Consider the following 67,906-nt stretch of genomic DNA (forward strand, 5'->3'; position numbering starts at 1 on the left):
GGCAGTGTGAGGGGCGGGGCTCTGGACCCACAGCAGGCAGTGTGAGGGGCGGGGCTCTGGACCCACAGCAGGCAGTGTGAGGGGCAGGGCTCTGGGGACCCACAGCAGGCAGTGTGAGGGGCAGGGCTCTGGACCCACAGCAGGCAGTGTGAGGGGCGGGGCTCTGGACCCACAGCAGGCAGTGTGAGCGGCGGGGCTCTGGACCCACAGCAGACAGTGTGAGGGGCGGGGCTCTGGGACCCACAGCAGGCAGTGTGAGGGGCGGGGCTGGGGACCCACAGCAGGCAGTGTGAGGGGCGGGGCTCTGGACCCACAGCAGGCAGTGTTTGGGGCATGGCTCTGGGGACCCACAGCAGGCAGTGTGAGGGGCGGGACTCTAGGGACCCATACCAGGCAGTGTGAGGGGCGGGGCTCTGGGACCCACAGCAGGCAGTGTGATGGGCGGGGCTGGGGACCCACAGCAGGCAGTGTGAGGGGTGGGGCTGGGGACCCACAGCAGGCAGTGTGATGGGCGGGGCTGGGGACCCACAGCAGGCAGTGTGAGGGGTGGGGCTGGGGACCCACAGCAGGCAGTGTGAGGGGTGGGGCTGGGGACCCACAGCAGGCAGTGTGAGGGGCCGGGCTGGGGACCCACAGCAGGCAGTGTGAGGGGCGGGGCTCTGGACCCACAGCAGACAGTGTGATGGGCAGGGCTCTGGGGACCCACAGCAGACAGTGTGAGGGGCGGGGCTATGGGACCCACAGCAGGCAGTGTGAGGGGCGGGGCTCTGGTCCCACAGCAGGCAGTGTGAGGGGCGGGGCTCTGGTCCCACAGTAGGCAGTGTGAGTGGCGGGGCTGGGACCCACAGCAGGCAGTGTGAGGGGCCTGGGACCCACAGCAGGCAGTGTGAGGAGAGACAGCAGCCTGGTGGCAGACGATATGCAAGCATGGGGAATCCAAGTGTACTCTACACAGCGCTTGCTTGTGAAACAAAGACACGAGGGGAGTAAAATAATCAAATAGGAGTGCAGTCTCATAACAAAACTAACCTGAACGAAGCCTAAAACCAAAACAAGTGCTTACATAGGTGAAATAGGATCAACTCCGTCAGAAACTGGAAAAAGGAGTTATGATATGGCATGGAGTCCACAGTCAGAGACTCATGTGGACGCTCCGTGGGAAAAATGAAGTCACTTGAGGAGCAGTAGAAAAGGCAGCTGTGATACAGTATCATTGATGTCCTCTGCAGGGTACTGGGCTACATAACTCAGCATCGACTCATGACACATTCTCAGAGAAATGAGAATAGAGAGGAACTTCCCCCAGCTTGGTAAAAAAGCATGTTAAAAAAAAAAAAACTTAGAGCTAACATTGTGGCAAAATACAGAATCTTGTACCCCCACAGATCAAGAACAAGGCACACTGACCGCACTCACTAATCGTAGTAGTAGAAGTTCTAGCTGGTGCACAAGACAAGAAAAAGAAATAAAAAAAATACAGATTATGAAGAAAGAAAGAAAACTGTTCCTGTTTTCAGATGAAACATAGAAATTCCAAAGAATCTACATATAAACTACTACATTGAGTAGATGAGTTCAGAAAAATCACAGAATGCATGATAAACATGCAATAATCAACTGCATTTCTATAGAAAGTACTACCAGAAAGTCATGGAAAATGGAATTAAAAGATAAGTTTATGAGGCCAGCCTTGTGGTGCAGCCTGCGATGCCAGCATTCCATAGGGTGCCAGTTGGAGTCCCAGCTGCTCCATTTCCAATCTAGCTCCCTGCTAATGACCCGGGATAACAGGGGAAGATGGCCCAAGTACCTGGGCCCCTGCCACCCATGTTGGAGAAGTTTCCAGGCTTCTGGCTTCAGCCTGAGCCAGCCCTGCCATTGGGACCATTTGAGGAGCGAACCAGTGCATGGAAGATGGTCTCTCTCTTTCTCTCTCTCTCTCTCTCTCTCTCTCTCTCTCTCATGCACCGTCTGACTTTCAAATAAATAAATCTTTAAAAAAAAAAAAAAAAGACACTCCATCAAAAAACTGTTAAAACTAATGGCTCAAGTCCTTGGGCCCCTGTGCCCACATGGGAGGCCCAGAAGAAGCTCCTGGCTCCTGGGCTCAGTCTGCCCCGATCCCAGTTGTTTTGGGGAGTGAACCAGCAGATAGATCTCTGTGTCTCCCTCTCCCTCTCTCCCTCTGTAAGTCTTCCTTTAAAATATATATATATATATATATATATATATATATATATGTTCACATCACCATAAATCTCAGCAGAAAGGTCTTTAGGTAGTGAGAAGTGTAGCAAACACTAGTTTCCAAAATTTTTAATTTTCTCTTGGAAATCTCGTTTTCAATGTATGATCATCCTTAAAATTCTAGACTTATTGTGTCCAATTGGAGAAAATGTTTACCAAACACCCACACTTGAGCAACCATGGTGTGTCATTTGTTAAAGGGAAAACGAAGTTCCTTTAAAACAAATGGCTCTATGTACAACCAAAGCAGTTTTACAAGGCAGGGCCTTTCCATCAATACACAACAGAAATGTGGCCGGTTTTGTCACACTGTCTAGTAAAACAAAGGGTACCTGAGGTTGGAGATTTAGTAAAACTAATGATTCATGAGGCCATTCATCGAGGCTGGGATTGTTACTGTGCGTGCAGGGCAGGGAGGGCTACAATGACCCCCTGCACGGTTGGGTGTCACTCCTTCATAGGTGCTAAGTCACCACCATTTCACACCACAGATTCCGTACTCCCAGTGCAAATGTCAGTGAAAAGTTCAACCACATCTTGCTACTATTACAGAAACAGTTTTGACCTCACTGGTCACTTGGAGGAGTTCCAGGGACCCCCAGGGGCCGTGGGAGTACAGTATCTTGAGAACCACTGCCCGTGGCGACACTGACGTGGGAATGGTGCCGAGTAAGAACTGTCACTCACAGAACAGAGACCAGGACGAGAGGGAGCCTTCTCTGTAAAGCATGTAACCCGCGACTTTAGATATGGTATAACCGGTAAAATTAGTGAATACTGGGGGGATCAAAGACAAAAGACATTCTAGCTGTGTTCAGTAATCATCTTAGTGTTCTGATATAAATGCTGATATCCTTAACTGCTGTGTATGTTAATTTGGAAAACAAGTGACAGTCTATTGTGTCTGTCCCCATTTCCTTGAAAACCAGAGTAACCGGTATGAAAAGGAAGGAGATGCAGATATTATATAGAAGAGATTTATTTTTAAATATGTATGCATTTTAAATACATACATTTAAATAATTTTAATTTTTCCCATTATAAATTGTTTAAGTTTTAAAACAAAGAACTTTTTAAACTTATACAATTTTTTTTTTGACAGGCAGAGTTAGACAGTGAGAGAGAGAGAGAGAGAGAAAGGTCTTCCTTCCGTTCACCCTCCAAATGGTTGCTACTGCTGGCGCACTGCACAGCTCCAAAGCCAGGAGCCAGGTGCTTCCTCCTGGTCTCCCATGTGGGTGCAGGGCCCAAGCACTTGGGCCATCCTCCACTGCACTCCCGGGCCACAGCAGAGAGCTGAACTGGAAGAGGAGCAACCGGGACAGAACCGGCGCCCCAACCGGGACTAGAAACCAGAGTGCAGGCACTGCAGGCAGAGGATTAGCCTATTGAGCCACGGCGCCGGCCTAAACTTATACAATTTATAATTTTTTTAATTTATGGTTTATTCAAACCACAGGTATCCCCTCATACCTGTGCCATTATAAAAAAGAAAAAAGTCCACAGGTGCTTGCAAGGATCTGGAGAAGAGGAAATCTCTATACACTGTTGGTGGGAGTATGAATTAATACAGCCATTATGGGAAACAGTCTGAAAGTTTCCCAAAAAGTTAAAAATAGAGGCATGGAGGAGCCAGGACTCAAAGTAGGCACTCTGCTATGGGATGCAGCCTTAACCCATTGTGCCATAACACCCACCTCAAAATTCTGTTTCTTGACCAGAGCGGTGATTAAAGGGGTTTTTCCATAAACAATTCATCAGATTGCACATACTGCCCATATCTCTGTTTTATTTTACAATAAAATACTTTGATGAAAAATAGAGTGGAAAAACAGCGACTGAGCACGTGTCTTCTGAAAGCTGAGGAGAATGCAGCTGGAAGACATCGGGGGTCATGACTTACAGGGTTAGGCTGGACCACAAGGAAGCAGGCAGTGTGGGTTTGGAAGGAGCTCTGTCTTCCTGGAAGGGTTTCTGGGGAGTGTCCTTGTGGGTGAGGCTAACGGAATACCTGAGCAGAAGGAAGAAGGGTGGTGGGGAGGGGATGCATGATCTCAGGCCACAAAACTCTACAATCAGTTCAGAACTTGTCCAGGGAGCACAGAGAAGAGTCACTCCAAGAACATTGGCTTCACAACGGTCCTTTGTGTAGCCTCAGGCCCGGAGCCACTCACTTCAGGCTGTGGTGGAAGAACACCTTAGTGCGGCTGCGGTGGGAAAACAGCACTAAGAGACCTGAGGGAGCAGTGAGAAAGGTCCTGTGAGACCACCCGCCCACTCTCCGGGAGCTCAAGACACAACCCCGCCCACCAGGGCCACTCTAGCCCTCCAGCACCCCCATGGCTTCTCCCTCTGACCAAAGAATGAGAGAGTAATTTGACACCCAAAGACAAAGAACGGGAGACAGTACCTCAGCAGCAGCAGAGAGCCGTGTCTTCACATATCCTAGAAAACACAGAGCAGAGAGAAGGGTGGAATGCCCTAATTAGGACTAAATGTTGTGCTTGTCCTCGGGGACGAGGGACGGCCACACTCAGCCCAGGATACTGCTGGCTTTAGGAAAACCTACCCTAGGGACCCTTAAGAGGAACAGCCAGCCACCTGTGTCTCAACTCCTTGATGCTTAAGGGAAGTGGGAAATTGGGGAAGTCCCAAGGCAGGTGGCGGGGTTCTCTCAGAGGTCAGAGGTCATTACCTTTCCAAGCCCTGATGTGAGTGATGGTTCCCGCCAGAAGGAAGATCAGCCCAAGCAGGAAGCCTGCAACTCCACTTAGCATCTTTGCCCAAGAATATTCAGACTGAGGCCCTGTGGGAAAGAGGTCTTTAGTTAGCAGACGCTCCCAATATGTTGTGCATCTTACGAAATCCCAGAGCCTGCACTGGATACGAAATCTAGAGCTATTTAGAGAAGAAATAAACTTAGAAATGGTTCTCGAGGCCAACGCTTGCACCACTGGAGTTGCTCCCCATGTGTCACTGGTTTGAATAGCCAATAAGCATGCCCCCTAACACTAAGACCAGCGAGAGGAGACTCGCTCCCAGGGAAGCAAGTAACAACGTGATGAGCCCTCCTTGTCTGAGAAGATGAGAGGATGGGAGTCTGCCATGTTGCCTCCCAGCCTAACCCAAGGGCTCCAGAAGAAGTCACCCTGTGACCAAGATCAATAGAGAGGTGACAGGGCCCAACAGTAGCTCATATGACCCTGCCTTGAGCCCAGAGTGCACAAGCAACTAATTCTTACTCCACTCCACAGAAACAGGGCTCAGCAGGCTGGGGTGATCCACGAGACAAGTGTAGACATCTCCAAGCTCGGGAGTCATTTCCAGCATCTCTGTGGTCTGAAAGGTCCAGTCTCCGTTTCTGATAAGGCCTGTGGACATGATCCCGGCTCTCTCCTCCTGCCCATTCCGCAGCCACCTGACTCTGATGTCCCCCGGATAGAAGCCCGTCACAGAGCAGAGCAGCAAGTTGTGCTGTCGCAGGACCGGGGTCTTCTCTGGGTACACTGTCACCTCTGGTGGCACTGGGAAGGGACAGAAAATGAGATGCCATGAGGATAGGGCTTCTTTCGGGACTGTTACTACCCTGGATTTCTCTCCCAGATCACACAAATGGAAACTAGGAGGGGCCGGCACTGTGGCATAGCAGGTAAAGCCACTGCCTGCAGTGCCGGCATCCCATATGGGCTCCAGTTTGAGTCCCAGATGCTCCACTTCCGATCCAGCTCTCTGCTATGGCCTGAGAATGCAATGGAAGATGGCCCAAGTGTTTGGGCCCCTGCACTTGCGTGGAAGACCCAGAAAAAGCTCCTTGCTCCTGGCTTCAGATCAGCCCAGCTCCAGCCATCGCAGCCATTTGGGCAGTGAACCAGCAGGTGGAAGACCTCTCTCTCTCTCTCTCTCTCTCTCTCTCTCTCTCTCTCTCTGCCTCTCCGTCTCCCTCTGTGTAACTCTGACTTTCAAATAAATAAATAAATCTTAAAAAAAAGAAAAAGTAAGAAAGAAAGAAGAAAAAGAAAACTGGGAACATAGGAAAATCTCAGTGCCCAAGGCTCCGAGATGGGAGATATTGATGTCCTCAAAAAGGATTTAGACGTCATCAGGTGCTCCCATGATAGCTGCTCCTGTCTGAGACTATGCTATCTTCAAAGTCCCTGAGGGCTCTGGGGATCTGAGACCAGGACCACAGTGACCTGACCAGTGAGGAAGCTGGGTGAGACACCCTTGGGGGCAGGTCATCCTCACAGACTCCCCTGCCTGCACAAACCCATTGATCTTGAAGCAGAAAATTGCCATTCACAAGGAAGAAGCCAGCTGGCCAGGTTCTCAGGGGGCAGGTTCCTGAACCACACCAGACCCTCACCGTGCACCTCACCTTTTCTCCCCACAGTGAAGGGAGCCCCCAGCCTGTAGTTGCGTCTACAGAGCAAATCCACAGACGCTCTGTTCCTCTCCAGGATGTCGGGCCGATTGTTCCACGTCTCGGCATCAGGCTGCCCCAGCTCCGTCAGCGCCACAAACATCCCCACGTCGCTGTCAAAGTGTGCGTACTCCTCCAAATTAAAGATAAACCTGACCACAAACCGCACCTGCTCTGTCCCGTTGGTGAAGTAGCAGTCAGCCTTTGCCTGAATCACAAAATCTTCTGGAAAATGAAAAGAACCGTGAACCAGCCCCCAGCTGGACAATTCCTTGCCTGATGAATTATGTCAGACCACAGGGATTTCAGAGGAAGACCTTTGACCTCAGAGTGCTCAAAAGCACAGTGCTGAGAAAAGAGACAGAAGGTGATGCAACCCAGGAGAGGAAGGGAGGGAGGGTCGGGTGGAAAGTATCATTAGGTTCTTAAAACTGCATAGGTAGAACACACGAAATGTGTTGCCTGTGTATAAACTTTAAACAATGATATGTTTCTAAAAGCCACCCTCATACTTAAAGACATCCCAGATACATTTGGGGTGGATCTCTTTGGAGAGGAGGGAGCGAGAAGGGAGACAGAGGAAGAAAGGAGAGAGTGCTGTTGTGGGCAATGACCGAATGTGCTGCGAACTCACTGGGTAGGATTAACTATGCACTTGAAAACAACAGCAGTGAAAGGAAATTCAAGCCGAGATAATCACAGATAATCACATAGGTAGTCAGGAATGACTGGAAGGACAATTGCTAGCTAGCTTGAGTTGTAAATTTACTTTCACCTCTAAGTTCAGAGCTTCTTCCAAGAGATACCCAGGTAAGCCATAGGATGACCCCCACAACCATGCTCATGTCCCTCTCTCCCTCCCCCTCTCCCTCTCTCCCTCCCTCCCCCTCTCCTCCTCTCCCTCTCTCCCCCTCTCCCTCTCTCCCTCTCTCCCCTTCTCCTTCTCTCCCTCTCTCTCCCTCTCCCTCTCTCTCTCTCTTTCTCTCTCTCCCTCCCTCCCTCCCTCCCTCTCAGAAGCCGGTCTCAGGGGAGAGCCCAACCTCCTGTTCCTCCCATTTACATACTTCTCCACTTCCCTTTACAGTCTGATTCAGGGGGAAAATCTGAATTTTCCATCAACACTTAAAATCTGATTTTCTTCCAGGTGTTCTGTTTAATGGACACTTTATAAACTTGGAGTGGTTTCTGTTCTCTAAGAAGGATGATCCCCTCCCCGTAGGTTTGTTCCTGTTTCGTTTTTAACAAAACTCCTATATGCAAAGCGCATTCTGTTCTTAGCACATTGCATCCTGTTTTCTGCTTATAGATATGTGCTTTCATGGTCTCAGATTGTTTCACGTTTGCATTGCCAGTTTCCTCAGCCAGAAAAATAACAAATGACAACCCGCACTCGTACTTTAAACTGCACTACAATTCTATGTAAAAAGCAAGATTTTAATAAATGATGGAAAAAATCACCTTCCAATTTCAGGTGTCCACAAACACTGCCTTTAGATAAATAGAGAGACAGTCATAATCACCAGAATAAACTCTTGGTTGAAGAGTGGCAGCCACTCTCACATTGCATCAGCTTTTACTGCTCCCATGGCTGACACTGATACAATAAGGAATCTAAACAAGGCTAAGCGTTTTCCTCCTCCCTGCCTCCCTACCCCTTGAATCTGTGTCCCTTCTCCCAGCAGTCCAGCATGGGTGGAAAGGAGGGAAGGGGTACTCTTCAGCACTGTCAGCGGGGTGAGCTCTGCACCTTGAAACCAGAAGCCACTTCCAGTCCAGTCTATGACCTGAATCTATAGGAAAAGTCATCCCTCCCCAGGACAACTGTAGCATGCACACCCTGAACGAAAGGCTGCTCTTACCTGGAGAGTCTCCTTGAGTCATGGAGTAACCCAGCCTGATCAGATTCACCAGCAGAGCCACCACCCAGGGGACCCACGTGGAATCCATTCTGGAGAGAAAAAAATAAAATAAGATAGCAAAATCATCAACTTGTTCAGAGCTTGCCCCACATCACTCCGTCAACAAAAAATTCATTAAGAGTAGAGATCGCTTTCTTGCCTTCCCGGGATTGGAAACTCCTCAGACTGACAACCAATCAAAACAGGAGAGCTTTGCATCATTAGGTGCCGGGTAGAACACCATAGAGTTGCATTATATCATTCAAGAATTGTTTACTGCAGCATCACTGACAGTAGCTCAGGCATGGGAAAGGGGCTGGAAGAAGAAGGGAAAAGATACTCCACATTGTATGGGGTCCTAGAATAGCTGGGCAGGTTGCCCATTGTGTATCCTGCTGTCCTCATCTAGTGCTGCCCCTTGCCTGCTCTGACCAACGGGTCTCCCTTCCCATGGAGGCGCTGCCATTGCCAGTGGGTGTGTAAAACAAAGGAGAGTGGACAATATTCTGAAGCGTGCCTCCAGAGGAGTTAGTGAGGGTTATCAAGGAACAGAAGACAGAAAATAACCTAGAGGCCAGCGCCGCGGCTCACTAGGCTAATCCTCCGCCTTGCGGCGCCGGCACACCGGGTTCTAGTCCCAGTCGGGGCACCGATCCTGTCCCGGTTGCCCCTCTTCCAGGCCAGCTCTCTGCTGTGGCCAGAGAGTGCAGTGGAGGATGACCCAAGTCCTTGGGCCCTGCACCCCATGGGAGACCAGGATAAGCACCTGGCTCCTGCCATCGGATCAGCGCGGTGCGCCGGCCGCAGCGCGCCTACCGCGGCGGCCATTGGAGGGTGAACCAACGGCAAAAGGAAGACCTTTCTCTCTGTCTCTCTCTCACTGTCCACTCTGCCTGTCAAAAAAAAAAAAAGAAAATAACCTAGAGGGGGCCGGCTCTGTGGTGTAGTAGGCTAAGCTTCCATCTGCGACACCAGCATTCCATATGGGTGCTGGTTCGAGTCCCGGCTGCTCCTCTTCCATTCCAGCTCTCTGCTTATGGCCTGGGAAAGCAGTGAAAAATGGCCCAGGTGCTTGAGCCCCTGCACCCACATGGGAGACTGGAAGAAGCTCCTGGCGTTGTCCTGGCCCAGACCTGGCTGCTCATCTGGGAAGTGAACCAGCAGATGGAAGAGCTTTCTCTCTGTCTCTCCCTCTCTTGTGTCTGTCACTCTACCTCTCAAATAAATAAATTAAAATTTAATTTTAAAAGAAAATACCCTGGAGAGTACACTTTCCCGAAAGCCAGGAGAGTCATGTGAAAAGAAAAGGAATATGAAGAAGATTCTCAAAAGAATAAAATACTGAAAAAATAGAAAATAAGACAGTGCTGGGGGCCGCAGTCAGCAAGATGACAGGATAGGGCCCTCCAGCACTTGTCAGCCCACAGAAACACAAATTTGAACAACTGTCCATGCACAAAAATATGTTCAAGTTAGAAATTACAGCACCGAAGGTGTAGCACAGAAATAAGAGACACACTGAAGAGAGTAGGAAGCACTGTTTTGCATGACCCATGTCACCCCTCCCCCAACCCAAGCAGCACTGTGTGGGCACAGAGACCCTGTGCATGACAGAAGGAAGAGATGTGAACACCAGACTTCACCTCACACTCCAGCACCAGACACTGCAGTAAAACCCAGCACTGAGACTGCCACCAAGGCACAATCTCCTGGCCTGGTAGACTCAATCTCTGGGCTGCTCCACTGCCAACCAAACCCAGTAGCCACAGGCTCTGGGCCATATCCAGTGCAAGGTTGGCACCAGGTGCATTCACTTCTGAACCAGCACCAGGTCAGCTCTTGAGGTCTCAGGCTCCGGGACAATATCTGTGGACTGAGCCTCCAAGCCTGCCCCATGCCAGGCAGGATCTCACAGCCACAGGTTCTAGGCCAGCCTGGTGGCCTTGAGATCTGGGTGTGCCTGAGTGCCAGACTGGGCTCAGCAGCTCCAGGCTCTGGTCTGCCCCATTACCAAGGTAATCTCCACAGAGTTAGGATCCAGACACGCCTTCAAACTAGAGTGGCCCAGTGACCCCAGGCTCTGGACTGCCCCCCATATTAAGCTAGTCCCTGGAAGACCTAGACTTCAGGCCGTATCCATGAACTCAGCTGCCAGCTCAGCACCTACAAATACAGATCCCAGGCCCATCCAGTGTCAAGCCAACCCCTTCAGACCCATCCCAGTGCTAGGTCAGCATTGCTGGCCTTAAGCACCAGTAGGCACTGCAAACAGAGGCCCCAAGCCTATTCAGTGCTGGGCCAGGCACCCTTGCTCCACCCTCTGTGCTTCACTCCGTGACTCCATGCTCCAACAGACCTATAGTCAAAGCACAGGCCAACGTATCAGGAGCCTGGTCCATTCCAGAAGATCTCAGCATTGAGCCAGCTCTCCAAGGCATAGACTCCAGGATGGCCACTGTGTACCAAGGTCCCAGGCCAGACCACAGTGCTCTAGGACCTGGACCAGCCCCGTTGGTGGCCTGTCCTCCCAGCCTTCAGGCTAGCACTAGTGGCCACAGGGCCAGAACTTGAGATCTTAGGCTCCCAACCAGCCCTATTGGACCAAGACTCCACATCCACCACAGCACCAAGCAGCCCCAGCCTCTATACCAACTGCTCAATGCCTGGTTCCAGAGGAATCAGGGTCCAGAATTTTTCCAGCATACCCGGGATCCAGGATCACCCCAACTGATCCCAGTGCCTGGCCTCCAGGACTAGCCCTGCAGAACTGAACTCCAGTCCAGTCCCTATGGACCCAGGACTCAGGACCAGGCAAGCCTTCCCAAGGACCGCCACTTGCAAGCCTGCCAGTGAGCCACACCAGATGGCCAGTCTAGACTCTCTGGACAGGCTGACTGGTGAAGGGTTTGCCCAGACAAAGCCCGTCTTCAAAGACTGCAGCGAGTCCTCCTTCAAATGTACAGACATCAACAAAAGACCCCAAGAAACAGAAAACCCAAGGAAACAACACCATTGAAGAACAGAACAGTCTACTAATGTATGATACCAAAAACATGGAGATATACAAACAATCTGGCAAAATTTCAAAATTGCATTAAAGAACTCAATGAAGTTCAAAAAACTACAGATAAACAATTCCGTTAAATCAAGAAATAAGTTATTAAAACTAATTTTAACAGAGAGATTGAAATTATAAAAAATATTCTGGAATTGAAAAATACAGTAAATTAAATAAAAATACAATAGAGAGCATCAATGGGAGAAGTAAGCAGAAGAAAGAACCTGTGAGACTAGGAAAGTTTTTTGGGAATATACAATCAGGAAAGAAAAAAAAATAAAAAGGAATGAAAATGAAAGAACAAATCTTACAGATTTATGAGACAGTATCCAAAGAGCAAATACAGGGTCCGGCAATGTGACCTAGAGCGTTAAGCTGCTGCCTGCAGTGCCAGCATCCCATATGGGCACCGGTTGTAGTCTCAGCTGCTCCACTTCCAATCCAGCTCTCTGCTAATGCTTCTGGGAATGCAGTAGAAGATGGCCCACCTCAGGACACTAAAGAAAGATGAGCAAATTCAGTCCAAGTTTCAAAAAAGGAAAAAAATAAAGGCCAGAACAGCAAAAAAAAAAAAAAAAAAAAAAAAGAAAGAAATAGAAATAGAAAAAATAGAAAAGATCAATGAAACCAATAACTGGTTTTTGGAAAAGATAAAATTGACATTTACCTAGACTAAGAAAACAGAACGTCCAAGTAAGTAAAATCAGAAACAAAAGAAGAGATATTATAACTGATACAACAGAAATACAAGAGATTACAGTACAGTATTATGAACAAATTGGATGACCTAGAAGAAATGGATACATTCCAAGGCACATATGACCTACCAAGACTGAATCATGAAGAAACAGAAAATATGAAAAAGGTTAATAATGAGTAAAGAGATTGAATCAATAACAAAAATCTCCCCTATCAAAGATGCATGGGCTTATTTCTGGAGTTTCTAGTATGTTCTGTCAGTCTGCATGTCTCGTTTTATGCCCGTAGCATGCTGTTTTGGTTATAATACTCCTGCAGTGTGTCTTGAAATCTGACATTGTAATGCTTTGGTTTTATCTTTGCTGTTTAAGATTGCTTTGAGTGTTCAGGGTCTTTTGTGCCTCCGTATGAATTTCAGGATTGTTTTTCTTATTCTGTAAAGAATGTCCTTAGTATTTTGATGGGGAGTGCATTGAATCTGTAAATTACTTTGGAAGCAATATAAACAAAGTGAAGAGAAAACCAACAGAATGGGAGAAAATATTTGCAAACTATGCATCAGATGAAGGAGGAACAACCAGAGTATATAAGGAGCTCAAGAAACTCAACAGCAAAACAATCCAGTTAAGAAATGGACAAAGGATATAAATAGACATTTTTCAAATGAAGAAATACAAATGGCCAAGAGATGCATGAAAAAATATTTTCCACTCTCTGGTTCACTTCCCAAATGGCTGCAACCCAGCCAGGAGCTTGGAACTCCCTCCAGGTCTCCCATGTGGACGGCAGGGGCCCAAGCACTTGGACCATCTTCTGCAGCTTTCCCAGGCACATTAGCAGGGAGCTGGATCGGAAGAAGAGTAGCCAGGACTTGAACCGGCACATGCAGCAGCTTAACCTGCTGCACTCCCACGCTGACCACTCCATGGGCATTTTGGAGTAGCCTCATGTTTGTTGGGTCAAGCTGTGGTGTTGAGGACATCCAGCCCAAAATAGAGTAGCTTCACATATTGAACACCGTAAGCTGAAGGTACTGAGAACCGGCAGGTACCGGAAGGAGCCTCAGGTTTCCCCCTTCTCCCATGAGTTCTTAAGGTCTGCATGTGAGAGATGTGAAGGGCTTGTGTACAAAGACGGCAGTCAGAGGGAGCTCGGCAACTGAGTGGCAACTTCCTCAGGTCTGTCCCACACCCTGTATCTCCTTTGCAAATGGAGAAATCGCCCTTCTGGAGGTTGAGCAGATGGGAACGTGACACAGAGATGATCAGAAGCAGCAGAAGCATGAGGGGAGAAGAGGCACACGTCTGAGCCCGTTTCCCTCCTCGGTGGGCAACACCATGGCCAGGCTTCTGCAGGTTCTCCCAGAGATCAAGGGGAAACCATGAGAAAGAGCAGGGCCCGGAGCACACAGGTTAACCAGGCTTCTGTTTGGAGACAGAGGGAAGAGGAGGCATTCGATGGCAAAGCCGGGTGAGGGAAGCTTGGGCACCATGATGCTGAACCGAGAGTTAAGAAGCTGAGCTGTCTCCCTTTGACAGATGAAGTGAGGAAGAAATGAGTCCAAGGTCCAGAACCGGGCTGTGCTTTTCCCATCAGAACACAGTTCATACTTAGCGACCCAGGAAACCTTCATTCCTATACCTTTAGCATCTCTGTGGTGATAAGGTGCGCAACAGGGTACACCCACTGAAGTTTGTTGTAAGTATTTGGTGGCAGGACAGATCTCCATCAGGACGTCACATCCTATCTGACAGAAGGAAATCCGTGATCAGCAGCACGCAAGCAACGGTGCCCAAACTGGCTCCAGGCACAGAGAGAAGAGGACTCAGCTTTAGTCACGACCTCTGAAGGTCCCTTGCAACAGCCTCTGAGACATCCTGGATGCCCTGAGGCATCTGATCCTCCCTCCACAAGTTTCTGAGTCATTTACTGTGTCCGGTGTCGGTGTCCACAGTGGAAGGTCTGGGCTCTTCAGTTCAGCAAAGAGACCGTGCAGCTCTGGGAGAGGTGGTGGTCGGCTTCATTTCTCCCACATTTTTATTTTTGCCTTCTACTATATTGAAAAATAGGGTGGGGTACCTTAGCTTTGTCTTCCTCTCTGACTTTAAGAATGCTGCCTAAAACAAATACGGGCTTTTCTGTGATTTTTCCCCCTACATGGTTTTACATTTGTGCTAGAATCCTTTTGCAATATTCTACCTAGCAGTTTGCATCTTTCTTCCTCTTTCTGTGCCCTTTCTCTGGAAAGTGAGAGGGGTTGGGTGTGAGTATGTGTGGCTGCTTGTTAAGGGTGATATAAAATCGGTATTCTCTCTATTGCCTGACACATATTTCAACTGCTTCCTTAGTAACTTAAAAGTGAAATAAGCTCTTCATTTAAATTAAATGTCTTCTTTCTTGTCCTTCCCATCACCAGAAGCATAACCCTAACTGCTTTGGAGAAGTTACAAAAGTAGTCCGAGTTGCTAGACAAAAAATTAAAACAGAAGCTACAGCGTAACTGATTTATAAGGCTAAGGATTTTGCCAGCTCAAAATATTTACTCCTCCGTCGGGGATGGCTGGAGTCTCACACTGCAGGAAGTGATCATATGAGAGGAAAGATTCGAAGGAAAGGATATGAGAAACCAAAGAAATACTTAGAACTTCAAGTGTCCAAAACAAACTCAGGTGAGAATCCACAGGGAGCTGAGGAGCCCAAGCTTGTGGGGCTCTGATCAGCAAACCCTTCTTTGATCTCCCTTATGGATGGCTGACTTGGGGCCCTGTTACCCATATGGGAAACAAGGATGGGGTTCCAGGCTCCTGGCTCCAGCCTGGCTCAACCATGGCCATTGTAGCCTTCTGGGAAGATGAACCAACAGATGGAAGATACTTTCTCCTCTCTCTTTCTCTCTCTCTCTCCTTCTCTCTCTTTCTCCTTCTCTCTCTCTCTTTCTCTCTCTCTCTCTCTCTCTCTCTCTCTCTCTCATCTCTCTTTTAAAAACAAAGTTCAGATCAGAACAGTGGACTTACAGAGTTGCTATTTCTGAAAGTAGGGATTACACACACACACACAAAATATGCATTAAATATTTTCTGGAAAGATAAACATGAAGCTTGGATCATGGGTCACTCATGCAAACCATGGGGTAGGATGGGAGTGAGACTTTCCTGTGAAGATTGTGTGTGTGTGTGTGTGTTTTGAATTGTAAACTACATTTATATATTGTCTATTTAAATAAATTAATATATCATATATTTTAAAAATAGAATAGTGTGAGGACAAGTGGATACATAGAATCTAGGCAAGTCTCTTGAGAAGTTGCAAAAATCTGGGCAAATTTCACGTTTTCCAAGCTATGTTCCCCAGGCAACTTAGGGAATGTTTCTAAAACTCCATTTTCTCATCCTTAGAATTGGATAATAATACCTGCCACATAACAAAGACATAACACGTATGTCGGGCATTTATCACAGCAATTGCACACACCAACAGCATCCAGTGGGTGACCATTGATATTTGTGATTCTAATTCACAAGATTCTGCAAAGCGCTAGGTTCAAAGAGGACCACTAGATGGCATCAGACCCCTTTAACTCGCGGAGCAGCGAAACCCAAGGGAGATCTGTTTCCCTTATGCCCTCCCTCTTTCTGACAACTCCGGGTCTGCTCCTCTTGATTCACAGCTACCATGTGGACTCCCACAGATCAGCCCACCAGACAAGGGCACAAAGCACTTGAAACTCAGTGGCGTTTCCATCTAGGGCAGGGCGGCAGGATAGGCAGTGTTTTCAGTTGCTAAGGTTTCCTCTCTCCGTTCCTGTCTTCCTTTGCAAAGGTGGAGCTTGGCTGGCTGGGAAGCACGCTGGCAGGGACCAGCAGGAGGAAACCAACCGATGATGGGGGCAGGAAAGGTGCAGGAAAGGAACTGTGGGGCAAACTGGAATGACTGGTGTCTGTGGTCGCCAGCCAGCCCGCACTGGCTGAGCTGTCTGGCCAGCTTGAACACTGCAATGATCAGGACACATCCTTCTGTGTCCCTGACATAAGGCACCTGGGAGCCTCCCCCTGAGATCAGAAAGTCTGGGGACCCCTGCAGACCTGAAGACCTATTGCAACCCCTGTACTGCCTCTCAGATGCATGCATTCCCCTCTCAGCTCTGTCACTGATTACCTGTGTGATCTCAGGCCAGTCACTCTATCTGTGAGGATGTGACTGCTACATTATTTCTAAGGTGCCTCTCAGGTTTGAACTATTATGATCCCTGGGTGCAATTGTGCAAAGACTTTTCCAGACCAAAATCTTCCACAAGGGGCTCCAGCTTCCACAAAGGCAGCAGATGCAGGAATTCTACAAACAGAGAAAGGACATTTGGTGGGGGAGAGGAAGGAGTTGAGCCAGGCTTCTCTCTCTCCAGGTGCTTATTTCATCCCCTCAGTGTGGAATCTGGGAGGGAAGTTGGGTGTGGGGCAGCAGGGCAGCAGCAGGATAAGGCAAAGGCTGGTCTGCAAGAGAAAAGTCCCTACCCTCACCTCACCCTGCTCCCAACACCTGCCAGGCAGGAGGAAAAACAACAGCCTCACCAACAGTAGTTCTGACAAGGTCACTGCCAGCACTGGAAAGTACCTGCTGATTCCGGGAATGTGAAAGTTTCTCTTTCCTAGAATGGGAGCCTTCCAGGGTTAAGTCCCACCCAGCAACCAGTGATGTTTGCAGCACTGGATGCTCAGTGGCTGGGATGTGTAGGGAGGATTGGAATTTATTCATGTATCCAGGGGACATTTAATTCATTGTCTTCTGTAAATGTGGGCCCCGGGCCAGGCAACAAATAAAAACATTTAATAAGATACACGGCCTTGTGCCCTGGAGCCCATAGCCTGGTGTAAAGATAAGAATGGGACCAGTGTTGGGCGTGGGGTTTAGTGAGAGCTGTGCTGAGCCCCAGGAGCAACAGAAGCACTTGGGAAGGGCACCCTCTCCAGCCTGAGGAAATAAGGAAGGCTTCCTGGAAGATTGGAACCTGGGGGCAGCACCTTGGCTCACTAGGCTAATCCTCCGCCTGCGGCGTCGGCACCCCGGGTTCTAGTCCCAGTCAGGACGCCAGATTCTGTCCCGGTTACCCCTCTTACAGTCCAGCTCTCTGCTGTGGCCCGGGAGTGCAGTGGAGGATGGCCCAAGTCCTTGGGCCCTGCACCTGCATGGGAGACCAGGAGAAGCACCTGGCTCCTGGCTTCAGATCGGCGCGGTGCGCCGGCCACAGCGCACCGGCCACGGCGGCCATTGGAGGGTGAACCAATGGTAAAGGAAGACCTTTCTCTCTGTCTCTCTCTCTCTCACTGTCCACTCTGCCTGGAACCTGGGTTAAATCTTGAACTTGTAGAAAATCAGGGGAGGGTGGGGCAGGGAACGGGCAAGAAAACTGCACCCCACGGAGGCACGATGGTACCCGGGACAGCAACAACCTGCTGTGCCTGGACCTGGGCATGAAGGGACAGGGAGTCAGGTGGGCTGGGAGACGTGTGTGCTCTGCAAGGATCAGAGCAGGACGGGACGAAGCGCACCTGGCGGGCTTCACGGGAGTGACGCCTTCCTGCGTGCCTTCTGGAAAGAAAGGGTGGTTGGAGGAGAGAACCAAATGGAGGGAAACTTCTCTGGAGATGAGATCCTCTGGACTGTGAATGAAGGCTGGACCAGTGGGACCAGAGAGAAGCCAATGGCTCAGAGCTATCGGGAGCTGGAAACTCGGGAGCCGGAAGCAACAGAGGTTTGCTTGCTCTGAGTGTGGACTACAGATTATGAACATGAGATGCAATACCATCTCTTGGTTCAGAGTGTGGATTCTGGGGTGAGGCCTGAATCTGTGTAACCTTGGCAAAGTTTCTTTATCTGTAAAATGGGGGCATTAACCTCATAGGGTTGTGGATAAGGTTGAAAAGTGATAATGCATGAAAAAAAGTCTATCATAGTCACTACCAGTATTGAAACTCCGTGAACGGTAGCTCTCATTCCTGCTATTATCAGTCTTGTTAGCCCTGGGAATGGTGCTCTGACTCTGCATACTCTAGCTCCCCCACATCAGGCACTGGCGAGACTGGGGAAGACACAGAAAGGTAATGTCCCGGCCAGCACTGTGGCTTAGTGGGTAAGGCTGCCGCCTGCAGTGCCAGCATCCCATATGAGTGCCAGTTCAAGTCCCGGCTGCTCCCTGTACCCGTGTGGGAGACCAGGAAGAAGCTCCTGATTCCTGCCTTCAGATTGGCCCAGCTCCAGCCATTGTGGCCATCTGGGGAGTGAACCAATGGATGAAAGACTCTCCCTCCCTCCCTCTCTCTCTCTCTCTCTGCCTCTGCCTGTCTGTAACTCTGCCTTTAAGTAATTAAATAAATCTTGACAAAAAAGAAAAAAAAAGGTACCATGAATACTTATGTCATATAGGAAGTTTGTATCTCAAAGAACAGATAGAGGACTAACAGGCAGGCCAGCAAAAGAGCAACTGTGGGGAACCGCAGGCTGGCCACCTGTGAGAACCTCTTCATCTGCATAGCTTGCAGCAATCGGTCGACCACAAGGCCCACGAAAACAGCCAGGTGAAACAGATGAAACAGAATGGACTCTGCATAAACAACTCGGAGGAACCAGGTGAAACAGATGAAGTTGAGGCAGTACGGACTCTGCATAAACAACTAGGAAGAACCAGGTGAAACAGATAACTTTTGACCTGAGACTATACGCGCCCTTTCATCTGATTGGACGATACCAGTGTGAACTGCACGGGAAGAGAGCCACTATTGGCTGTGGAGCGGATGCGCCACGGGACTTGGGGTATAAAGGGACATTGGGACTTGGGCTTGGAGCTCCTCCTTCTCTTTCCTTCTGCACCCACAAGTAAAAGTTCCTTGAGAACCGAGAAACAGTAACCGTGTCCTGGTTGCGTTGGACCCTTGCTGGCGAGGGTCCGACAAGCAACTGTGGCTCTGGGAAGTGAAACAATGGGTAGCTTTGCTCTTCTTTGTACTTCTCCACATTTTCTCCATGAGTGTACACTTACTTGCGCATGTATTCAGGAAAATATTTTAAATATATTTATTATGGCACAGTACACTGTTCTGTACCTGAAGAGGCTCTAATCACCAAAGAGATGAGGTTTCCAGACACACATCCCAGCCTCTCTCTGACTCCCCCATCCCTCCATCCCCACCCCACCACAAGCACACAGCACCCACATCTTCACCATGCCTCGGCTTCCAGGAACAACCACCCAGGGCACAGCCCCGGGGAAAGTCAGGGCAGCAGCCAGTGTGGGTCACGGAGACAGCGCGGAGAAGGGCCCAAGGCCCCCGGGGCCTCAGTCCTGCAGCTGCTGCTGCACCAGGCGGCTGTAGAGGTCCTGGCCCTCCCGGAGCTGGGAGGGCTCCAGCAGCCTTCCCTGCCTCAGCACCAGGATCTGGTCGGCGTTCTGGATCGTCTGCAGCCTGTGGGCGATCACCAGCACCGCTCGGTCGCCCTGGGACTTCCAGTCCTGCAGCTGAAGGGAGAGGACCACCAGGCCTCAGAAAAGGAGAATGGGATAGACACCTGCTACGCACTGAACAAGATTTGGCTCCAGACATCATGCCGACGTTTCATTCCCCAGGTCGTAAATGGATGGTACCAAGAGGCTGGAAATTAATCCAGTTATGCTGCTCAGGAAGTGGAGCTCGTGAGAGGTCCTTAGGTTGCTGGAGGGGGACCCTCAGAAGAGGGCTAGTTATAAAAAGGACAAATGGGGCCCGAGCCTCACCAGGAGGCCTATGAACCTCCAAACCGTGGGCCCAAATACATCTCTTTCATTCACAGCTTGTCTTAGTTTGTTATAGTGATGGAAAACGGATTGCTACAGCACCACAGTTGAGCAGGGACCCATCTCTTGTGACTTAGGGTGAGGAAGGTGTGGGAAGGGGTGGTGGCTAAAGGCCAGCACTGCCTCCTCTCTCGGCTGTGGCTGGAGGACAGGAAGGGGAGCAGTGGCCGAACCAAGAGTGTCCCACAGCACCTTGCTCTCCATTCCAGTCCCCGTGCCCAGGAAGGCCCGGACTCCCTCCCAAAATGGGCCATTTGCTCTCCCCACCCTGCCACAGCCACCAAGCATGCCCCCAGGACCCACCGCCCCCGACCCTCCCACGCCAGTACTCACAGCCTGCTCACACTGTGCGTCCAGGGCACTGGTGGCCTCGTCCAGGATGAGAACCCGTGGGTCCCGCACCAGGGCCCGGGCGATGGCCACACGTTGCTTCTGTCCCGCAGCCAGCTGACTCCCCTTCTCCCCGACATCTGAGGAAGCCAGAGAAATCCCCTCCCTCAGCTACAAGTGACCACAACACTCCTCTTCCCCACAAGGAGGGGCGAGCACGGCTAGGACAAGCCAGGAGGGAGGAGGGCCCAGTGGGAGGAGGTTCCCGGGGCTGAGGGCCTGCGCAAGCTGCTGTGTGGAGGGAGTGCTGTCTGCACCACCCCCTGGGCACAAAGACCCCTGAGCAAGACAGACAGGCTGAAGAATTCAGGGTGCCAGAGAAGGGGGGGAGTCGGAATAGAGGAAAGGGTAGGGAAACAGTAAGCATCCCGCTTCAGGGACACAGCGCTCAGCCCAGAGCAAGCCCCATTTTCTCTGGCCCCAGGAGCAGGCACACCGCGCTCGCAATACCTGTGAATATCCCACGCTCCATTTCCCTTATGAAGTCGTCCGCCCGCGCAGCCTGCACGGCAGCCATCACCTGGTCATCCCCGCAGTTCGCAAGCCCATAGGCGATGTTGTCCCTCAGGGAACCCGAGAACAGCACAGGCTCCTGCCCGACCACAGCCACCTGTGCACAGGGGATGGCCGCAGAGGGTCACGGGTAAGCCCCAGGGCAGGGCCCCTCTCCTCCTCGCCTGCCTCCCGCCAGACACCCCCAGCGCTTCCGCCCGCGATCCCCCGTCCTCTCTCTGCAGGCGCTGCTTCTCTCTCATCCGCAGGCTCTCTTCTCCCACCGCGCCCACCTGGCGGTGCAGGTAGTGGTGCTCGTATTCTGAGATGGGTTCCCCGTCCAGCAGCAGGCGCCCCCCGGTGGGCTGGTACAGATTCTGCAGCAGCGCGGCCACCGTGCTCTTCCCAGACCCGTTGGGTCCCACCAGCGCCGTCACCTCCCCGGGACGGAGGGTGAACGTCAGCCCCTAGAAAACCAGGCAAGAGTTAAGGGCCTGCTTCCTCTCCCTCAGGACGCCGGCTTGGCGTCTCCCGCTCCCACAGGAGCAGCCGCAGGCGAGGGGGCCAGGCTCCCCCCCGCCGTGGCCTCTTCCAGACACCTGCAGCACAGGTTGGTCAGGGCGACTGGGATATGGACTCCCCCTCCCACAGGAGCAGCCGCAGGCGAGGGGGCCAGGCTCCCCACCCCACCCCGCCGTGGCCTCTTCCAGGCACCTGCAGCACAGGTTGGTCAGGGCGACTGGGATATGCAAAGGAGACGTCTTGGAATTCCACGAGCCCCTGCAGCGTGGGAGGAGCCAGGGTCCCTGCTGGGGGCAGATTTGGCTTCCGGTCCAGGTAGCGAAATACTTTCTCAGCAGCTCCCACGTTGCTCAGCATATCCCCCCACATGTACACCAGCGTCTGGAAGACAGCGGCGGGCACGTGGGGCTGATCACACACACACACACGCCACTGGGGAACCAGCTCCCAGGTGCTCGCCCACTCCCGGCCCCTCTGCCCACAGCCAGGCTTCTCCCCTTCCTCGCCCGAAGCGGATTCTCTACCCTTAGCTGGACTCGCGGATGGAATCTAAGGGCCGTGCCAACAGGCAGCATTCGCAACTTAAAAGGCCATGGCGCAGCGGGTTAATCCTCCGCCTGAGGCGTCAGCATCCCATATGGGCGCCGGGTTCTAGTCCTGGTTGCTCCTCTTCCAATCCAGCTCTCTGCTATGGCCTGGGAAAGCAGTGGAAGATGGTCCAAGTGCTTGGGCCCCAGCACCCCCTTGCAAGACCAGGAGAAAGCCCCTGGCTCCTGGCTTCCCCCCTCCTTCTCTCTCACTCTCTGTAACTCTGACACCCAGTCCCACATCAGAGAGCCTGAGTTAGATTCCCAGCTCCAGCTCCTGATTCTGGTTTTCCTGCTAATGCAGACCCTGAGAGGCAATGCCTGTGGCTCAAGTGGGAAACCTGGGTTGCATCCCCCACTCCCAGCTTTTCCCCAACCCCTGCCACCCAGCCCAGGCATATGGCATTTGAGGGCTGAGCAGCATATGGGAGCTCATTCTCTCTCACTCTCTCTTCCCCAGGCCCCATCTCTGTCTTCCTCCCCATAAATAGTAAATATATAGATAGATAAATAAATAAACCACGAGGACTCAATTAACTCAATCCAGGCCATTAAAAATAAACTCTACAGAATAAACAACCTATGTGTTCAACAAATAAAATGTAATAGGGAAATTTTTGTTAGTGCAACAGGGAGAGAGGAAGGGAAGAACAGAGAGAAAAGGAGAGAGAGATTTAAAAGACTTCTCAGCCAGTCACACTATGTGGAATCTTATTTCAGTTCTGATTCAAGCAACTGTTGCATGTATGAGACAACTGTTAATTTGACCACTGGGTGTATTTGATGAGTTTGAGGAATTATTGGCCTTTTTTTTGGTATGACAATAGGCTTGTAACTATACACTTAAGATCTTTGTATTTGGCCGGCGCTGTGGCTCACTAGGCTAATCCTCCGCCTGCGGCGCCAGCACACCAGGTTCTAGTCCCGGTCGGTGCGCCGGATTCTGTCCCGGTTGCCCCTCTTCCAGGCCAGCTCTCTGCTGTGGCCCAGGAAGGCAGTGGAGGATGGCCCAAGTCCTTAGGCCCTGTACCCCATGGGAGACCAGGAGAAGCACCTGGCTCCTGGCTTCAGATCAGCGCAGTGTGCCTGCCGCAGCGCACCAACCACGGCGGCCACTGGAGGGTGAACCAACAGCAAAGGAAGACCTTTCTCTCTGTCTCTCTCTCTCACTGTCCACTTTGCCTGTCAAAAAAAAAAAAAAAAAAACTTTGTATTTTAGAGACATATATTTACATAGGAAACTATTACTTTCTTAGATTTGCCTCAAAATAATACAGCTGTGAGGAAGTGGGTGTGGCTACAGATCAAACAAGATTGAACACAAACTGAAAATTATTAAAACAAGGGATGGGGCCACACAGGTTTGTTATATTATCTCTTTTTTCTGTGGCATGAATTTGAAATTCTCCAGGACAAAATTAGTTGGTTTTTTGGTGTTGTTTCAATGTTTTGGTTTTTTGTTTTTGTTTGTTTGTTTATTTGACAGGCAGAGTAGGTAGTGAGAGAGAGACAGAGAGAAAGGTCTTCCTTCCGCTGGTTCACCCCCCAAATGGCCGCTACGGCCCGAACTACGCCGATCCGAAGCCAGGAACCAGGCGCTTCCTCCTGGTCTCCCATGTGGGTGCAGGGCCCAAACACTTGGGCCATCCTCCACTGCCCTCCCAGGCCACAGCAGAGAGCTGGACTGGAAGAGGAGCAACCAAGACTAGAACCCAACGCCCATATGGGATGCCGGCGCCACAAGCGGAGGATTAACCAAGTGAACCACGGCGCCAGCCCTAGTGTTGTTTTAATGTTTAAGGGAGAGAAATAAAGTCCAAAGCTTGGGAAGCCACAAGAAAAGAGCGCGTGCGGGCCCCTCACTCACGTGCACGTGGCGGCCCACCTCCTCCTGGTAGAACAGGAAGGAGAGCAGCCCGCCCTTCGTGAGCTCGCCAGCCAGGATCTGCCGCAGCCCGCAGTTCAGCATCAGCACCTGCATCCCCAGCTGCAGCAGCTGGGACGGGAGGAGAACGCGGTGAGCTGAGAAGGGGTCTCCCCATTCCATCCCCGCCCTGCCCCCCCGCCCCACCCCTGCGGGATTGAGGACCAGCTCTCGGCTCCCCTAGCCTTCCCTTGCCCCCTCTGGGGTCCCTCCGTTGCCGCCGGCCACCTCACCCTGCGCAGGAGCAAGTACAGGGCTCGCTCCAGGTCTCGTCGCCACCACAGCTGCCGGCATTTTTCCAGGGCCTCCTTGTAGCGACAGACCTCGTGCTCCTCAGCCCCAAAACTGCGCACGGTCGGCAGCCCTCCGACGGCCTCCCGCACCACCTGCCCTGCCCGCGCCACCGCGTCCTGGATCTGCAGCAGCACCGCCTGGCAAAGTGGGGCAGCGGACAGGTGGGCCGCGGGAGCGGAAGGCAGCCGGCCCCGGTCTCACTCCGGCCCAGCTATCTGAACATGGCAAGCTGCTCTTCCCCTCCAGAAGGAATTAGCACAACCACAGTGAGGAACAGCACGGAGGGTCCCCAAACACCAGACTACGACCCAGAGATCCCACTTCTGGGTCTACACCCGAAGGAGATCAAGTCAGCATATCAGAAACACACCTGCACTCCCGTGCTCACCGCAGTGCAATTCACAACAGAAGCTATGGAATCAACCTAAGTGTCCATCCACAGAGGAATGGACACAGGAAACGTGGAACAGACGCATAGAGGAATATTATTCAGTCCTAAGAAAGAATGAAATCCAAGGACAGGCACTTGGCTGAATGGCTAAGCCGGCCAGTCAGGACGCCCTCGTCACACACCAGAGTACCTGAACCCACACCCTGGGAGGCAGCAGGTGATGGCTCGAGTCCCCACCACTCAACGTGGGAGGCTTAGAGTGAGTTCCTGGCTCTTGGCTTTGGCCTGGCCCAGCCCCTGCCATTGTGGGCATCGCAGGCATCATTTGGGGAGCAAACCAGAAGATGGTCACACTCCTTCTCCCTCTCAAATAAGTAAATATTTCGTAAAATAAATAAATAATGAAACCCTAACTTTGCAGCAAAACTAGTGGAACTAGCTAGCGATCATGATGTTAAGCAAAATACACCAGACACAGAAAAACACAAATGTGGAAGCTTTAAAAATAATCTTAATAATTGATCTGAACGCAGAACAGTGATTTCTAGAGGTTGGGACCCGTGGGGGAGGGGATAGCAGACAGAAGTAACAAATTCTAGTTTCCCACAGCCCAGCAGGTGCCTAGAGTTCTCAGCAATGCTCCCTGTGCTGTGCAAACCTGGAGGCGAGGAGGGGATAGACCCCAAGCACAACAAAAGGCATGGAAATGGAAAAGCTGGCTGCCTGGTTCGATTGATTTACACTGTGCAAATATGCTGAGACGGTGCACTTTATGCCATAAAAATACACAAGTAGTGCATGCTAATAAAAAATTCATTCTGAAATATTTTCATTTTCTCTGAAATGCATGGAAGAGGGGAGACAAAGACAGAGAGAACTCCCATCCGCTAGTACACTCTCCAGATGCCTGAGACGGCCAGGGCTGGGCCAATGCTGACGCCAAGAGCTGGGGACTCAATCCAGATATCCCATGTGGGGGGAAGGAACCTCATTATCTTCTGGGAAAGATGCACCCCCACGGGGTCATGATCTTCTGAACTCCCACACCCCCTGGTGGATGCCTGGGTAAGCAGGCTGCAGTCTACACATACACTCTCCTTTCCACTCTCAGCACTGAAAAGAGATTCTCTCTCTCTCTAGGAGGTCCTCTAGCTACAAACGTGGAATCGCACTCCCCTCCACGCTCTGTTCTCCCCCCAGGGTTCCGTGTCCAGTACCTGGTGGCGGCTGCTGTACACCTTCTCAGCTGCTATGGTGAGGGGCACGTCGAGCAGAGAGAGGAAGGTCAGCTGGAGGGACGCGTGCAGCATGAAGCTGTACAGCCCCACCACTTTCACCAGGCTTCGCAAGAGCACGTTGGCGTTCAAGGGCAGCCAGCGGCTCATCAGCAAGGTGTCGGAGCTCAGCCGTGAGTTCAGCTCTCCTGGAGAGGGCGCAGCCGCAGGTGAGGAGACGGAGCCCCCCACGGAGCTCCCTCCTGCCTGTCCCTCCACCCGCAGAGAGCCTGGGGGCTGCAGCCCTACTCTGTTCCAAGGGAGTCAAGAGGAGCCCCAGGCCCTGGTGCCTGGATGGAGGCAGGAGGGTACCGGCCGGGGGGGGGGGGGGGGGGACCGCAGACCTGGACTCCAGGCCTCACCTGTCTTAGTCTCCTGGAAGAAACCCAGGTCCTGGCGTAGCAGCGAGGAGAAGAGCTGCTCCCGGACCCGCACGTTGATTCTGGACATGATGAGCATGAAGAATCCTCCTCGGCAGCCTGCAGACAGCGAGCTACGGGGTCGGGCGGAGAAGGGGCGAGGGGGTGCGAGCAGAAGGAAGAGAAACACAGAATCAGAGACAGCAGCCGAGAGAAGAGACAGAGAATCGAGGGGGAGGGGAGGAGCATGAACGGAGCAAGGAGAAAGGGAGTGTGGGAGCCATGTTACAGTAGGCACAATTCCACAAGGGTTCATGGGGTCTGCACTGTGCTAGACACCAGGGAAAACAAGAGCTACTGGGAAGAGAAGCAGCCCGGTGCTGGCGTCTGGCCTGGCCTCCATGCACCGTCCCTCCAGGCTTCTCCCCGATCCCGGCCTCTCCTCCCCTGCCCCAGCATCCTCCTGACAGCCACTGATGCTCCTCTGCAGGAACTGCAGCCATGAACCCCTGCCCTCCCTGTCCACAGAGCCTGGGGTCATGCTGCCCACACGATCATGCCTGGAGAATTGCCGCTGGACCAACACTAACGCCTACAGGCAGGTGTCCCATGGGTTTCTGCTACACATTTAGTTGTGACGGTCAAGAAGCTGGGGGTACTGCCAGACACGAAATAATGAGGGACCGGGCGCTGGTGAGCGAAGTGAGAAAGCAGTCAAAAATGGTGAGGCTGGTGTGGGACTGGGAGGAAGGCACGGACGTGGGTGGGAATAAGAGGAGGGAGCCACTTCACTGAGACCAGGAGGCAGTGTGATACCCTGGGAGTTCTGGGTCCACGAGGGCCACTCAATCAGAACAGATGGATGGATGAATGAAGCAGATGGACCTAAGTACATGCACGCCTATTTTAAGTATCTGGGCAAGAAACGGTCTGAAACTAGCATTGGGGAAGGGCCCTGCAGATTTGGGTCTAGCAAGTGGGCCCAACTGCCTTTCACCTACCTGCCAACAGAGAAGAGGCACATGAAAAAGATGGCGCTGACAAATGCCTCAGGCTCAAAATCACTTCCCAGGATGTCAATCACACGACCGGAATAGTGAGGGATTGCGGTCTCCCCTGCGAGAGGCCCGAGCGGGAAACAGACGTGTGGGCAGGTGCAAAAGGGCTTTTGCCCACCTCCGACCCCAACATCCTCCCCACTCACCCAAAACAGCAAACACCAGGAAGACGCAGGCGGCGGTGAGGAAAGGCCGGTCTGGCCTGGAGAGCTTCAGCAATCTCCACATCAACGCTCTGCTGTCCTCCCGGGCCTGAGCGCCCTCTGCCGCTCCCGGGGGGCTCAGCACAGCCCACACGGCGCAGCTCAGCCCGGCCGCCCCGTAGCCCAACAGCAGCCAGCTCCACGGCGCGGAAGCCACCCTGGCTGCGGGCGCACTCGCCGCCCCTGCGACCAGGGCCCTCAGCGAGAGAAACAGTGGCGTGGCCAGGCACAGCACGGGTAGCCGGGTCCTCACCAGCCCCGACAGCCCTCCCAGAGTTAGCAGCCCCCACAGCCCCCCGAGTCGCAGGGTCCCCTCCAGCCACAGTCCTGGAAGCCCCTGGGGGAGCAAAGCCCCCACCGTCCCCTGAAGCAGCCAGAGCAAGGCCAAATCCGCCAGCAGCAGCGAGGCCCAGGGTCTCGGGTCCGGGAGCGGCATGGCGCGACCTAAGGGTACAGGTGAGAAACTGGAGAGCTGATAACCAATCCTCGCCCCCGTCCGGAGCTCCCGGCTGGCCCCAGCCTCTCCCTGCAAGACGTGGGACCCGGCGCTCAGCAGCGCACGACTCCCATACGGGCGCCGTCCCCGTTCAGCCCAGTACTAACGGAAAAAAAGTCCTCCCGACCCCGCCCCACCCGCTCCTGAGACCCCAGAGGTCCAGGCTACCCCACCTCCACACCCCTCAGGATCCCCGGGGATGGGGAGCAGGGGCGTGGGGTGGGTGAGGGCGTGGAGTGCCGTCTGTGCCCCAGGCCTCTGTCCGCACGAACTCACCGGCGGCGGCGGCCCTGGAGGACTTTCTCTTAAGGGCCAGGGACTGAGCCCTGAAATCCCCTGCCTCCGTCTCAACTTCCTTCTCTACCTGGGTCGGCCCAGGACGCTCTGGCGGCGAGGGGGCCCTGAGCTCTCTAGGGTTTCGCTTTCGCTTCCCGGCCCACGCCCTCTTTCTGCGCGAGCGGCCACGCGGGGGCGCGCGAGACCTGCGTCCCCCGCTGCACCTGCCTTTCCCAGCTCTCGCTCACGCCGCCCCAGCCCGCAGCGAATCTTTTTGCTCTTAGCGGCCGTTACTCCGAAATGCAAAACTGCCGAAGTGTTCCGTCGTCGTTAGGTAAAACAAGGCTGTTCGCAGGATTGGGATGTTTTGTAGTTGCAGCAATACTGACTGTTCTCAGAGTTAACCACCTCCAGCTTCAAGCTGGCTTAACAGGCCATGCAAGCTCATATAAGCCACACCATGAGGGGAAAGCCCGAAGGATCTCTCCCGGAGGGAAGGTCCCAGCCACTCTCACCCGGCCGACGGGGCTCCCCGCTTACAGGCTGTGAACGGAGGAGGCCCCTGTGCTGCCCAGCCATGTCCCGCGAGCAGGGCACCTGCTCAGCCGCCTCTGAGGCTGCCCTCCACGTTCTGACCACAGCACCTTGAAGTCCCGGTACCACACTTTGTCTCCAGGCGTATTAACAGTAATGAAAACAGGAATCAGGTTTCTATGGGGCTGCCTGACCCAGAGCCATCTGAGGATTTGTTGATTCTAAAAATGACTCTTCAGGTTAGAACTGTTTCCAGAAAAAAAAAAAGTCCCCAGAGGGAGGATCCCTTGAATTCCAACCTACAGATTAAAATGTGACTGGCGTGAATACCAGTGAGTCACTTGATATTGAAAATAGTGGGCCCTTCAAAGTGGAGCTTTGAAGTCGGGGATTACTAACGTTTCTCCAACCCAGTCCTTCTGGGATTTTAAAGCTCTCTCCACAGTGAAAAGAGCTGCAGGTGGGACTGCCTGTTTTCAATGACTCCTCTTGGCCAGGTGCTGCGCTCCGTGGTCGGGGCTCCTACCCGTGACCCAGTGCATTAGAGAGTCTGGCCCTGCCTGCCTCTCCTTCCTGATATGGGTCCTGTGTTTCCTCCTCATTCTCTCCGCTTCAGGGAGCCCTCTTTACTGCATCACCCTGTCACCTGCCATGGAGTGTGACACCTCATGAAACTGAACCCCTCGTGTCCCCTTGGACGCCCGGTATCTGATATCTTCAGAGTGCATTTCAGGGTCACTAGCACAACCTTTACGACTTCCACACACACGCGTGAGGAGGGAGCTTTTTCGTCTTTCTCTGCAAAGTCCAGAGCACCTGCTCCAAGTCTCTTCTCCCGGTAGCCCAAGCCCTTCACAGCAGACCAGGACAGTGTGTCCAGGTCAGAACTCTTTAGAAAGAACCCTCGCCCATGTGAAGCTGCAAATAAGAGCTCACACATGGCAATGTCCAGCCTTCCCGGGGCCCTGAATGTGAAGGGAACCCCAGGAAGAAATACGGGGGGAGTCCCATTTTTTAGCCTCTCTTTATTTCCTGGCCCCTCCCCCACAGCCCACCCCTCGCAGCCACAACACGGAGGCATCTATAACCGGTCTCCTTTATTGCGCTCAGCAGGGCACCCAGAAGGCTCCCCAGAGCAAGTGCTCATTGACACGGAGAACACACCCGGGGGTGCACCCGGCCACCCCCCGTCCGGCGCTGAGCCTCGTCCTTCTCCTGGGGCCTAAGCTGGCCCAGGTCCCTGAGTGGGCCCGGCCTGGGCGGGGGCAGACTGGCCAGCCGCCACCAGCATTACTGCTTGGCTTCCTGGTACTGGTACATCAGGTCACTGACGTCGGTGCTCTCCACTTTCACCCAACCGTCCTCCTTCATGTGGTACACTGCGGACCAATGAGAAAGGAGCAGCGTCACCTTTCACCCTTCACCTTTCACCCGCCAAGTGCTCCACCCCCTTTGTGCGCTGCGATGTACTTCCGGCTCTGGAAGCCACCTGCCACCCAGCTTTCTCTGAGTCTCACGATCTTAAATCTCATTCTCCGGCGGGCACCCTGGCACAACGGATTTAAGCTACGGCTTGGGACGCCTACATCTGCATTCAGAGTGCCCGGTCCTAGCGCCCACTGCCAAGCTGCTGCACATCCAACCCAGCTTCCTGCTGATTCTACCCTGGGAGGCAGCGAGTACTTGAGTCCCACCACCCAGGAAGGATGCTCAAACAGAGTTCAGGGCTCCTGGCTTAGGCCTGGCCCAGGCCTGGCTGTTGTGGGCATTTGGCAAGTAAACCAGCCAATGGAAGATTCTCTCTCTCTCTCTCTCTCTCTCTCTCTCTCTCTCTCTCTCGTTCACCCTCCCTTGTAAGTAAACTACAAAAAACCTAGCTCCTTCCCCTCCTCCCAGATGTGGCCGTGGGAGCACAGGTCTCCTACTATTGACAACTCCGCCAGAGTAGCTGTCTCTGTGGGTGGCGTGAACAATAGCTCTGCGGCCAAGGTCATAGGCCTCTTCAGGGCTGAGGTTGGGCCGATAGCCACTGTCCATGACCCCGTAGGCGTAGGTTTTCCCACTTCCAGTGGAGAACATAGTTCCCGAGAGCCGAGTCCCATTCTGATCCACGTAGTAGAGACCAGGACCCTAGAGAATGAAAGAAGATTCCAGATTGAAACTGGAGAGGAAACTGTTAGTAACAGCGGTGCAACGTTGAGTCATAAAACAATGTATCCAAAAGTTCTAATTTGTGGGTATTTGGCCCAGTGGTTTAGATGCAAGTTAAAGCACTGTATCCCTTATCAGAGTACTGGATTCAATTCCAGGCTCAAGCCCCTGATGCCAGCTTCCTGCCAAACCCGGGGAGGCAGCAGGTGATGGTTCAAGTACTTGAATCCCTGACACCCATGTAGAGGATATGGGTTGTGTGTTCCCAGCTCCTAGCTCCAGCCATGGCTGAACCCCAGCTTTTTCAAACATTTGAAGAGATGGGAGCTATTTCTCTCTCTCTTAATACATTTCCAAAATTAAAAAAAAAAACTCATGAAAATAGAAGTAAAAGACTAGCCTAATTTAAAAATGAAATTACTCAAAACTGATTGAATTATGACAGCACTTTGTAGAATCATAGAACCTCTGAAATAAAAAGGAAAAAAATGAACTTGGAATCAGGCATTGTAATAGAAGGGACAAGCTTTAAATATTTATATTTATATTTATAAAACAAATACTAGAACAGTCCCAGAACCAAGGGTTCCAGAGGTGGGAGGGGGGACCATGGCTGTCTCATCTTGGGGGGGGAGTGTGGGGGACGGAGCACACTCACCTTCTTGTCCCAGCCACAGATCATGCTGCCCATGGAGAGCCCCATGCCGCGGTACTGGAACATCATGTTGGAGAGCAGTTTGGAGGCAGCTGACACGGAGATCCGCTCCCCATTCCGAAGGTAGTACAGCCTGGGGGTGGGGGGCAGGCAGGACTGAGAGGATCAGCTCTCCCCTGCTCAGTGGGGCAGCAAGTGATTGAAGACATAGGCATTTGAGGCTTATTTGGTAGGAGCTAACCATCAGGGAAAGCTTTAGAATGTGAAGAATCTCAAGGGAATTGAAAAGCCAAGTCTCCCACAAGGTTGATGGCATCAGTGCTAAATAGCTGATGGAGTACAGGGCGTATGGGCGGGAGCACAGGCTGGGATTTGGGTGGCGTTATCACCCAAAGGCCGTTTGTGAAATATTCCATTAGCACTAACATGGGGCACAGGAGACAAGGGGGAGGAGCAGTGACTGACCAGCAGGGACAGACCCCCCCCCCCCGAGCTAAGAAAGGGGAGAGGGGATCGGAGGCCTCGCTCACCTGCACTCCTTGGCCAGCAGTCGCTCCCAATACTGACAGTCGGCTGCAGAGCCAGACATGGTGCCAAGCAGGTAAGGGTTAATCTCAATCACCTTGTTCACCCTTATGGTGGCTGGAAGAACAGGGGGTCTTGTGGGAGGAGGAAGGACCCCATAGTTCTCCCCCATGTGTCCTAAGTCAGGGTCACCCTTAGCTTTGGTGCAGATGCTGGGCTGCTGCTGCAGGGGGTGTCCAGCTGCCCAGGTGCTGCCCCCCCCCCCACAGCACACTCACCAATGTAACTCCCGGCTGAGGCCCGGGAGTCCACTGCCACGACCACGCCGTGCTGGAACTTGAAGGCGAGTGTGGTGGTGCCGTGGGCCATCTCAATCTGCACATTCCTGTCTGCATCCCGGCCCAGGGACTGCAAGAACTCAGTGGGCTGAAAGAGAGGGGACGGAGAGGGAGACCTGGGACGGCTTCCACGGCTCGGGCTCGGGGCAAGGTTTTGCCAAGGATGGGGGCCAGGCTGGTAGGAGCTATCAGAGCAGGCAATTAGCAACCTCTAGAAAGAAAGGACTTGAGAGAAGGAAGCAGCACAGGGCACCCCCCCACACCCCGCCCCTTGCATTTTCTAGAGCAACGGAAATGAGCGATGGTGACTTTCGGAGAGCTTCGATCCATTCCACAGTCAGCACTACGGGAGAAGCGCTGGAGACCTAAAGTAACTGAGCCTGCATCGGCTGGCGACGGGTCGCAGAGGCACGGCCAGCCGCCCAAGTTCCCAGGTTTCCAGAAAGGCGCTGGGCACCCCTAAACCACGGATCGCCACAAGCCGACGGAAGGGGCTTCGGGATCTGTGCGTGGTGTGCCCTCTCGCCTTCCCAGGGGCGCGCCCTCGCCCTCCGCACTGCTCACTCTCTGCCCTAAGCGGCACTTCCCAACCTTGGGCCCCCAGCCTCACGTGGCTCTCCCCCTCGCCAGGCCCCAGTGTCTGCGCTTGCGGACCCCGGCACGGAACCCGCCGCCTCCCCCATCTCCGCCTCCGGCAGGGCAAGCTCAGAGCAGACCCTGAGACCGGCCGTTCCTCGGCGCTCTCATGCCCGCAGCCCTCGGGGCGTCCTCGCTGCACTGACCTGCATCCCCCGGGGGAGGGCGAGCTCCGGAGATCGCATGGAGAAACTGTAGTGTCCCGGGTCCGAGCCAGACCTGTCTCCCGCCGCCGGGACGGCCCAGTGCGACCGGCCCCCTCGCGGGGCTCCGCACACGTCCAGCAGCGCCATGGTCACCCAGCACCCGGAGATCCGTCGGCCTTCGCACGAGGAAGTGAAAGCGAAAGCTACAGCGCCGCGGGGGAGGGAACCAGCATTTTTCCTGCATCCCCCTCCCCTTTCCAGGAAGAGGCCTTGGCAGGTATCTGAACCGGGGCTGTCCTGCAGGGGACCTGCTTGGCGCTCCGCCTGCACCGAGGTCGAGAGACTGATGGCAAAGGGCAGGCAGGGGAAGGGAAAGCGAGAGGCGCCCTCGGAAGCCCCCTGGGGAAGGGTCGCAGTCAGAGACGTCGGCAGGTCCCGGAGGAGCAGGTCGGGAGTGGATAGGGTGGGGTCTCCTACAGGTATGGAGGTCAGCAAGGGCTGGGGGCCCATTCCCCGGGGGCGTTCATTCGAGCATCATTTTACAGCAACAGAGCGGGGACAGGAGGACCGGGCACTGGGTCCTTGAGGACAGGTTCCCGGCACAACTGGCCACAAGACAGACCCGCAGCGGGTGGGGACAGGGACGCCAGGGAGAGGGCGCGGCCTCATACACCCGTGGCCCTGGCGGGAGCTGCGGGGTCCGCTGGCTCCGCACACCTTGCCAGCCGCCGCCCTGCGGTCCGCGCCCTGCGCACTCCACGCCCCCAGACCCCGCCTCTCCTTGCAACCTGCGCCCACGTCGTCTGCCCAGCAACTGCCAGCGTCACAGCACCCGGGCCCGCCCCAGAGGAGGGGATTCACCAGCTAAGGGCGCCCGCTACTCTGCGATTACCCAGGCAGGTGCCACTTCTGAGCGGCTGAGCTGGGCGGGAAGAAGCAGAGCGGGGAGGTGGCCAGATGTGGGCGCCCCAGCGCCTTCGCTCTCGCTAGTCTTTCCGCTCTGCAAGGCTGGCCGAGCTGGAGCGGCCGCCGGCGCCCTGCAGAGGGCTGGTGGCTCCCGGTCTCGCTCATCCTTGGGACTGGCGCGCGGCGGCGGTGGGGAAAGGGCCAGGGGAACCACGAGAAATCGAAAAGGCACGGGGAGCACTTAGGGCTGCGAGGCAACGCGGAACGCGAAGGCGGGGAGCCATCGGCTGCGAGAATGCGCCCTGCAGCGGGTGGCAAGCCGGTCAGTGTGCCGAAAACAAGGGACAGCACAGGACAAAACGCCGACTTTATTATAAATATCAACACCCACAGGGCGCTTCTTGGCCAGTATGCATCCCTGTTCTCTTTCTGCTCTTCTGAGTGCGCCCTCGCTTTTCCACGGTGCTGTCCACACCAAAGCAGCCTCCTCAGCTCTAACTCGGTTACCATAAGGTGTTAGAAAACCCATGTCTGTCTTCCAGAAGTCTGCGTTGTCGAGAGAGTGACAAGGAGGCGGCAAGTCAAAGCAAGTGCCCAGCGTCACCTGGGGGGGGGGGGTACATTTTAGGATGCAACTCCGAGCAGCCTACTCTGCACCCCTAGTAAGGTCTCTGCTGCCAAGTTCTCCACCATGGCGAGGAGAGGGAGAGGCGGGGAGGGGGTGTGCAGGCCCGAGCACAGTTTCATTCCGGAGCGCCTGCAGGAGCCTCCACCATGGCCCAGTAGCGTCCCCTCTTCTCCATGAGCTGCTGGTGGGTTCCCTCCTCACACACAACGCCTCCTTCCAGGAAGAGGATGTGGTGCGCCTGCTCCACCAAGCTGAGGCGCTGTGTGATGAGCAGCACAGCGCGAGAGGCCCTCTCAGGGCTTTCATACAGGATCCGCTCCACCTGCGGAAAGAAGGGGGCTCTGTCACAGCCAGCGACCACTCGGGCACAGGAAGACGTGCCCGGCCAGGCCTGGCACAGACCTCGCAGGGCACTGCCAGCTCGGCCAACAACCTGACCAGAGTGAGGATTCCCGTTCTGGGTGCTGCTCTGCCAGTGCCTTGCTTTGTTAAAGACTGTTCACAAGAGGCAGCACCGTGGGATACAGAGAATCCAACAGGGCAAGAGTCCAGAAACCCCCAGGAGCAGAGTGGAGGTCGAATGGTCTTTCCTCTCTGCCTTCTGGCTGGGACTTGCACGTGAGATGTTAAGGAGAACAACTTGTAGTAAAGAGTTTGAGGATCTGGGTCTGAATTTGGGTCCAGACTCATATATGGTGTGAGCAGGTTGTTCAGGCACAAAATGAGGACAGCAGCGCCCAGCTCACAGGATTTGCGTTGAATAAATGGGAGACACAGTGCCTATCCACTAGCATGTCTGGCACACGATACAATCTTAATTCATCTTTGTATTAACAGGGTGGTCTTTCCCTTATGTTGGACTTCAGTTTTTCAGAGCCTGAAGGCAGCCTTGTGTAACAGGTTCTGGGTTATCCTAGGGAGAAGTACAGGGAGCCGAGAATTCCAGGACTACTTTGGACGTTGTTAGTACAGCTACCGTGGGATGAGTGAAAGGAGCCAGACTGGGTGAGATGGAAGGGAAAGAAGATGGCGCCCTCACCCGTAACTGGTTGTCTGCATCCAGGGCACTGGTGGCATCGTCTAGGATGAGCACTCGTGGTTTCCGGATCAAAGCTCGGGCCAAGGCCACTGCCTGTCGCTGCCCCCCTGACAGTTGGCCTCCAGCTTCCCCTACATCTGCAGAGCCAAGAGCCAAGATGAGAGCTGGGTGTGCGCACATACATGTGCACACATGCACACCTACAATCACACACACACCAAGGACTGATGGATGTGCCTGCACAGAGGAGGTTCTGAGAAGGTGAACAGAGGTGAGGATGAGATGATAAAGAAGCTCTAAGAACAAGATCTATACACCATCACCCCAAAGTCCACAGACAGAGGGAATTAAAGAATAAAAGCAAGCCTTCCTGGGGTTTCAGTAGAGGTGTCTGAGCACCTGTGTCGTAGCCCTGCGGGAGTCCCGAAATGAAGCCATGGGCCCCCGACTCCACTGCAGCAGCAATGACTTCCTCCAGAGTCGGCGTCTCCATCAGGCCGTAGGCAATATTTTCCCTAAGACTTCTTGCAAATAGCTGTGGCTCTTGCCCCACTGCAGCCACCTGTGACAAACATGATGAAGAGTCACAGAACAAGGAGCACTGGAACAAGGTTATCTAGAAGCTGAAGACCAGGTCACAAAACCACAGGCCTCTCTCCTGATCACACCCTCATCTCCACCCAAGGTCTCCTATCATCGCCTAACTCTCTTCTCAAAGTGCCCAGTGAGAGTGCTGATTGCACCTGTTGCTCCCTTCTTGCTCACCTGTCTGTGCAGGTAGCGGTGCTCATATTGGGGAAGGGGCTTCCCATCCAGCAGCAACTGCCCCTTAGTGGGCTGGTACAGATTCTGCAGCAGCGCGGCCACCGTGCTCTTCCCAGACCCATTGGGTCCCACCAGCGCCGTCACCTCCCCAGGACGGAGGGTGAGCGTCAGGCCCTGAAAGCCAGAGAACCACACAGTAAGAAGCAGACTGAGTCCCCTGACCTTGAGATAGCCACTGTCCTGTTACACAGCATGAGGTCTTACCCAAGAGAAGAAAGGAGAGAAATGGAGAAGTACAAGGGTGCTTTCAACATTTTGTGGGAAAATGTTTTGGTGCAAAACAGGTTGACATACATGCGTAGTTTTTTCACACTATTCATTTTTTGTGAACTTTTTTGAAGTATCCTTGAATAACACGCCTACCTTCCCCCCCCACACACACACACACAGCAAGAGAGAGCAAGAGAGACAGAGAGAGAGACTTTTGAGACAAGGTCTCCCCTAGGTTGTTGAGATGGAAGATTAGGTGAAGACAAAGATCTATGATGCCACACACTTGGTGCCAGACACCAGCAAGAAATAGAGAAACTCACAGACGGAAAGAAAGGGGCGAGATGGGAGCCTGAAAACACAGATTTTGCTGTAGCAATTCCCTGGACTATGAAGAGCCTTCAATTTGAAACCTCTTCTCCATTCTCCTTGGAAGCCCAAAATGATTCTTGAGTCTGGGGTTTATGGGACAGATGACCTGTATCAGTGCCTTTAAAGGGTTAGAGGGATGTGTGCTTAGAATGAGCCCAGCTGAAACCAGAAAGGAAACTGAGGATGGCAGAGTCGAGGGTTGGGTCAGTGGGATACAGGGTTTTGTAGGTCGTACCTGCAGCACTGAGACTTCTGGACGGTTGGGGTAGGCAAAAGAGACATCTTGGAACTTGACAATGCCGTTCAGGTTCACGGGAATCAACTGACCACTAGGTGGGCTGCAAGGGGTCCGGTCCAGGTATTCAAGTATTTTCTTGGAGGAGCCCACAGCCTTCTGCACATGGGGATAGGTGGAGAGCAGGACCTGGAGCAGAGGTAAGAACAGTGAGGGGGGAGGGCAGAGACATAATCTGCTCACCAGCATCGGGAGATGTGTGAAGTGTAAAGAAGAGAAGGGAAATGACACAGACGGTGACAACACAGCGGAAGAAGTTGCATGGGGACATGAAACTGCACCAGCCTCACCTCAACAGCCGTGGTGAACTGGATCTGGTAGAGAACAAAGGTGACGAGGTTCCCACTGCTCACAGCCCCACTCGTCACCAGCCGCCCCCCCATGTACAGGATTACCACCTTCAGAAGCATCCCTGAGATCTGCAGAGAGACCACAGAAAAGGAGGATTGGATTAGAAAAGGCTAGGGGGTTCGCAAGAAGTCAGAGTTGCTAGCAAAAAGGAGATGTAAAGTCCATGCCCCCGAGTAAACGGGACAGGCTCAGTAGGTAGAAAGGAAAAAATGAAACGCAGAGAATCTGTCTCAAATACACATCATCGAGGTCCTCAGCAGCCCCATGGTCACCGTGTGTGGGGAGCACTTTACTCTTCACGAAAGGCTTTCACAGTGTGATGTCAGCTAGCGAGAGCCTTACCTGGGGCAGGCATTTGGCACAACAGTGGTGATGCTCCTTGGGACGCCCAGATCCATATTGGAAGGTTGGGTTGGAGCCCCTATTTGCTTCCAATGTGGTTTCCTGGCACTGTACACCCTGGGAGGCAGCTGATGGTGCCACTCCCGTGGGAGACCCTGATGGAGTTCCAGGCTCTTGGCTTCAGCCTAGCCAAGCTCCTGCTGTTGTGGGCATTTGGGAAGTGAATCAGTGGAAGGAAGATCTCTCCCTCTCTCTCTCTTTCTCTATTGCTCTGCCTTTCAAATAAGTAAAAATTAAATAAAAACTCTTTCTTTAAAGAAGGTTAAATCATTCCAAGTCTTTAAAATAAGGCAATAATTTCAAAGAAGGTAAATTTCTTGCCAGAGCTCACAGAGCTAGTAAATGGCTGCATCAAGCCAAGAACTTATTTTTTCCAGATTTATTTATTGATTTGAAAGGCTGAGTGATAGAGAGGTGAAGAGACAGAGACACGTGGAGAAGGAGGGAGGGAGTGAGGGTGTGTGTGTGAGAGAGAGAGAGAGAGAGAGAGAAGTACAATCTGTTGGTTTACTCCTCAAATGGCCACAATGGCCAGGACTTGGCTATGCTGAAGCCAAGAGACCAGAATTACATCAGGTCTCCCTGATGGGAGGTGGGAGGGGCCCAAGTACTTGAGCCTTCATCCACTGCTTTCTCAAGCACATTAGCAGGGAGCTGGATCAGAAGTGGAGCAGCCGGAACTCAAATTCGCGAGATGCTGGTGTCTCACGTGGCGACTTCACCCACTGCACCACAATGTTTAACTCAACCAGAAACTTCTGATTGCTGGCATAGGTCTCCTCCCATCACATCAGAGATTCCCTCATTCCTGGCTTCCCATAGCCCCGTGGCTCTCACTGCTCATCCACACACAATCAGCATGAAGTAGGCCAAGATGCAGGACCTTATGGCTCCCTGGGTTTCCCATGGACCTCACAGGAAGGCCCCAGGATGAGAAGACACAGCGTCTCTCTAACCTGTGGATTTTGTGTGGCACAGTGAAAGGAAGCCACACAGCATCCTTAAAAAGAGGGCGGGAGTTAGGAACACTGAATGGACAGATCAAGCCTCGCATTGCTAGGATGAAAACACTGAACCAACCACTTCCCAGCAGAGGAGGAGTGGGAGCAGGGCCAGGGGAAAGTGAGCGGAGTTGAGACATGCGGGAACACGGGACTAGGCATTCATCCCCACATGCTCACACTGGTGCTCCACAGGTTAACTGCATAGGCCACGGCCTGCTTCTGGTTGAAGGTCTTGACTTCCTGCAGCTTTTTCCTAAACTTCTGGGCCTCGCCCTCCTCATTGGCGAAGCTCCGGACTGTAGGCATAGCGGACAGAGCTTCAATGGCCACCTGGCTGGACTCTGCCAGAGATTCCCGCACCTGCACTTCCAGCAGCTGTGGAGACATATAGACAAGAGAGGTCACATGGAGTCAGCCAGCCATAAGGGACACTGTATCCAAGGTGCCTGGCTGGAATTCAAGGTGAGGAGAGGCAGAGAGACATGAGAAGAGAGAAAGGGACAGTTTGGCCGCCAGGGTAGTAAAGAGATATGGAGGAGAGGACAACAATACAGAGTGGATTAGGGATCATATTCATGATAATGGGCCGAAGTTAAGAGAGAAGACAGGAAGAACATGAAGTGCAATGTTGAGCAACCTGGGAACATGGACTGTAGGATAGGGAGTTCCACAAAGATGGCGAATCAGTGAGGGTACAAGGAGAGAAACCTAGGTGTGGGAGGTGAGAGGCTGAGCCAACTCCCTGGACATACCTCGCACCATTTCCCCAGCTTCTCAGGCAGAAGGAAAAGCAGAGGCAGGGTGAGCAGTGTGACCACGGTGAGGGACAGTGACTCCCAGAGCATGAGCCCCATGAGACACAGCCCCCGCACCAGGTACCACAGCAACAGGCTCAGCTTCTCACTCAGCGACTCACTCAGGGTGGACGTGTCCTCTGTTACTCGAGACGTGATGGCACCTGCCCAGGTCAGGGAGAAGAGAGTGGAGGGAATGACAGGTTCTGAGCGGCGAGAGGAATGAACAGGATGCCAGGGGGAGGGGTGTCAACATGGTGGTCTCAGGAGGCTGGGGCACACACAGTTAGGGGTCTGGGGAGGTCCGATTCTCAGCACAGGGAGAGTGTGCATCAGATGGGCCAATCCTGGACAAACACCCTCATCTTAACTCTCAGGTCCTTAATGTGCACATGAACTTCTGTGTCTCTGAAATCTTTTTGTACCATAACGAACTTCTATATCTGCACAGGCAGAGCTTAAATCATTGACAGAACAGAGCTGGGGAGGAGCACGGCACCAGGAATCAAGAGACAGGAGTTCTAACCCCAGGTGCTTCTTGAAGCCATAGTGACCACATGAGGGTCTGCATTTAGGGTTTCACTCTGTAGAACGAGGTGGTTGGATGTCATATCAAAATCTCCAGACTTGAAAGTCTGTATTTCTACCTAAGTACACATATGGAGAGATTTAGGGGGAAATCCTTGGTCTAAAAAATGGATTTTTCTTAAGGTAAAGAGGACAATATTTTGCTCCTGAGCTACATCAAGAAATAATAGACAACCCTTGTAAACATGGCACTGTTGAGTGTCACAGAACCTGCTCACAGCCTGGGAGCCCACGGCACCCTGTCTGCCTCTGGCCTAGCAGCTGCAAGCAAGCACCGTCCTGGATGCTCCCCACGGGACCCACTCTGCTCTCAGTGTATAAATTCACAGAGAAACATGAACAGATGACAACATAAAAATGGATTGGAATAGTGGGAATCAGCAATTTTGCACAGGAAGCTTTGGGAGATGTTTATTGTAGTCTGCCTGAATTTGGGACAAAATTGAAAACACAAGACGAGTTTGGTGCTTTGGAAAGTGTGAAAGCTGCTAGCAAACTCTTCTCTGTCAGGTGAAGTAACTGAAATTAACAATGCCCTTCACAGAAACCCAGAACTCAACAAGTCTTGTTCTGAAGATGGTTGGCAGACCAAGAAGACATTAGGGGCAGGCACTGTGGCATAGCAGGTAAAGCTGCCACCTGCAGTGCCAACATCCCATATGGGCACCAGTTTAAGTCCCGGCTGCTCCACTTCTGATCCAGCTCTCTGCAATGGCCTGGGAAAGCAGAAGATGGCCCAAGTCCTTGGGCCCCTGTACCCACATGGGAAACCCGAAAGAAGCTCTTGGCTCCTGACTTTGGATAGGCTCAGCTTTGGCCATTGCAGCCATCTGTGGAGTGAACCAGCGGATAGAAGACCTCTCTCTTCTCTCCTCTCTCTCTCTCTCCCTCCCTCTCTGTAGCTCTGGCTTTCAAATAAATAAATCTTAAAAAAAGAAGACATCCCTTCAGAACGCCAATAGTGAAGAAGCCTATGAGAAATACATTCAAATCTATTGAAAAATGCAAGTGAAACCTTATATGAACTAGTATCAAACAACTTATTCCAGCTCAGTTGTCTCAAATTATTGGTAACCAGAAGACTTAAAATAGCAATTTTCAGCAATATTAATGGGAAGAGATACTACTTTCAACTCTGCTACTGGGTTTCAACTCCCCTAACTTTGTAACAATTGCCAGTGAACACAGTACCCATCTTGTTCAAATGCCCTGTGATTTTTTTTTCACACTAGGCTCTAGTATTCAGAATGCATGAAATTATCTGTGGCAAAAACTAGTTATACAAATAATGTAATTCAAGGATAACAGTGCCATCCTCAGCCTTATGTAATACTGTAACTTGCTTGTAGCCATTCCCGGATTGGGGTCCAAATATGGAATGATCTTTCCATCAGCCATAACTGGGAACGAAGAACAGTTTTTGCTATTCGTACAGTGACCAATACTGTCTTAGTTTTTGCAACATACTTCATTTGCTGGTGTGTTTTACAGAGGGAAGCAACAGCTCTGCCGAAAAATAATAAACATAATAAAATGTTCAACTTCCTCGTTTAAAAAAAACCCAGAGACACAGAATAACAGACAGAGAGAGAGAGAGAGAGAGAGCTGTCGGTAATGAGTAGTGACGGAGGAGCCTGAGAATGTACAATGAGTTTCCTGAGAAACCTGTTTGGTTCTGCTGGAAAAACTCCGTCTCCTGGCGCAGGACGGCCCGAAACACCTCTTCCTGCAAGTGGGCGTGGGAGTGGTCCATGGTGCTGTTGTAGATCCCATCACCCAGGAACTCCAGCAGGGCACTGGAGAGGAACAGGGAGGAAAGGGTGGGATGTGTTCAGGGAAGGGCAGCCGGGTCCCAGGCGCCCCTGCAGAAGCCCCCCACCTTCCCACGCCCTCTTTTCCAGGGTTCCCCCTTCTCAGCCCCCAGACCTGGCTACGGTGAGAATGGACATGAGAGTTAAGTTTCCAGCGAAGGCAGCGGCTGTCCCATCCTGGACAATCCAGTCAGTGAGGCGGCCAGTGAAGAAAGGAATGGCCATCTCCCCTGGGCAGAGAGGAGCGGGCATCAGTGGTGGAGGACCCGTCTAGGTGGGCCAGCCGGGCTCAGACCGCCCCCTCGGCCCCTCGCCGGCACCTCCGAGGCGGGGAGAGCAGTGCAGAGTGGACGCTGAGGTCGCAGTGCCACACCTGGACACACAGCCGTGTGGCTGCCCCATCAGACCTCCCAGTGGGTTAACTAAGAAGGCTGGAGATCAAGGAGGAAGATGAGGAGCGAGGACTGGCCCAGATGGCGCAGTGAATGAACAAGGCCCAGCCCAGGGCGCCAGTGTCTACACCCCAGGGGTGTCCTCAAGACCCGCGCTAGCGCACTCTTCACCGACCCCTGTCTCCCGGAGCCCACACCGCCCTGCCCCGACCCCTGCCTGCTCCCCTTCGCCCCGCCACCCGCTTGCTCACCTAGGCAGGAGAGGACCAGCATGGTGAGGACGAGCGGCAGGCGGCGGATGTCCGGGCCCAGGCAGCCCAGGAGCCGGCGCACGGCGTCTACAGAGCCCCCCGGGCGAACGGGCCGCCACAGGCTCCCGAGCAGGTGCCACAGGGCGACCGCGGGCAGGGCGGCCGCATAGCTGAGCGCGAAGGCGTCGGGGCGACTTCCCCAGTACAGGAGCCGGGTGCTGCCGGCGTCCCGGCGGACGCCCCACGAGACCAGCTCTCGGAACAAGGCAAGTCCTGGCAGGGCCAAGCCCAGCGCGGCCGCCAGCGGCTCCAGAGCGGCCAGGCCTCCCGCGACACGCGCGCTCTGGCCCTGTCCCCCAGCCGTGGCCTGGAGGACGGCGCGGGCCCCCAGCCGCAGCACGGCCCAGCGGCCCAGGCCCGCCGCCCACACCCGGAGCAGCGGCCACGCCGGGGGCAGCAGGCGCGAGAATATGCCGGGCAGCGCCTCCCGGAGCAGCGCCCAGTCGGCCAGAAGCAGCAGCGGCGCCCCCAGCCACGCCAGCCACGCCCGGCACGGAGCCGGCGACCCCGAGCTGGCCATGGGCGCGCGGTGCGGGTGCGCCGCGGTCCCCGCGAGCCGGGCGCTGTCGGGGCTCGCGGGGCGCCGGGACCCGCGTCTGGGGGCGGGGCCGGGGGGCGGGGCCCTGGGAAAGCCCCGGGAACCGGCGGGTCCTGCTCGCCTTACCGAGAAGCGCAGCCGTTTAGGAGAAAGAGAAATCGAAAGCGGCTGGCGGCTCCCTTCAGATCCGCCCAGGCTACTTTGCAAGCTAGCGTTGACGTCAGAGCTCCGGCTCTGAGGGGCAGCCCAGGCGGCACCGTACACACCATGCACTCCTCTCCCCGGCTCCTCCAAACCCACTCCAGCCGGTTTTCCCACCGCGGCCCCGGCCCCGGCTCTTTCGTCACCGGTCTCCGGGCAGATCAGCCGCGCGCAGGTTAGCGCCCCGGCGCGAAGTCCCCGCGCGCGGACGCGGGCGCCCCCTGGTGGGCGCGGCGAGGGGCGGAGCCGCGGACCCGGCGCCCGGCGCTGGCGCGGGGTGGAAACCAGCGAGCCTCAGTCTGCCCGGAGCGCGGCGCCCGGCCGGGATGCTGCGGGCAGGAGCGCCTGCCGGGGACTTGCCCTGGGCCGGCGAAGTCCACACCGGGGTAATGGGCCTGGGCTTGAGGGCTAGCGGCGAGGTGGAGGAGGTCGAGCGGCCGGGGGACCCCAGGGACGCCGAGGAGTTGCAGGGAAGCAGCTCGTAGCCGCCGGGGCTTGCACCGTGCACCGAGCTTGGGGGTGGGCTAGGGTCAGTGAAAGTCGGGACGGTCGAGGACAGTGGACGGGTGCTTTGGCTCCTAGCTGGAGGAATCAAGGTGGGAAGCTGCTCTAAAGCGCTTTCGCTTTCGCTGTGATCAATCCGTGGGGAGTCGGTTAAACCGAGAGGGGGGCCCTGGGCCGTGGGGGCGAGGAGGGAGTGGTCCTCTGTGCAGCGAGGGGCACGCTCACGGAGAGGCAGCAGCTCCTCGCACAGATCTCTGATTAGCTTGTCCGCGGGCAGCTCGCAGCCCAAGCCCTCATAGCGGGGTTCGCGGCGAGCTGTCAGTGCCCCCTCCCCAGGGTGCCCGGGAAGGCTCCTGGGGCCCCCGCTGCGTCTCCCCGTCCACTCCCACGCGCCTGCAGGGGGCCCTGCCAGGGGGCGTAGCCCCAAGGCTGGGTGGCGTTCTGCCCTTGGGCTGCGTGCTTGGCTGGAAGGCGACTTTGTCACAGAGAGCTACCCCTGTGCTCCGCTGTCAGAAAATGAAGTCAGGGCTTCTGGAGGTGAGACAGCTGTTAAGGCCGGTCTCCCCTCATTGCCCAGTGAGCAGTGAGGAATAGGAAGTGGAAGTCCAAACAGATAGGAGTGAGACCCGGGTGTTAACCCCAGGTGTGCTGTTAGTTCTGCCATTGGCCTTAGCACCTAAGTTCCCTCATTTGAGTCAAGGCTGTTCAAGGTTCCTTCCAACAAAACAAAAGTAAAAGCAGAGGGTAGCTTTGCCTTGCTTCGCTGCTCCTGTATTCTCTTACCTGGTTGCCTCTAATCTGTTCCCCGGGCTGCTGGGATAGCTGCTCTTGATCAGAGAGTTCTTACGTGAAACCTTTGTTGTTGTGGAAGGTTTACTTGTTAATTAATTTATTTAAAAGGCAGAGTTATAGAGAGAATCTTCCATCCACTGGTTCACTTCCCAAAATGGCTGCACTGGCTTAAGCCAGACCTAGCTTATCCAGGTCTCCTGTGTGTATGGCAGGGGCCCAAGCACTTGGGCCATCATTCTGTGCCTTCCCAGGCACATCAGCAGGGAGCTGGATTGGAAATGAAGCAGCCAGGACACAAGCTGGCACCTGTAAGGGATCCCAGCATCGCAGGTGCAGGCGGCGGCGTAACCCACTCGGCCACAATGCTGGCCCCGAGGCCTTGATTTGAAAGCATCGTATGTGTTCCTCGTTGCTTCCCTCCTGCCTTGATTCCCGGCTGTGCCAACCACTGACCTCGTCAATGCTACCCATTGCCGGTGAACTGATAAAGCTCACTTGTGATTAAGTGCAGGGGCCGGGGGAGAACTCTTGAGTTGAAAAGAGACTTAGCTTGTGATTCAAGTTCACCGTAATGTACTCTGTATCAGGTCTGTACAGTACTGCACCGACGAGAGCACATGTCGGGGAGACAGTTCATCTGAGGGTCAGCCTCATGGCCCCGGGATGTCCCTTAGCCCTCCCCTGAAAGGAAGCACTTCTATCGCTCAGTGCCCGCCCCGCTCCACCAGGAAAGGATTCCATGGAGGAAAGCAGAGGCTAGGGGCTGCAGTTCTTCCCTGTGTTATAGCACAGCTTGCGACAGTCCCCCTGGCGCTGGATAGAGCAGTAGAGAAAGTGGAAAGACAGGGTGGGGGGTGACCCTGCTCTGGATCAGCTGTGGCCCGGGTTACTGTGTGACTTTAGCCCATCGCCCACCCTCTCTGGGAGTGATTCCTGACGGTGCCCTCTGTGTCTCTGCAGACAACCATCATGGCCGTGGAGTTTGACGGGGGTGTTGTGGTGGGTTCAGATTCCCGGGTGTCTGCGGGGTGAGTACCAGCAGGGGGAGGGGGATGATGACCCACAGATCAATGTTACTTACAGTATATTTCACAGAACATAGCACAAGTCTCTCAAGACGTTAACAAAGAAAAATCGATGAGAGGCGCTTTTTTAAATGTTTCTTCTTCATTTTTTTAAAGATTTATTTATTTGAAAGAGTTACAGAGAGGTAGAGGCAGAGAGAGAGAGAGAGAGAGAGAGAGAGAGAAAGAGAGAGATCTTCCATCTGCTGGTTCATTCCCCAAATGGCCGCAATGGCCGGAGCCGGGCGAATCAAAAGCCAGGAGCCAGGATCTTCTTCCCGGTCTCCCACACAGGTGCAGGGGCCCAAGCAGTTGGGCCATCTTCTATTGTTTTCCCAGGCCACAGCAGAGAGCAGTATCGGAAATGGAGCATTAGGGACTTGAACTGGTGCCCATGTGGGATGCCGGCACTGCAGGCAGGGGCTTTACCTGCTATGCCACAGCGCAGGCCCAGCACTTTTTCTTAAAAGCAGTGTTTATGTTATGCCATCTAAACCTGAGAATACGTCTAATTTTGATTAAGACACGTAATAACTCATTTTACGGAAGTCATGTATGTTCCTGCTTTAACCCAAGTATTAAATGTCATACTATTCTCTTGCCAACAGGCAGGCGGTGGTGAACCGAGTGTTTGACAAGCTGTCTCCCCTACACCAGCGCATCTACTGTGCCCTGTCTGGCTCAGCCGCCGACGCCCAGGCCATAGCCGACATGGCTGCCTACCAGCTGGAGCTCCACGGGTATGAAGCTCAGGGCTCCTGACTCCACGTCCACTGGAGCACCGCCCCCCCCCCCCCCAGCCTGAGAACCCTGGCACAATGACCTCTCCCAGGAGCACTGCATTGAGAAATAGGGATTCTTGTTCGCATGTGGTAGCTTTGAACTGGTGCTGGAACCTCTGTGCCAGCATCTGTACCAGTCAAGTGGAGATAATAGCACATACGACCTCCCCAGGTGGTTATTTTGAGAATGAAATAATTTATGGGAAAATGATTCAAATCAAATGATGTATTTAAAATGCTACACTGCTATCCTAATATAAATGATCAGGAAGAAAATAATGGCCACTGTCATATCAGGCAGTTGCCATATTGAGAAATCATGGTCATTGGGACAGAACTGCAGCTTATCTGCTTTTATCCATTAGGGCTTGGCCCTGGCAGCCAAAAGACGGGTGTATGGATAGGAGCGGGTGGGTGGGGTTAGGGAAAAGGGTGAACACTTGGAAACTTCTTACCAGTTGGGGGTGTGGCGTCCAGGCCCCTGTGCACTTGGGAGGAAAGTGGAGTTTGAACTATGGCAGTGTGGGTTCCAAGTATCACTTGGCAGGGATGATGGCATGGACACAGCAGGCTGAGTGTTGAGGAAGCTATGCCCACCCTTACTCCTTGTACTTCCTTCAGGTTGGAACTGGAAGAACCTCCGCTGGTTCTGGCTGCTGCAAACGTGGTGAGGAACATCACGTACAAGTACCGGGAGGACTTGTCTGCACACCTCATGGTCGCTGGCTGGGACCAGCGTGAAGGGGGCCAGGTGGGTCCCTCCATGCACATCCTCCTGCAGGCACAACCTCCCTGCTTCCCACAGAGGGAGTCACCAGTCCTGAGTCATTTTAGCAATGAAATCCAAAGACCCTGCCTCAAAACGCATGGTCTAGTCCCAACTGCTGGGGACCTGAGCAACAGGGAGCTTCACCCCAGGGTGCAGAGACCACCCACTTGTCTCAGTGGGGAGGGGAGGCTTGGTGATCCTTCGGACTCACCTGACAATGTCCCCACCACCCCACCACCAGGTTTATGGAACTCTAGAAGGAATGTTGATCCGACAGCCCTTTGCCATCGGCGGCTCCGGCAGCACCTACATCTACGGGTACGTGGATGCCGCGTACAAGCCAGGCATGTCGCCCGAGGAGTGCAGGCGCTTCACCACAGACGGTAACTCGCCAAGCAGGACACGCCGAGGGAGGGTTGTAGCCTGGGAACGCAGACTGCATGGAGTAGGAAGAGGAATACATGGGTAGCCGTTTATGTGAATGTGCAAACTAGGAAACGAGATGGGGACGTGGGGACAGGAGGGGTACACCACAGGTATTCTGAGGAGACCACGGTGGGATCTGTGGTCACCATAGAAACCATGGAGGCGCAGGTGTGCTGGCGCTGACTTGGCTCAGCTCTCAAGAGCCTATTGTTAAATTTATTACACATCCAAGAATTTGTGCACTGCATGCTATGCTATTCGGAACTTGAAATCAGAACGCTTACGTCGTGGACGTCAGCAGGTACTCCATGTGAAGGCTTGATTGATCGATTGATTTTAAAGCCTGTTTCTCGGCACAAGGGCAGACATTGCTTCTCTGGAAGATGGGTTTGAGGAGAAGGGGGAGTGGGTGTGGGCAGGAAGGGAAAGCAAAGATTGTTGACGCTCCGCCACTCTCTCTCCCTCTCTCCAACGCGAACCCCCTGCAGCGATCGCTCTGGCCATGAGCCGGGATGGCTCCAGTGGGGGTGTCATCTACCTGGTCACTATCACAGCTGCTGGCGTGGACCACCGCGTAATCTTGGGCAATGAGCTGCCGAAGTTTTACGATGAGTGATTCTTTCTCAGACTTGCTTCCTCGTTTTGTAATAAACTCTCTGAGAACAGAAGCTGGTATCGTCAATAACAATGGGTGCCCTGTTCCTTCTCTCCCAGGCCTAAAACCCCCTCCCAGAGAGAGGTGATTGGCATCTGCCAGAGGTAGAAAGGGCCCACCACATGACAGATCGCCCTCTACTGGTGATTGTGAGACATGACAAACAATAAAAAGTCCCATTCTGATGAGGGTGCGAGTGAGGAGTGCACAAGCCAGCCACACACAAGCATTGACAACAGCAAACCCACGTGTGAAAGAACTCCTCTCCTGACGCATTGATTCACATCACAGATCAATACGTGAAAAGTGCTAAAATATTTGGGGAGAGGGCAGTTCTGACTTTCAGTGAGTAATAACAATAACTCAAAAAAAAAAAAAAAGCTACATTGACTGAGCCAGGCATTCGGAAAATGCTTTACAAATTTTATCTCGTAGAACCCAAACAAAAAGAAACAAACAACAAACAAAACCACCCTATATAGGTGCTATTCTGATATCTAATGAAGGAGATGAGGCTTAGAAAGATTAAGCCAGGGGCAGCACTGTGGCATAGCAGGTAAAGTCTCTGCCTGCAGTGCTGTCATCCCATATGGGTGCTGGTTCGAGTCCCGGCTGCTCCACTTCTAGTCCAGCTCTCTGCTATGGCCTAAATACCCCTGCACCCATGTGGGAGAGCTAGAAGAAGCTCCTGGCTCCTGGCTTCCAGTCATCCATTGTGGCCATCTGGGGAATGAACCAGCAGATGGAAGACCTCTTTCTCTCTGTCTCTCTGACTCTGCCTCTATGTAACTTTGTCTTTCAAATAAAAGAAAGAAAGATTAAGCCAGGGAGTAGTAGGCTTAAGCCTCTGCCTGCAACACCAGCAGCACATATGGGCACCGGTTTGAGTCCTGGCCGCTCCTCTTCAAACCCAGCTCTCTGCCATGGCCTGGGAGGGCAGTGGAGGATGGCCCAAGTGCTTGGGCCCCTGCACCCACATGGGAGACCTGGAGGAAGCTCCTGGCTCTTGGCTTTGGATCAGCTTAGCGCCAGTCATTGAGGACATTTGGGGAGTGAACCAGCAGATGGAAGACCTTTCTCTTTGTCTCTCTCTCTGTCTGTAACTCTACCTCTCAAATAAAACAAATAAAATCATTTTTTAAAAAATGAAGTCCCTTGACCACAGTTCTGAGGTTGGGATCTGGGATCTGGTGTCGCCATCTCCCCTTCTTCCACCACTAAGACTTCCCATCCCGTCGGCCTCCAGGTGTCGCCTGGCGACTGGCGGGCAGTTAGGCGGCCGTTAGCAGCTGCCTGAGTAACAGCCTCCAACAAAGAGAAGTTCAGGTCCTGTCTTTGCCGAATGACAGAACAAACCACTTCCTTTCTGTGAGTGCGCATTCCTCTTCTGTGAAAAGGAAGTGCTGACAGATTTCTAAGGTGGTTTACAGCCGACACTCAATGCCGTTTTGCTAATGATGAAGCAGTTGAACCAACCCGACCACCACTGCAGTAGCAGCTCAGGCTAAACACAAAGGAGAACATGGAAATATCTAAAATTACAAAAGCCTTGTTTCTGATGAGGCTGAATTTATTTTGGATTTTAAAATAATAGTTTAAGAACCTATCTCTCGAAGCTAGTGTTTCTCCCACAGGCTTGGGATACCTGTATCCTGTATCAGATCTCCCGATTCCGGTCCTGGCTACTCTACTCCTCATCCAGCTTCCTGCCAGTGTGCACCCTGGGAGGCAGAGGTGATGGCTCAAGTACTTGAGTCCCTGCCACCCACAGGGGAGACCCAACCTGAGCTCCAGGTTTCTGACTTCAGCCTGGCCCAGTCCTGCTGTTGCACCCATTTGAGGTGTATTTGGGAATGAACCGGTGGATGGAAGATCTCTTGCTATCTCTGTCTCTCTGCTTTTCAGATTAAAAATAAGGGGAGGGGGGATGTTTCCTAGAATATCTGGGGCATGGAAAATTTTTTAATAAAAGAAAAGGAAAGCTTATCTCTCCCTATCACTGACCACAACTAGGAATTCTGGAAATATACAAAAGGCAAGAACTCGAGGACTCGGAAAAGTAAACAAAGGCAGGTAGGTTGTGAAGAGTCAGAACTTGAGAAAGTGACCCTCCCCAAGGGTGGTTTTCCACTCTTTCCTTATTCTTCTCGAAGCTTTGCCCTGGATTCAGGCATCAGGTACAAGCATTAAATCTCCAAAACAAACACTTGATGACAAAGGGACACCTAAAATTCTCAATGTGTAAACTAAAAGAAAAATAAAAGCATGGACTTAAAAAGGCAGCATAAAGGAAACCAGCTCATCTGGAACAAGATGGTGGCCAGCGCTGTGGAGTAGTGCGTAAAGCCTCAGCCTGTGACACCGGCATCTCACGTGGGTGTCCATTCAAGTCCCGGCTGCTCCGTTTCTGATCTAGCTCCCTGCTAATGGCCTGGGAAAGCAGCAGAAGATGGCCCAAGTGCTTGGGCCCCTGACACCCATGTGGGAGACCTGGAAGAACCTCTAGCTCCTAGCTTTGGCCTGACCCAGCCGTAGCTGTGGTGGCCATCGGGGGAGTGAACCAGCAGATGGACAATCTCTCTCTCTCTCTATCTCTCTATCTCTATCTCTCTCTCTCTCTATCTCTGTGTGTCTCCCCCTCGCTCTGTAATTCTGACTTTCAAATAAATAAACAAATCTTCAAAAAAATAATTTGATGGTAAAAATCTTACACAGAGACACCGTATGGCTTCAAATATATTCATTAGAAGCAGAAATGTCAACATTAAGTGACCTAAAACTTCTCCTCAAAATTTTGGAAAGGGTAGTTGAGCAAACGTATACAAATAAGAGGAAAAAGAATTTATAAAAATAAGAACAGAAAATAATGAAAAAGAGAACAAAAACTAGGTAGTGAAGGTCCACAAAACCAAAAGCTGTTCCTTAAAAAAACAGTTTTAGTTACTCAAACCTAGAACAGGGCTGAGATCATGGATTAAGGGAAGAGAAAACAAATAACAAAATACAGAAACAACAGAGATACACATAACTGAGGATATTACAAACAAGTATACGCTAACAATCTTTTTATTTAAAGATTTTTATTTATTTATTTGAGAGGTAGAGTTATAGACAGAGGGGGAGAGAGAGAGAAAGGTCTTCCATCCACTAGTTCACTAGCCTCTTTCAGGTCTCCCACACGGGTGCAGGAGTCCAAGGACTTGGGCCATCTCCCACTGCTTTCCCAGGCCATAGCAGAGAGCTGGATCAGAAGTGGAAGAGCCAGGACTAGAACCGCCGCCCATAGGGGATGCTAACACTGCAGGTAGAGGCTTATCCCACTACACCACAGCACCAGCCCCTGCTAACAAATTTGGAAACCTAGATGAGATGGTAAATTCCTAGAAAAATTAAAGCTACCAAAATTGCCTCAGAAGGAAATGCCAAACTTGACTATGCCAATAAATATTGAGCAAAAAGGAAGCTTTGTCAGTGGTCTCTGATGAAAATATTTTTTTCAATGCCCAGATGCTCTCACAGATGAGTGACATCTAACATTCAAGAAACAGGTAGCTCATATCTTATGCACTTTTTCCAGAAAATAGAAAAAAAAAAAAAAAGCTGCCCAGTTAAATTTACCAGGCCAGAGTAATCTGGATTCTAAACTGAGGTATGGAAAATTCAGGGACAGAAACTAATAGGCACATTTCACCTTGAGTATAGATGGGGAAAAATAATTATTTATAAGCTGAATTCAACAGTATTAGAAATAATAATAACACATCAAGACCAAATGGAGGGGCTGGCACTGTGGGGCAGTGGGTTAATGCCCTGGCCTGAAGCGCTGGCATCCTATATGGGTGCCAGTTCAAGACCCGGCTGTTCCACTTCCTGTCTAGCTCTCTGCTATGGCCTGGGAAAGCAGTAGAAGATGGCCCAAGTCCTTGGGCCCCTGCACCCACATGGGAGACCCGGAGAAAGCTCCTAGCTCCTGGCTCCTGGCTCCGGATCAGTGCAGCTCTGGTCATTGTGAGCAATTGGGGAGTGAACCATGGAAGACTTCTCTCTCTCTCTCTCTCTCTCTCTCTCTCTCTGCCTCTCCTCTCTCTGTATAACTCTGACTTTCAAGTGAAATAAATAAATCTTTAAAAAAAAAAAAAAAGACCAAAAGGAGGGGCCAGAGCTATGGCGCAGTAGGTTAATCCTCCGCCTGCGGTGCCAGTTCTAGTCCCGGATGCTCCACTTCTGATCCAGCTCACTAATGTGCCAGGGAAAGCAGCAAAAATGCCCACATGGGAGATCCAGATGGAGTCTCTGGCTCCTCGCTTCAGCCTGGCCCAATTCCAGTCATTACAGCCTGTTGAGGAGTAAACCAACAGGTGGAAGGTCTCTCAGTCTGCCTCTCCCTCCCTCTATCCCTGTACTCTGCCTTTCAAATAAATAAACAAATATCTAAAAAATCTCAAAAAAAAAAAAAAACTACTACCATCATAACTACTAGTTTCACAGAGCACTGGAGTTTAGGTCAATGCATAAGAAAATAAAGAAAAATGAGGAGAATGGAAAAAACTATTGTTATTTGGCCATCTACTTTATAAATAAATCCAAAACAGGAAACTATCAAAATAACAAAAAAATCAAAATTTTTAGATGTAAGAACAGTTACAAAAATTGACAGCATTTTGCTACAATAAAATGAAGAATTACAATAAAAATTAATAAATATTTACAGTAGCCAAAAATTACAAAGTATGTAATGATAAATTTAATCAGAATTTATAGAAAATTTAAAACTCCACAAAGTCATTGAATATAATTTTAAGTAATGGACAATCTTTTTCTTTGGGTGGGCACAGTCTTACAGAGATACCAACTATCTTCTCTCCCCATATTAACCTTTAGGTTTAGTGTAACTCTGATTGAACCTTCACTTCTCCTTTTTTGGGAAAATTTGTAAATTTTCTCTAAAATATATATATATGGCAACCGGCACCGCAGCTCAATAGGCTAATCCTCCGCCTTGCAGCGCCGACACACCAGGTTCTAGTCCCAGTCGAGGCGCCGGATTCTGTCCCAGTTGCCCCTCTTCCAGGCCAGCTCTCTGCTGTGGCCCGGGAGTGCAGTGGAGGATGGCCCAAGTCCTTGGGCCCTGCACCTGCATGGGAGACCAGGAGAAGCACCTGGCTCCTGCCTTCGGATCAGCGCAGTGCGCGGGCCGCAGTGGACCAGCTGCGGCGGCCATTGAGGGTGAACCAACAGCAAAGGAAGACCTTTCTCTCTGTCTCTCTCTCTCACTGTTCGCTCTGCCTGCCAAATATATATATATATATATATATATATATATATATATATGGCAAAGGCCATAAAATATATAATCAAGACTAAAAAAGAAAAGATTTGTCTTAAGGGATAATAAGACATTCTATGGAATATGAGTATAGAAAGGAAATGAGATGTGGAAATAGAGAGCTGATACAACCCCACATACATAAGGGAGGCTCATCTGCATTACACTAGCACCATAAGTTACAGAGAAATTATGGGTGATGTCACAGACATTGTTAGAAAAATCTAGGGCCGGCACCACGGCTCACTAGGCTAATCCTCCACCTGCGGCACCAGCACCCTGGCTTCTAGTCCTGGTCGGGGTGCCAGATTCTGTCCCGGTTGCTCCTCTTCCAGTCTAGCTCTCTGCTGTGGCCCGGGAAGGCAGTGAAGGATGGCCCAAGTCCTTGGGCCCTGCATCCACATGGGAGACCAGGAGGAAGCACCTGGCTCCTGGCTTCGGATCGGCGCAGTGCGCTGGCCATAGTGGCCATTTGGTGGGTGAACCAATGGAAGGAAGACCTTTCTCTCTGTCTCTCTCTCTCACTGTCTAACTCTGCCTGTCAAAAAAAAAAAAAATCTGGTTTCACCATATAAATAAAAATAAAATTGGATCCTGATTATTGCCACATACAATAGCAGACTACAGGTGGGCTGAAGTCATGAAAGAAAAAGATGAAAATTTAATAGAATAAAATGTAAAGGGTATCTTTGTGACGAGGGGCACAGAAGAACTTCTTTATATAAAATTCCAAAAGCCATAATGGGAAATATTTTATTATTTCATTACATCACAACTAAAGTTTTTTTCAAATGAAATGAGACCATGGACAACATTTATACACAAGCACTGGAGTAGGAGAGGGCATTTGAGTTGTGTAAAACCAAGCAGGGAGAATGTCCAGGATGTACAAGAGACGCTTCCAAGCCAGTAACAAAAAGGCAGCAGCTCCCAGAGAAACCTGCATAAAGGATACAAAACACATAATTTAAAAATTTAAACTTATTTCATTATTTGAAAGGCGGAGGATGAGAGTCAGGCAGACAATTTCCCGTCTGCTGGTTTACTCCCCAAATGCCTGCCACAGCCTGACCTGGGCCACATCAGAGCTTGGACTTCCACATCCAGGTCTCTCCAGTGGGTGACAGGGACCGGGCCTGGGGGCAAGTTAGCCAGAAGCTGGACTCAGAAGCGCAGCCCAGACCTGGACAGAGTCACTCTGACGTAGGTGTGGAAGTCCCGGTCGGTATCTTAACCACTGCACCAAATTCCTGCTCCAAAAATTGAATTTAGAAAAGAGGAAACACAGAAGAGGAAGGAGTCTTTGAAGGGGTAGTGGAGCTCAATAGTCATCAGAGCAAGACAAGCCGGACAGTTCTGAGGCACTGTACCCGTTAGCCTGGGAAACAGAGGGGGCGCCAAAGGCGCTGAGCAGGTGCAGAGGGAAAAGGCCGCCTGTGCTCGCAGCCACGGAAGCGTAACCGGCGCAGCCATCCTGGGGGAGCCTCGGGGTGCTGAGTGCAAACACCTGGGGTCCCACGCTCCTCTCCTGGCTGCCCTTCCCCCTCCCCGGCTCTGTCCTGTGGGCCCGCAGGAGGGCCAGTCCAGGCTGTCATTTGCAGAATACTTGTGGTAATGGCCATGGAGGCCATCCCTTGTCTGTCAGGGAGAAGGTGGGAGAAATGCTGTGAGCGCACAAACAGGAGTTCCAAGAAGTTTTTTAAAAAAAAAATCCAGCCCCTCTGCTGTCTCCTGCAAGTCTGTGAATTAGCTGGCTTTGAGGACCATTGATGGGGCCAGTGCTGTGCGCAGCGGGTAAAAACTGCCGCCTCCAGTACCAGCATCCCATATGGGCACCTGTTCATGTTCCAGCTGCTCCACTTCCAGTCAGCTCTCTGCTATGGCCTGGGAAAACAGCAGAAGATGGCCCAAGTCCTTGGGCCCCTGCACCCACGTGGGAGACCCGGAAGAGGCTTCTGGCTTCAGGCTGGCCCAGCCCTGAGGAGTAAACCAGTAGATGGAAGATCTCTCTCTCTCTCTCTGTCTCTCTCTGTCTCTCTCTCTCCTTCTGTAACTCTTGCAAATAAATAAATTTTTAAAAATCTATATATAAAAAACAACCATTGATGTAGCCATGAATTCAGTGCCTTGTCAAGAAATTGCCTCAAAAAGGTCAGGTGGAGTTTCAATGGGAACTACACTAAATTTAGAGATTAATCAGGGTGTGGGGTTGATATCTTTTTAAGATTGTGCCTACCCAAGAACATAATAGGACTCTGATATTTAAAATACGTTCAATGACTGAAAGTTTTACATTTTCTATAAATTCTTTTTTTTAAGATTTATTTATTTATTTGAAAGTCAGAGTTACACAGAGAGAGAAGGAGAGGCAGAGGGTGAGAGAGAGGTCTTCCGTCTGCTGGTTCACTACCCAATTGGCCGCAACAGCTGGAGCTGTGCCGATCCAAAGCCAAGAGCCAGGAGCTTCTTCCAGGTCTCCTATGTGGGTACAGGGGCCCAAGGACTTGGGCCATCTTCTACTGCTTTCCCAGGCCATAGCAGAGAGCTGGATTGGAAGTGGAGCAGCCAGGTCTCGAACCGGCATCCACCTGGGATGTCGGCACTGCAGGCGGCAGCTTTACCCACTATGCCACAGCGCCAGCCCCTTCTATAAATTTTTGATGAAGTTAATCACTACATACTTCAGGGTTTTTGGCTGCTGTATGGTTTTAATTTTCCTTGTCATTCATGCTAAACCGCCATTTGCAGCCATGCCAGCCTGTGGACAGCCACTGTGTCTCCTGGAATTTCCCCTGCCTCCCTGCAGCAGAAACCAGAAGACACACTTCCTCCAGCCCTCTCTGAGGCAGAGCACAAATCCAGGAGCTAATTTCCATCACTCAAATGAATTCACCTGTGACCTCAGTTCAAAACTGAGCAACGGGAAGAAGCCAGGCCTGCCCAGGGCCCATTCACTGCAAAGGTGACAAAAGAGGCAACTGGCATTTGAGAAAGCTGTGGTAAAAAAAAAAAAAAATAAGCATTTCTGGAACAGCAGTGGCACAGCAGGTGTCTGGGCAGTGGTCACTGTGAAGTCCAGTTCCTAACAGGAGCATTTGGAAGTGTAAGGCCAAGAACATGGCCAAGCTAGACATTCTGGGTGGTTAATATAATACAAGGCAATAAAGTCGTAACCTTGGTATTATCTGTACTCGAGAAAAAGCAAAAGCACCACACCTTACCGGCTTTCTACAGATTAACCTCTAATCACACAGGGCCAGCTGGATTCTTTTTAGGCAAGCTATAGTCCCTAAAACACTCAGATTTTGATGAGGCAGAATTATGAGAAAATATTCAAGTATAACATTAAATAACCAAGCTAGCACAATTCTCACTTGTTTCTAGTTCTGGTACAATTTTCCTACATAATTCCTGACTTTAAGGTATGGAATTGACCAAATAATATTTTCAGAAATGTTCTAATTCCATTTCAGTAGTTTAGCCTAAATATTTATTCTTTTTTTTTAAAGATATATTTTTTTATTTGAAAGTCAGAGTTACACAGAGAGAGGAGAGGCAGAGAGAGAGAGTGAGAGAGAGAGGTCTTCCATCCACTGGTTCACTACCCAATTGGCCACAATGACTGGAGCTATGCCAATCCAAAGCCAGGAGCCAGGAGCTTCTTCCTGGTCTCCCATGTGGGTGCAGGGGCCCAAGGACTTGGGCCATCTTCTACTGCTTTCCCAGGCCATAGCAGAGAGCTGGATCGGAACTGGAGCAGCCAGATCTCGAGCAGCCCATATGGGATGCCGGCACTTCAGGCCAGGGCGTTAACCCACTGTGCCACAGTGCTGCCCCCTAAATATTTATTCTTTGTAATCTGCATTAAGAGTTACTGTAGGAGGGCACGCTTGGTGGCACAGTGGGCTGAGTCACCACTAGGGACACCTACATCCCATATCAGAGTGCAGTTCAATTTTCTCTTCCATCCTTCTGATCCAGCTCCCTGCTAACTCACCAGGGAAGATAGTGAACAATGGCCCAAGTGCCTGGGCCCCTGCCACCCTATGTGGGAGACCCAGATGGAGTTCAGGCTCCTGGCTTCGGCCTTGCCCAATCCCAGTTGTTTTAGATATGTGGGGAGTAAAACAGCAAATAGAAGATCTCTCTCTCTCTCTCTCTTTCTCTCTCTCTCTCTCTCTCTCTTTCTCCATCCTGCCATACAAATGAATAAATAAATAAATCTTTTCTTAAAGAACAATTTACCATAGGACATTTTTTCCTGAAAATCGAGATTCCACTGAAACAAGGTACTATTCAAAGAAACTTTGGTTTCAGTTTGCACATGCATAGGCTAAAGTTGAGGGTTATAGATAAATAAATCAAGGAGAAAATAAAATGGTTTTCTCACATGATCCTCAGAAAGCAGCATATGAAGGGGCAGACAGGCAGCACCGTGTTTTAGACACCCACGCACCGGAGTCTCCGGGTTGAATGCCCGTCTCCAGCTCCTGACTCCAGATTCCTAATGATTGCAGCAGTGACGGCCCAGATTGTCGGGCTCCTGCCACCCGTAAGGGAGACCCAGATTGAGTTCCTGACTCTGGTCTGGCGCAGCCCACTTCTGGCCATTGAAGGCACTTGGGGAATGAACTAGCAGCTGGATGGGCTCTCTCTCTCTCCTCTCAAAAAAATTCTAATAGAACATTAAAAACAGTATCTGTAATACTATAATATAAATCATCATGGTTAAACATCACTAGCAATTTGATCCAGTCCTAGTTCTCGTTCTGTTGACCTCGGGCTAGCAGGCCACATGAATGATTCATTTCTCTTCTAAGGTAGTCCTACAAATTCCAAACGTTAAGTCCCAGGACCAACTGGCACTAGGTGGAAACGTCAGGCTAGACTGCTAAGTTTGCTCCTGAAATTATAGTCTCTGCAATACCGAGTGTTCTCACACGTGGTGCAGTCATTCGCACTGAGCCTCTGAGAAACAACGCTGTTTCTCCCAGGAGGCCCCGTTTTGGATGAGCAGCTTACAGCAGAGCCCTCAGACAAGCCTGAGAGAAAAGTAGAGAGCATCGGAGGGCTCTGTGCAATGTAGAACAGGGACCAACAATGAACGGGAGAGTAGAATCTATACGTCACCATTCCTCGAAGACCTACCAGTCATTATCCTGAAGGGAATGACACACTTTAAACACTGGTGACTTTCCGTGGTCTTCTGATCTTCCCTATGAAGTTTATATTCATACTCTTACCCATTGGCAAGCATACTTTAAATCCAGAAACAAAATCTGCTTAAAAAATAACATATTAAAAACACAATGCCAAGCTTGAAATCTGAAGAAGAGTATGCCTTCACCCTTCCTGAAACATTTGCAGTCACTAAACGTTTGTTAATACTAGTCTTCACCCGGACAACATTCATCCGGGAAAGGTCGAGGTCTTGTTCTTTCTTTGTCAGTGTTTACCACCTTACGGGGTTTGATACACAGGTAGCTCTTTTGTGGCATAGCAGGTAAAGCTACTGCCTGCAGAGCCAGCATCCCATATGGGTGCCGGTTCAAGTCCTGGCTGTTCCACTTCTGATCCAGCATATCTGCTATGGCCTGGGAAAGCAATGGAAGATGGTCCAAGTCCTTGGGCCCCTGCACCCACGTGGGAGACCCAGAAGAAGCTCCTAGCTCCTGGCTTTGGATCAGCTCAGCTCCAGCTGTTGTGGCCATCTGGGGAGTGAACCAGAGGATTGAAAACCTCTCTCTATCTCTCTCTCTCTCTCTCTCTCTCTGTAACTCTCCCTTTAAAATAAATAAATCTTAAAAATAAAAAGAAAGTGTGAATTAATCTGAAAGTTATAAAGCATGCTGAACACACCTATAGTCATTGCTCCCACTTCTGTCATTTTATAAGGTGAAAAGCTAGACCCTGGCGCCACCTAGAGGCCAAGTGGGCCATGGTTACCTAATAAGGAAAAAAAGCCAAGACCCAGGGGTGTAAAAACCAGTTTGACAGTTGTAGTACTCTGAATTCAGGGTATGGGCTGGAAGAGGGCAACAACAAAAAAAGAATTTTCAGAGGAAATTAGTCACTTAATTAACATAAGTGCAGGGGCGGCGCTGTGGCATAGCGGATAAAGCCTCTGCCTGCAGTGCCAACATCCCATATGGGCTCCAGTGTGAGTCCTGGCTGCTCCTCTTCCGATCCAGCTCTCTGCTATTGCCTGGGAAGGCAGTAGAAGATGGCCCAAGTCCTTAGGCCCTCGAACCTATGTGGGAGACCCGGAAGATGCTCCTGGCTTCGAATCAACAACGCAGCTCCAGCCGTTGCAGCCATCTGGGGAATGAACCAGTGGATGGAAGACCTCTTTCCCTGCCTCTGCCTCTCTATAACGCTGCCTTTCAATTAAATAAATAAATCTTTAAAAAGAAAAAGGTAAATGTACAAGGACCTGACAATAGGCGGTTGTCAAAGCCTTTGCTACCTCAGTCACCAGAGTGGCAATAAAATGCTGTAAAATAAACGCAAAGAAGGGAACGGTAATCGTCAGAGGCTTTCAGTCTCTCAGAAGCAAAGAGTTTTTTTCATTGTTTGGGATTATATTTGTTCTTTAAAGGTTTATTTATTTTAAAGGCAGAGAGAGAGAGAGAGAGAGAGAGAGAGAGAGAGAGAGAGAGATCTTCCATTCACTCCCCCAGATGCCCACAATAGCCAGAGCTGGGCAAGGCCAATGCCAGGAGCCAGGCACTCCACCCAAGTTTCCCATATGGGTGGCAGGAACCCAAGGACTTGGGCCATCATCCCTGCCTTCCAGGGACCTTAGCAGGAAGCTGGACAGGAAGGGAAAGAGCCAAGACTTTAATCAGGCAATTCAATATGGGTTGTGGGCATTCCAAGTCATTGCCTAACTCACTGTGCCACAAGCCCTACACTTTCTGTTTAAAATAATTTAAGAGCACGATAATTATGGACAGCATTGTGGGATGTGGTTAAGTCAGGCCACCTGCGACACCAGCATCCCATATGTGCTCCACTTCCGATCCAGCTCCCTGCTACTGTGCTGGGGTAAAGCAGCAGCAGATGGACCAAGTGCTTGGGCCCCTGCAGCCACATGGGAGACCCAGAGAAAGCTTCTGGCTCCAGGCTTCAGACAGGCCCAGCTCCAGCTGTTGTGGCCATTTGGGGAGTGAACCAGCAGATAGAAGATCTCTCTCTTTTCTCCCTCTCTGTTTCTATAACTCTACCTTTCAAATAAATTAATTAATTTTTTAAAAGAGCATGACAATATCTGCACAAAGCACTAAAAATTACCAAGATATTAAAGTGGAATATTCTCCTAAAACACCTCTGCTAGCTGGGCAGCTGACACCAAAGTGGGGGGGGGGGGACCTTTTTCTACTGCTTTTCCTTAACAGTAAAGACCAATTTTGAACTAAATGCTCCTCTCCCTTTTTGCTTGTTAATTTTAACACATCGTCACATGTGTGTTAAAATCAGTACAGAAATAAGCATATATTTGGGTAACACTATTATTTAAAGCTTCATATTTTAGCTTTAAAATGTAATTTAGCTTTTAAATACAATGCACCATAGCATATCCCACACAGAATGTACTGCCTTCATTTGCGTTACCCAGTAAGCAAGTATGGACAAGAGTAGGCAAATACAAAGGTGCCTGGCCACCCAGGACTTTCTCTCTCTGAATTATTTCTTTTCAGAATTTTGCAGGTAATCAAAAGTCATTTATTAACTCATTGTAAATTAGTCCAAGACCATAAAATCAATTAGTTGAGACTAAGAGGAGCATAATCATTAATGATACTAGAAGTTTTCCAAGGAGGTGAAATTCTGAAATTTTACAGAGTGTGAATGGAATAACTAAGTCAAATCGTCCACAGCATTTCTGAAGTTCCTGGTTTAAGAAACTACGAGCATCCTGTGGTAATGTAATGAGATTAAGCACACATTTACCTTCTGTAAACAGGTGACTGCGACCTTTCTACTTCCAACACAGAAGAGACTCTGCAAGTTGTCAGCTACCACTCCATTCAAAATAGTTTTTGTTGATCCTTCACTCCGTGATTTAGAAAATATAATTCTGCAGAAATCCAAATAGTTAGGCAAAATCGCCATAACAAAACTCCAACTGCTCCCACCTATGTATTGGTGTGCACGAAGTTTCCAGTGCTCACAAATATAAAAAGGAAACCCAAAATAAAGCTGACACTAATTGCTACTAAATGAGGTGATCATGGCTGCTCTGGTCACACTCCAAAAACACAAGTAACGGTGAGTAATGGACACATTCATTTGCTCCACTATAGAAACCATTGTACTACATGTATATGTTCATATACACATGTCATACATATATATCCCAGATGCACACACACATATATCCAAAATGTTATTTACCTTAAATTTGTAAAATTTATCTTAAACAAAATCAAAATAAAACTTATGCTAAGCTCTGTCCTATTCTATAAATAAATATTTTTCACTGGGAAAATAGTTGAGAAAAATCCCATATATCTCAGTAAGAGATGAATGGCCAATGCAATTTTTACCCTTTGCAGCAATAAGTTATAAAAATATATAATACTTCTATAGTGTTTTGATCTATTCTGTTCTACCCCTAAATGCAATAATAAACAAGAGAAGATAGTTTAACTCTTAGAATTGTATGGCCTCAGAAATTTTAAATTTATATTGACTTTATTGTTTCAAAGAAATATGACATGGTGATCAGTTCAAAAACATTTTTAAGTATAATTTTAGGATAAAATTCTGGTAGACAAGTTGAGTGTGAAATTGAGAAAAGAAAAACAATACAAATTTTGAATGTTTATGAAACAAGCATGTTTAAAACCTTGCATGCATGCTTAAAACTATCCAACAGTTTTATTTTTTAAACGTCAATATTGACCACAAACTTGAATATCTTTAAACTTATGATAAAAATGCTATTGTCAACTTCAGTATGTATGGGAAGAATACTTCTGCTTCCAAGTTGGAGTGAACATTCATTCTCCTATGTCTCCTGCTAAGCACACTGAAGGCCCTGAACATTAAGAATTTACACAGTTTTACATAATATACAAACATAAGAAGACTCTGAAATGTGTGAGGAGGAAGGCAGATTGGCTGGGAACTTCTGGCCCCAAAGGGCCACACATGATGGTGAGTTTCCTGGGCTTTCTTTTTGCCCTACACATCTCAGACTTGGAGTTAAAGAAGCCAGGGACCCAGAAACACCGGTAGCAGCAGGAAGGAAAAGGGAGGAGGGCAGCCTACAAGACAGAAAACCACTAGACAGCAACTGCGCTGCTCCAGCCAAATCCCACAGGGGACAAAAGCTAACTCCACCTCCACCAGCAAAGGCCACATGAGGAGCCTAGATTTCCACCCTTACCAGGCTGCAATGAGGCAGCAAACACCCCATTACCACCACCACCACCACCACCACTGCACACACACACACACACACATGCAAGGAGCTCACTCTCAGTGGAAATGAGCCCAGGTCCCCAACCCTGTAGTCAGTGGAGACCTAAACTTCCACTTCTGGCAATGACAACCCTTTCCTGCCCCTCTGGGCTGATGTGAGACAACACCTAACACACAGTGAGGATTTTCATCACCACCCAGAGCTAGTGAGGGAATCACTCCCTTCCCCCCATCCCCAACGATCGGCCCCCTCCCTCCCCTCCCACCCTGGTGTCAGCAGAGGTGGGGAGGAGCAATGAGTGGTACTCCTCCCCCAGCCAGCCAGGAAGGTGTCAGAGGATGCCTAGCAGGGAACCAGAATTCCCACCCAGCTCCCAGCAGGGAACCTGAGTTCTACCCTACCCTGCTGGAGTGGAGTCAGCAGAAGCTAAAGTGGACATTTAAATAAAACCCAGAGCCTTACAACAAAAAGCATGGAATGTCCAAGACTCAACTGAAAACTATTCATCATGTCAAGAATCAGGAATGCCTCAAACTGAATGAAGAAAGAAACAAATAGAAGTCAAAACTAAAGCATTTTAAATGCTAGAATTATCTATGAAGATTTCAACATCACCATCATAAAAAAAATGCTATAATGAGCAATTTAAACAACTTTGAAGAAAAATGATGGCTCTGTATTAAAAATGGGATATATATAAACATGGAAGTTTTAGAACTTAAAAATTCAATATTCAAAAAATATATAAAAGCACAATTGATATGGGCTCAACATTATAGTAGAGGGAATAGCAGAAAGAATCAATGAACTAGCGGTAGAATGATCACAATTACTCAATCTGAACAAAAGGAAGAAAATAGACGGGGTGGGGGAACAGTGGTAGTAAAAGACAGTGGGGTTATAACAAAACGCTATTTTCATATCATCAGTGCCCCAAAATCAGAGAGAAAAGATGGTGGGACTGAAAAAGTTCTTGAAGAAATATGGCTGGAGATTTCCCAAATCTGAAAAAGTTACACTTCCAGACTCAAGAAACTGAGTGAACCCCAAACAGAATAGACTCAAGGCAGGAAAACCGCTCCAATGCTATCAAGAGTCTTCCCAAACCTATTAATGATGATGTAAGCATTGACTTCAAATATCTAGTATTCTAGGCTGTTCCATCTCCAAAGAGATTTCTTTCACTTTGCCTCTACCATATTTTTTTTGACAGGCAGAGTTACACAGAGAGAGAGAGACAGAGAGAAAGGTCTTCCTTTTTCCGTTGGTTCACCACCCAAGTGGTTGCTACAGCCAGCGATGCGCTGATCCGAAGCCAGGAGCCAGGTGCTTCCTTCTGGTCTCCCAAGCGGGTGCAGGGCACAAAGACTTGGGCCATCCTCCACTGCTTTCCCAGGCCACAGCAAAAAGCTGGACTGGAAGAGGAGCAACCGGGACAGGACCGGCACCCCAACTGGGACTAGAACCGGGATGCCCGCGCCACAGGCAGAGGATTAGCCTATTGAGCCACGACTCCGGCCCCCCTATTTTTCAAAAGTAAAATTTCAAACTCAGAAACCTGTTCTTTCATCCATTGCTGGGTCGCCCAGGGCATGAGTAGAAAATGCTTATCTTCTCTATGGCAGAGAAAGACAGTGAGCAAAAGAATCCTCAGCTGATGTTTCAGAATTTTTCCTGCCATGCCCCCGAATACTGAAATGCTAGGGTAATACTCCAGCATGCTGCAAACCACACTGAGGTTACCTCTGGGAAGTAGAGTGGAATGGAGAGGAGAGTGACAGAAATGTCTTTTATTCCATATTGTCCTGTATGGTTTGGGACCCTTCTGCAATAAGAATGAATCTAGCTAGTTGCTGTGGACTTTTTCTAACGGTGGAAACAAGACTTCAAAAGAAATGAATGAATCTCCACTAGGGGGCAGTAGAAAATCACAGTCAATGTCAAAAGGCAAAAAGGAAGGCTCCCTACCTTCAGAATCAAATACTATAACCCGTTGATAGCTACAAATTTTCATTAGTCCAATGACTAATTTCTTCATAAATGCCAAATAACACATAATGTGCTCTTTTGAACAGTGTTCTGTTCCTATTGTCAGATAGCTTGCTTCTGTCAGCTGGCCTGAGTTGTGCCACAGGTGACATGGGACCACAGAGGTTGATTACTACAGAGACCACCCAGGCAAGGTTTGGGTGTAGACTCCTTTCCCTCTTGGGTGAAGGTAAATTGTCATATGCACTAGATCTGCCCACCCTCCTCTCCTTGAGTCTTGGATAAACTGGGGCAGGAATGCATGTAACACGGCCGCAGCATCCCCCCAATCTCTGACAAGCGAGTCCACTGTACCTGGGTGGCCCTTCTGCCTCTGCCCAGCTTCTTCACCCATGCCTTTGCTCTACTTCCACCTCCCCACTGGGTCCCTTCCCTGACCTGGCCATTAGGAGCGATGCCCGATATCCTCAACTGTTACGGGCTATTTCTTTTTACCCGAGGCCAGATTTGGTTTCTAGCATCCACCGACAGCACTTTGCAGCGGCTTCTTGAGGTGGGGCCAGAGCTCCCTGGACACGCTTGGGGATGCCCTGGCCTCTCAGACTCATTCCTCTCAGGATCCAGTGTCCGCCAAAACGGGACAGAAATTTAATCCTTGATTAAGACCTGGCTCATAATCCTTGCGTCTCTTCCTCCACCCAGCTGTGCCTTATTTAAGCCTCCTCGGTTCTAACTTTAAGTTTTGGTTCCCATAGAGACAAGTCAGCTTCCTTTGTGGCTGCTCAGAGTTCCCAGGAAACAGCTCTGGGAATCCTCCGTATTTTAGCAATAGCTCACTGTCACCCTGGTGAGTAATAGGCAAACCAGCCCTGCTTATGAGTTCAAAAGACTGTCTCTGGGTCACTTAATTTTTATTGTTCTGTTATTCCATCTCAGTCCTGATCTGCACAATATTTTTCTCACTTGCTGTTTTTTAATCTTAAAATTTCAAGCCCCACCTAACTGCTATGTGCTTTAAAAGAAATTAATTTATTTACTTGAGAGGTAAAGTTACCGACAAAGAGAGAGAGAGACAGAAAGAGGTCTTCCATTTGTTGGTTCAATCCCCAAATGACCACAACAGCTGGAGCTATGCCAATCTGAAGCCAGGAACCAGGAGCTTCTTCCAGGTCTCCCACATGGGTGCAGGGGCCCAAGGACTTGGGCCATCTTCCACTGCCTTCCCAGGCCTTAGCAGAGAGCTGGATCAGAAGCGGAGCAGCAGGTAGGGACTAGAAGAATCACCTATATGGGATGCTGGCGCCGCAGGCAGAGGATTAACCTACTGCTCCACAGCAGCACCAGCCCCCTGGTGTGTGCTTTTCTCAACCCCTTAAGCATCCTATTACTTGTTTAGTTTTCTCAACTTTGGCACCTGGGTCCCCAGCCAGATGTAGCCCCGGCTCTTAGCCCCTCCCTCAGTGCCCTTGAACATCCTTGGCTTCCAACCGCCCCTCCTAAGTTCTTCCATTTTGCTCTATGATCTCCAAAGCTGAAGGTGCTTCATTATTTCTGGATGGAAGTTTTCTGCTGCTTTACATTCTGTTCTTTAAGATTTATTTATTTATTTATTATTTGAAAGATTACAGGGAGGGAGGGGAGATAGAGAAAGATTTTTCCATCCCTCAAATTGCTGCAACAGCCAGGGCTGAGCAAGGCAAAAGCCAGGAGCCAGGAGTTTCATCTGGATCTCCTACATGGGTGGCAGGAGCCCAAGCACTTGGGCCATCTTCTGCTGCCTTCCCAAGGACATTAGCAGGGACTGAACCTTAAGTGGAGAAACCAGGACTCAAGCCAGCACTCATCTGGGGTGCTGGTGTCACAAGCGGCAACTTAATCCACTTTGCCACAACACCAGCCCCAATTTTGCTCAATCTCTGTCCTCGGTGCTGAATCAAAATAATGAAGACAAGATTTGAGGGTAAAGGAAAGATACAGATGAGGACAATAGCAGGTTAGCAATCTCGAGCAGTCCTGCTTAGTGAGGCCGGCTGGGGGTTATTGAAGCTACAGAGGATGAGGACTGGTTTCACAGATTCTGGAGGAGTTTTCAGGGTAGCTCTGAAAA

The 67,906-nt window shown here is 51.2% G+C and overlaps 5 protein-coding genes across 7 annotated transcripts; 1 reads left to right on the top strand and 4 right to left on the bottom strand.

Annotated features, from left to right (window-relative positions):
* Positions 1-4,074: 4,074 nt before the first annotated feature.
* On the bottom strand, positions 4,075-8,660 carry LOC133756830 (HLA class II histocompatibility antigen, DO beta chain). Of its 2 annotated transcripts, XR_009865542.1 has the most exons (7): positions 8,527-8,660; positions 6,623-6,892; positions 5,490-5,771; positions 4,943-5,053; positions 4,658-4,692; positions 4,422-4,482; positions 4,075-4,258 (listed from the first exon to the last, which is right to left on the bottom strand). XR_009865542.1 is itself a non-coding variant. In XM_062187426.1 (6 exons), the coding sequence occupies exons 1-6, from the start codon at positions 8,612-8,614 to the stop codon at positions 4,474-4,476; spliced, it is 795 nt and encodes a 264-aa protein (XP_062043410.1). In that variant the 5' UTR covers positions 8,615-8,660; the 3' UTR covers positions 4,075-4,473. The 2 variants fall into 2 exon arrangements, 1 of the variants encoding a protein (XP_062043410.1); XM_062187426.1 differs by having other exon boundaries at positions 4,075-4,482.
* Positions 8,661-19,379: 10,719 nt separating this feature from the next.
* On the bottom strand, positions 19,380-28,554 carry TAP2 (transporter 2, ATP binding cassette subfamily B member). 2 transcript variants are annotated; one of them, XM_062185923.1, is made up of 12 exons: positions 28,411-28,554; positions 27,582-28,082; positions 27,379-27,493; positions 26,381-26,511; positions 25,962-26,167; positions 24,293-24,490; positions 24,003-24,131; positions 21,741-21,929; positions 21,320-21,493; positions 20,985-21,144; positions 20,478-20,614; positions 19,380-19,829 (listed from the first exon to the last, which is right to left on the bottom strand). In XM_062185923.1, the coding sequence occupies exons 2-12, from the start codon at positions 28,072-28,074 to the stop codon at positions 19,650-19,652; spliced, it is 2,112 nt and encodes a 703-aa protein (XP_062041907.1). In that variant the 5' UTR covers positions 28,075-28,082; positions 28,411-28,554; the 3' UTR covers positions 19,380-19,649. The 2 variants fall into 2 exon arrangements, with proteins under 2 accessions (XP_062041907.1, XP_062041908.1); XM_062185924.1 differs by lacking the exon at positions 24,293-24,490.
* Positions 28,555-30,003: 1,449 nt separating this feature from the next.
* PSMB8 (proteasome 20S subunit beta 8) lies at positions 30,004-34,015 on the bottom strand. The gene is made up of 6 exons (XM_062187427.1): positions 33,396-34,015; positions 32,554-32,701; positions 32,281-32,392; positions 31,754-31,883; positions 30,870-31,074; positions 30,004-30,323 (listed from the first exon to the last, which is right to left on the bottom strand). Exons 1-6 carry the CDS (start codon positions 33,903-33,905, stop codon positions 30,235-30,237), a joined length of 1,194 nt encoding a protein of 397 aa, XP_062043411.1. The 5' UTR covers positions 33,906-34,015; the 3' UTR covers positions 30,004-30,234.
* Positions 34,016-34,655: 640 nt separating this feature from the next.
* On the bottom strand, positions 34,656-43,867 carry TAP1 (transporter 1, ATP binding cassette subfamily B member). The gene is made up of 11 exons (XM_062185925.1): positions 43,264-43,867; positions 42,736-42,850; positions 42,475-42,605; positions 40,180-40,385; positions 39,605-39,802; positions 37,961-38,089; positions 37,611-37,799; positions 36,734-36,907; positions 36,368-36,530; positions 35,969-36,105; positions 34,656-35,251 (listed from the first exon to the last, which is right to left on the bottom strand). The coding sequence occupies exons 1-11, from the start codon at positions 43,841-43,843 to the stop codon at positions 35,045-35,047; spliced, it is 2,229 nt and encodes a 742-aa protein (XP_062041909.1). The 5' UTR covers positions 43,844-43,867; the 3' UTR covers positions 34,656-35,044.
* A 465-nt stretch (positions 43,868-44,332) lies between these two features.
* On the top strand, positions 44,333-49,364 carry PSMB9 (proteasome 20S subunit beta 9). Its single transcript, XM_062187428.1, has 6 exons — positions 44,333-44,448; positions 46,319-46,386; positions 47,031-47,162; positions 47,826-47,955; positions 48,215-48,356; positions 48,888-49,364. The coding sequence occupies exons 1-6, from the start codon at positions 44,389-44,391 to the stop codon at positions 49,013-49,015; spliced, it is 660 nt and encodes a 219-aa protein (XP_062043412.1). The 5' UTR covers positions 44,333-44,388; the 3' UTR covers positions 49,016-49,364.
* Positions 49,365-67,906: the final 18,542 nt, after the last annotated feature.

The sequence above is a fragment of the Lepus europaeus genome, chromosome 3 (assembly GCF_033115175.1).
Source record: "Lepus europaeus isolate LE1 chromosome 3, mLepTim1.pri, whole genome shotgun sequence".
Classification (NCBI taxonomy): Eukaryota; Metazoa; Chordata; class Mammalia; order Lagomorpha; family Leporidae; genus Lepus; species Lepus europaeus.

What these genes read in the sequence shown, in the direction of transcription:
- LOC133756830 (XM_062187426.1), bottom strand. Translation starts at nt 8,614, where the DNA reads ATGGATTCCACGTGGGTCCCCTGGGTGGTGGCTCTGCTGGTGAATCTG. An exon ending in GACTCAAGGAGACTCTCCAG is followed by an intron (nt 6,893 to 8,526) that starts GTAAGAGCAGCC and finishes TTCATTTTCCAG; the next exon opens with AAGATTTTGTGATTCAGGCA. An exon ending in CTTCACTGTGGGGAGAAAAG is followed by an intron (nt 5,772 to 6,622) that starts GTGAGGTGCACG and finishes GTCCCTTCCCAG; the next exon opens with TGCCACCAGAGGTGACAGTG.
- TAP2 (XM_062185923.1), bottom strand. Translation starts at nt 28,074, where the DNA reads ATGCCGCTCCCGGACCCGAGACCCTGGGCCTCGCTGCTGCTGGCGGAT. An exon ending in AGGTGGGCCGCCACGTGCAC is followed by an intron (nt 21,930 to 24,002) that starts GTGAGTGAGGGG and finishes GCTGTCTTCCAG; the next exon opens with ACGCTGGTGTACATGTGGGG. An exon ending in ACCACTACCTGCACCGCCAG is followed by an intron (nt 21,145 to 21,319) that starts GTGGGCGCGGTG and finishes CCCTGTGCACAG; the next exon opens with GTGGCTGTGGTCGGGCAGGA.
- PSMB8 (XM_062187427.1), bottom strand. Translation starts at nt 33,905, where the DNA reads ATGGGCCCCCAGCCCTTGCTGACCTCCATACCTGTAGGAGACCCCACC. An exon ending in CTCAGCCGGGAGTTACATTG is followed by an intron (nt 32,393 to 32,553) that starts GTGAGTGTGCTG and finishes CTGTTCTTCCAG; the next exon opens with CCACCATAAGGGTGAACAAG. An exon ending in TCTGTGGCTGGGACAAGAAG is followed by an intron (nt 31,075 to 31,753) that starts GTGAGTGTGCTC and finishes TTCATTCTCTAG; the next exon opens with GGTCCTGGTCTCTACTACGT.
- TAP1 (XM_062185925.1), bottom strand. Translation starts at nt 43,843, where the DNA reads ATGGCCAGCTCGGGGTCGCCGGCTCCGTGCCGGGCGTGGCTGGCGTGG. An exon ending in AGCTGGGGAAATGGTGCGAG is followed by an intron (nt 39,803 to 40,179) that starts GTATGTCCAGGG and finishes ATGTCTCCACAG; the next exon opens with CTGCTGGAAGTGCAGGTGCG. An exon ending in TTAACCTGTGGAGCACCAGT is followed by an intron (nt 38,090 to 39,604) that starts GTGAGCATGTGG and finishes GTCTCTCTGCAG; the next exon opens with ATCTCAGGGATGCTTCTGAA.
- PSMB9 (XM_062187428.1), top strand. Translation starts at nt 44,389, where the DNA reads ATGCTGCGGGCAGGAGCGCCTGCCGGGGACTTGCCCTGGGCCGGCGAA. An exon ending in TACCAGCTGGAGCTCCACGG is followed by an intron (nt 47,163 to 47,825) that starts GTATGAAGCTCA and finishes TACTTCCTTCAG; the next exon opens with GTTGGAACTGGAAGAACCTC. An exon ending in ACCAGCGTGAAGGGGGCCAG is followed by an intron (nt 47,956 to 48,214) that starts GTGGGTCCCTCC and finishes CCCCACCACCAG; the next exon opens with GTTTATGGAACTCTAGAAGG.